Source organism: Lonchura striata, chromosome 2, assembly GCF_050655825.1.
Source record: "Lonchura striata isolate lonStrDom1 chromosome 2, ASM5065582v1, whole genome shotgun sequence".
In the NCBI taxonomy this organism is placed as follows: Eukaryota; Metazoa; Chordata; class Aves; order Passeriformes; family Estrildidae; genus Lonchura; species Lonchura striata.
The window spans coordinates 133,048,444-133,114,045 of NC_140704.1; the positions used below are offsets into that span (position 1 = coordinate 133,048,444).

At 39.6% G+C, this 65,602-nt stretch overlaps 1 long non-coding RNA gene across 1 annotated transcript; it reads right to left on the reverse strand.

Annotated features, from left to right (window-relative positions):
- Positions 1-22,581: 22,581 nt before the first annotated feature.
- On the reverse strand, positions 22,582-42,341 carry LOC146768430 (uncharacterized). The gene is made up of 3 exons (XR_014952997.1): positions 40,120-42,341; positions 35,897-36,029; positions 22,582-34,348 (listed from the first exon to the last, which is right to left on the reverse strand). It is a non-coding gene; the product is annotated as an uncharacterized LOC146768430 (long non-coding RNA).
- Positions 42,342-65,602: the final 23,261 nt, after the last annotated feature.

Here is a 65,602-nt window from a genome sequence, read left to right on the forward strand (position 1 = left end):
GTGCAATTTCAGCCCACAGAATAAGCAAAATTAAAGATTATTCTTTTTCTTTGTTTAACATCTCTTTAGATCACTATTTCAAGGCTGTTTAAATATGAGGTGGGAGAACTTGCTGATTCCTTAACAAAAACTTTACAAATAAATAAAAAATAAAAGCACTCTGATACATATGTTGCTCTAATTATGATTCATTGGATGCCATTTCATCACAGAAAGAGAAATAAGGAAATAATTTTGTCTATAAACAGTCTTTTGAAGAAAGGAAATAATCAAGAACATATAAGGAATTTATTCAAGAGGAAGCCTTAAGACATGAGCAGACTTGACTCAGAAGGGAGGGGAGATTTGCTGCATAGCCAAGGTGCAATCCAAGACATCCAACTACATCCCCAGCAGGATCTCTGGGGCTCTGCATGACCTTGGGAAGTTAAACATCTCCAGTATAACCTTGGCCCTACTAAAACCAACAGGCAGAATTCCCATCAGCTTCAACATTGCAGAGACTTTACCTTCAGCCCTCCTGCAGTTTACTGGCATCTGTACCCAGGTGTCACAGCCCCTCTGAGCACACACAAACAACACACCAATAAATTTGGCAAGTGACATGATCCCAAACACCATAAACCACAAGGCTGGCATGCTCATCTCAATGGATATCACAGGTACCCCTGAAGAAACCTAGAGCATTCATTATTATAGTCCTGTTAAAGTGCCCAGGCTCTATTTCTATGGATAATGACCAAGATGAGCTTGTCATGATGCAACTGAGACCTTGCACTCCAGATGTAAGGTAGGAGGAAATCAATGTCTGCAGAGGGAAGCAATTAAAAAGGGATAAGACTGGGCAATGTGCTAAGCAGCCTCTTAGGCTAACTGCTGTGAATTTTGGGGGGGATCATGGCATATGCTAATTTTAGGGAAGACTTTGAAGCTGCTTCACCAGCAGTGATGGAGAGCACTGTGAACAGAAGAAACAGGAAGGGAGGGATACATATACCCCATTTGCTCATAAGGACATAAGTAGGAGCTAATGTTAATCTTCCAAAGCCCAAAATTGGTCCAAAAACAATGACAGAGCAATGAATGCCAGCAAATAAATCTCTCTGCAATGTTTATTTGGCTCTGACACAAATTTATCTACAGATACAGCTAGAACATGGTAGAGCAATCCATTTATTTGAGCACTTGATATGTTGTTAGCTGTATTGTGTTCATATGGAGTCTCTAAGAGAAAGACATGAACTTCCAGAAAATGTTTGAGTGCTTTGGAGGTGACTGTGGTTTAAAAGAGACACCAGAAGAATAAAAGAAGACCAGGAAGAGAGTGGTTAATTGACCTTTATTGTGCCTTCTGGTTCATTTAGAAATGGAAATTAAATTAACATGATAATTCAGTCCTACTGTGTTAAGACTGCTATAAACCCATTAAATTTTATGGCCACTGATTTAACATTTTTTTCTATTAACTGGTTTTAATTTTCAATATTGTTGTGCAGGTTCTGAAAAGTGGTAGATCTAAAGAACCCAGGTGCATGAACAACTGTGTAGCTGCTTGATGCCTCTGCCCCAGATATTGCAAAGCATGAGCCCAGACTCTCACGGGCTTACACTGATTCTGGCACCCACCCTAAGCAAAGCACAGGGAAATACCCAGTAAAATATGGGCTTCCATCATTTCCAGTGTAAAATTATGCCTTCCTGACAACCTACACCCTCAATTTAGTTTCAAGGAAAGAAGGTAATTCTTTTGAACTGCTCTCTCCTGATTCAATATACTAGTTTCAAGAAATTTAAAAACAGGGCTCACATTTGCTGTGTCACCTTGCTCCTTCATTCTATTTTCTGGGCTGCTTCTTCAGAAAGGAAAAGTGATGTACATTTCACAAGTTCTAAACTTGCAGCTAACATTACATAGACATATGCTGGTGACTGCACTAAACCTGAATTTGTTGCTATTACTTTCTTTCTCATTATGCTATTTAAATAATTTTTATGTATTTACAAAAATCAAGTCATCAATTTTAAAGTAGAGCTGGTTGGAAATCTTTCAGAAACTTTCATCCTACAAGCTCAGAAGGGGTGACTGAAAACACACACACACAGAGCAAGTTTAGAAAAAGGTTTCTCACATGCACTAAATCAGTGACAAACCTGGAAATGTAAAGGTGGTCCTCCAAAAGTGTAGCTCGGAAAAAGGTGTTAAATGTTATTCTATGAAAATTTATATGGGGGGTTTTTTCACACTTTAAGAAGATAATGTGCAATGCTGCCATGTTTTTCACATAACAGTCTTTTTTGGATGATGATAGTAAGTACTCTTAAAATAATAGTTTTCTTCCTGCAAAGTAAAGTGAAAGGAGATTGTCATTTACATGTTTTTCCTTCATAGTACTATTTATTTCTATATGCAAATTCTTTCTTAAACAAATGATACCAAATTTGTAATATGAGCTTTCTGTTTACTGTATATTTTCCCATGGTGTGATGGTTACTTTTCATTAATTTCTCATTAAAAAATACACATTTGCACACTAAAGGGGCTTTAGCAATGTAAAAGCATATAAAAACACCTTGTAACCTTTCATAGCAATATATTACTGACAAAATCCAACTCCAGCAAAAGTGACACAAATCTATCCTACATTTTTCCTTCTCCTTTTTTTTAGCTGAATCTAGAAGTATTCACCAACCTCTCCATGTACCAGCAATGTTCTGGTATGACACTTGGCTCTTTAACCTGCCAGAGCTGTCAGCAAATTAAGGAATAAAACAGTCTCCTACTATTCTTGGCAATAAAAGCCTGTCTGTCTCAATTCACTTTACATTGATATTCATCATTCAGTCAACAATGCCAGCTTTGCAGTTTGCCCACAAATGGCCAAGCCCCAACAGCATCTCTGCCAACACCAAGCCATAGCAGAAGTAGGTCTGGCTCTAGAGAAGCAGCAGGGAACTTTCTTCAGGTAAGTGAACTACCAGAATATGATTTTGGAGAGGAGTAGAGGAAGTAATAAATGAAAATGGACAAACTTGGAACAAAGAACTGAATGGGAAACAGGGACTTTAGCAGAATACAAATGGCTAAATTCCATCTAAGGAAAAGTGTAGGTATATAAGTAATACCTAAAAGCTCAGAGAATAGGAGGTTTATTTAGCTTACCAAGCCTGATTTCTAAAGTTTTCAGCATGGTAGTTTCTAATTTGTATTTCAGATAATTTAGAGTATCTATGATCCCACCTTTCCACTTTCCCACCATGGAATGCAAATATATGTTCACGTAATCAAATTCTATAACTATCACATGCTGTGCTGTATATATATGTCTGTAAATACCATGATCTTCATAAAACAGTTCAGATGAGGGTTGGATCAAGTATATATGGTCTTATCTTTGTTATAGCAGATTCATCGGTCCTAGTTAAGGTTGTTTCAGATTTTAGACTAGTTTGACTCCTATTTTGTGCAGAACAGTGGAAATTCACCTCCTTTTCCTAACCCATGACTGACAGAAAGTCTGTCTCAGTGCAAAATGTCCAAAGGTATCAACTCCTGTGGTGCTTCATTACTCCTGCCTGGGAGAAGAACCTTTTGTGTTCACCATCATAGTCAGACAAGGAAAAGCAAGACCATGTTCAGGTAGCAATGCTGAACCAAAGGTGAATTATCTAATTTTTGTATCCAAAGATAAAGGTCAATACTTGAACAATTTATTGGGATCGCTGAAATCTTTCAATTACTTTTTTTCATATGAAAGAGCATATTTTTTTTATTTGAACAGACAGTCACAAGAAATACTTGTTTGAGATTAATGATGGGAAAGTTTTACTTGAAAAGTCCAGAAGGCTTGGAATTTGTGAAAGGCGGCGTACAAAACTTTTTAAAATTATCTTTTGGTAATTAATACAATAAATTCCCTACTAGAACTGAATTTCCACTGAGTTCTAGGGACAAAGCTGCATGGCAACAACAAACACTCCTTAATGCTGCTTCTTTGGGAGAACACAGAAGTTTAGGGAAAAGCCTGAATCATAGCAAGGTCTACCATGAGAGAAGGGGCATGAAAGAGAATGGAGAGGGTGAAAATGGGGAGAAGAGAAGGTAGGATGTGTCTATATTCCTGAACCATTCAGGTCATCCTGGTTTCCTCCTGCAGCACTGCTTCCAGAAGTCTGAAAAGAGACTTTATATCTTAACTTGGTACACAAGATCTGTGCATGAGCTGATGTGAATCTGGGGACAGGAATCTGGTCCCAAAACTTGCATGCCTTTCATCAGCATTATGTGATTTTATTGTTCTTATGTCTTTGAGTTTTACAGGGTTTATGGGTTTAAATCAAACAATTAACAACAGAATGTGGTTTCTGTTTGTGGTTGCATTCCAACATTGATTGTGAAATGTTAGAGTGACACGTTCCCTTGTCCTTGTGTATCCCAATTATTGCTGCAGATGTACATCTGAACACAATCAGCTATAAAGTTCTGCTGTTCATCTGTCCAAAAATAAAGACCAGAAAACAGTCTTTAAAGTGTTTATGATTTAAAAAAACAGGAACTGAAAAAAATATCAGGAATGTAAAGGGAGGGAGAGAAACCACTGAGACAGATTTCTTTTTAAATTCAGTCCAGATTGGTGTTGCCCAAAAGCTGTTCCAAATAGCTCATAGCTCTACTGTCACCTTTGTGATAGCAGTTGGTGGCCTCAGTCACATCATCATCATGTTTTTGCTGCAAGAAGCCTCCCTTTCACTCACAGGAAGGTCACAAGGAGCCTCTGCAGGAGAGCAGAGGCCAGGCCACACAACAGCTCCACCAGGCTCTTCCACCCAACAGAGGTGCCCAAGAGAGAAGCCAGACCTACTCCCAGATGGTAGATTGGGAGTGTGGATCCTTGGGTATGGAGATGGAAGATGCATGGAGGAATGCAGATGTTTGCATCCTACTCCCTGACAACTCATTCAGAGTCAAAGTCCCGTGCTATTCTGTTGTGCAGGCGCAGGTGGGTGCTCAGGCTGTGGTAACCTGCCCTTTCCCTGGGTTCTCATTGTGCTTGGCCACAGTGCTCGTCCAGTCCAGGTCATTACCTAATTCTGTGGGCCTGCAGTCATCACAGGAAGGCATACAACAATATGAATGACTGAAAAGTTAATTAATATTAAAATAGCACCAAGTCATTATTTTAATTAGCTCTTCTTGAGACTGAATTTTTGTTTCAAGCTTGCAGAAACAAATTATATTTCACAAGGGAGCTCTCAAGCAAAAATGTGGCAGTGTACTTCTAGCAAATAAGACAGATCAATACTCATCTTTTTCCAGACTCAGATTGATTAATATCCATGACATACTAACTGCAAAATGATCATGGTACAATTAATCCTCCCTGTGCAACAAAAATAACCCATTAACTGAAGAAAAAAAATACACAGAGTGTCACACTGAGCAAGAGCTTAGCAAGACAAAAACTTGCTGAACTTGGGTTTGAATCTGAATTTCAACCCTAAACATAGCAAGATGGCAAAGAATCTGAACAATCCAATTGCATTGTGTAATCTTACTGAGCCCAGCGCAGTCCTGGGGCTGATTTTGGGGCTGCACTGGCAGCTTTTCATCCTCATCATACCAAGGTTTCTTTGCCTACACCAGGGAGAGGCAACTGCTTTGGGGGATCTTTCTGATCCTCAATAAAGGAGTGAGAAATTCACCTTTCCAGGTGACAAAATATTCAGTATTTGATATGGGTTATAATATCCTGAAAATTAAATATTGTCAGTTAAATTAATTGTTTTTGGGTTATATTCTTATTTGCTGAAGGAAGGAATGCTGGTCTTCAAATCAGGAGAATATAATAAGACTTTTGATGCCAGGATCTCAATGCCGTAGACTGGGAAGGAAGACTGAAAGAAAATCATAGTATAAAAGAGTCACAGAATCAAAGAATCGTAGAATAGTTTGGGTTGGAAGGGACCATAAAGATTGTCTATACCAACCTTGCTGCCATTGGCTGGGAAATCAACTCGATCAGGTTGCTCAGAATCCCATCCGGCCTGGTTTGAATGTTCCCAGGGATGGGGCATCTACCACCTCTTTGGCCAACTTGTGTCAGTATTCCATCACCCTCATTGCAAAAAATATCTTCCATATATTTAGTCTGAATCTACCTTGTTTAGGTTTAAAATTATTATCTCCTCTCCTATCAAAATCATATCCAGTAGGAGAGGCACATAGAAGAACATGATTGTTACATTTTGTGTTCCTCAGTCAGCCAGACAACTTAGGAAAATGTGGGTATCAGTATCTGGTGAATGATAAGGCCATTCAGAGACCCCAGGCACACTGCCCAGGTCTGGCCCCGCTGCAGCAGCGAGGGGCAGCTACTGCTGCAGAGAGGTTCTGCTTGCTTCAAGAAGCTGGATGCCCACAGGTGCCCCAGTCAAAGAGAATGTCATTGTCAGCTACAGACCAACAGCTAAGACTGCTGGACTCACCAATGACATAGATGTGGGCAAATGGTAATTATATTATTACAAATAATGAAGATCATAGAATGGCTTGGGTTGGAAAGAACCTTAGAGATTATCTAGTTCCAACTCCTTTGCTGTAGGCAGGAACACCTTCCACTAGACCAGGTTTCTCAAAGCTCCATCCAGCCTGGCATCCACAGATTCTCTGGGCCACCTGTTCTGATGTCTCAGTACCTTCACAGTGAAGAATTTCTTCCTAATATGTAACCTAAACCTACCCTCTTCCTACATAAAGCCAATACCTTTTGTCCTATCACTAAGTGTCCTTGACAAAAATCCATCTCCAGCCTTCTTGTAGGCCCTCTTCAAGTAATTGAATGTTGCTGTAAGGTGTCCCTGGAGCCTTCTCTTCTCCTGGCTAAACAACCCCAGGTCTCTCAGCCTGTCTTCACAGGAGGGTGTTCAAACCCTCTGAGTGCCTCTGTAGCCCTCCTCTGGATGCACTTTAATGGGTCCATGTCCTTCTCCTGTTGGGGGCCCCAGAACTGTACACAGCAGGGCAGGTGGGCTCTCACAAGGGCAGAGCAGAGGGGCAGAATCCCCTCCCTCACCTGCTGGCCACCCAGCCCAGGATGCTGCTGGCTTTCTGAGCTGTGAGTGCACTTGTCGAGTCACGTCAAGTTTCTTCATCAACCAACATGCCCAAGACCTTCTGGTAATAATACCAGTAAAGAGGTTAAAAAAGGAAATAACTGGGAACAGATGACCACAGTTCAAGCCAGCGTGAATCAGAGTTGAAGTGTTCCTTTTTTTTTGCCTGTAACCATCTTAGGTCATCCAAACTACTCTGGTAAGAACAGTGCAACCATGACTGACCCTCACTGCAGGAACCATAAGGTCTTGACAGCTGTGATGTCTCTTTTTGCAGCTATGGCTTGCTCAGTGAGGGAAGATGCAAAACCAGAAGCTTAAAGATGGAAAGCTCTGCATTCACACTGTCTGAGAGGTTAAGTCCTGCGCTGAGAAAGCAACAGGATCATGGGAACACTCTCAAGCCTGACATCAGAAATGTAGTACTCAGCATCATTCCCAAAACTGACTGCCAGGACTCCTGCTTTCACTGTGGTGGAGATAGTAATCAATGGCAAAAAATGGGGAAAGTGTCAAGGTGAGGGAAATGTTAATATCTCCAGGTACCAAATTCCGAATTCCAAATTGGCTGCTTTCTGAGACAAACACAAATTCTGCATTAGCATTGTGAGCAAACCACAAGCAAAGAATTGTAAAAACCTGGTGCAATTGTAATAAAAGCAGGAAAACTGCTTCCAAACCTGTAGAAGTCAGAGGGGATTCCATTCAGAGTATATCTTTTAGAAGATAAAAAGCTATTTTGACCATATTTTAATATGTTTATCAAAGGAAAGATACAAATCCAACAATAACAACCTAAATTTATCACAGATGGAAAATGGGAATCAAAGGGTTTTGCATAGAAATCGGTTGAAGTCAGGTTCTGTTTAGACAGTGATTCCTGCAAAGAATCAAACTACTTCCTCTCCAGTTTTAACTTGAATTGAGCTGTAGATGTTGGAAGCCATCTGTCCTTGAAAATCCAATGCAGACAGAAAACAATCCTGACTGACTTGAACCACAAATACATGGTTATTTCTGTATGCATCAACAAAAAAAAGTGTTGAGGTCAAATCATCCCAAGACTATTTCACCATGAAATGACTACACAACCATTTAGACATTTGTAAGAGTGTGTCTGACAAAGTACAGATGCAGCTAAAATGTAAGGTTGAGTGAAAGCCATATTTTATATCAAAATTTATCTATTACTGCCCAGGAGGGTGTGCAAAGGAGCAAGGGAGGCTCCACTTCCACTGACTCAGGAATGGTTACAATCAGTTTAACAAAAGGGACCATGCCTTGATATCTTTTATGTAAGGAAACAACAGCTGCATTAACTCAGAGAAATAGTCTGTTTATCTGTCTTCTCAGAAAGAAGTGAGTTTGGGACAGAAATTAATCATCCTGATCCTACTAGCAAGCTAAAGTGCAATACCTGGAGGTGAGTGGGCCAGGCACTGGCTGACAGAGCTTGGACAGCACCTGCCTGCAGAAAGGCAGACCCTGTGGCTTATCCCCGGTGCCAGACACCACACCAGAGCTCACCCACAGGAAGGCTCTTCCCACACAAATCCCACAGAGATATCACCATTTCCCATTTTTCAATTGTACACCAATTCTTTATAAACTTTTGGGAATGCTACCCATTTTTGTCATTGTGAATATTTTATTTATGCTTAACTAACTTCAAGGCAATAAAAGAGAAGGAAATGCTAAATCTCTGTGCAAATGTCCCATCTTGCCAGCACACTCCTCACAGTACCAGAGGGAAGCAATGCAGAGCCCCACAGAGCCTGGCACTGAGATCACATCCTCTGCTGGCCAGTGCCAGCCCCATCGGGCCCTTTGGCCTTCACTAGCATGCTAGGGAGACATTGGCAGCCATAAGATCTCCACGGCATTGCTCACAATTATACTGTTCCTAAAAATCTGTATTTTACACAAAGACAAACAAGAGTTTGACCTCTTAATACTGCAAAGAACAGCATATAAGTAGAAAACCGCAAGTGGTACAAAGAACAGAAGCTGAAAGAAATGCAGGCTATTGAGTAGAGCAAGATGAAGTTGCTCAGTCAGGGGCAAAGCCAACAAACTTCCTGGAAGAACCCGAACAGTCACTCAGATCGAGGTGAATACTGCAGTCCCCACTGCTCCAAAGTGCTGCTAGGACAGAAAGAAAATATCTTGATGAGGATAACTGAAGTCTGATCCAATGGGGCCCAAGGAATCTCCAACACCATTGTCTTGAAAACAATCTTATGGGAACTCTTCATGTAGTATAAAAAGCAAAGCAAGTAATCACAAACAGATGCAGATCCCAGCCCTCTTCTCTTCTTCATTGATTGTCTACTAATAAAAAATAAACAGAGAAAGATATTTTTTTAACTATTTCATTTACAAGGAGACTTAATTTTTGGCTTTCAGCCAGCTTCTACTTTTTTCCCTAGAGGAGGTGCTAAAAGTACTACAACCTACACATACCATACTCCTATTTTTTTGTTTTCAAAATATCAGAACACATTTAACTGTGCAAATATACCTCTCAAGATGACAAGTCATAAATATTATGTTTTCCAGCATATAACATGTAATATCGGGTCTATTAACATGTACATACAGAGGGGATTAATGAGCTAAGCATAGCCTCACTTCTTGCAGAAACCTTCTGTCACTTAAAAAGTAGGTGAGATCTTCTCTGGTAACAGGGCTTTGTCACACCTGTGCCTATGTCCCCTTCCATTGCCCAACTAGTGGTCTGTGAAACACTAATTAAAACTGGCACTTGGATAGGAAATGTGAATATTGAACACTTTCAGAAAGCAAACAATGCAAACAATAGGAGACCATCCTTATTTTCCCACAGTCCACCTGGTCAGAGTGTTGCCATGTGTGAGACAAAAGAAATCAGACTCCCTGATGATAACTTGTGATCCCAGGCAGATCCAATTGAATGCTCAACTGATATGAGACATAAATAAGCTAGGCTTGTTCAACAAACTAAAATATTTTAGTTTAAAAAAAACTAAGTAATTTTTTTAATCTATATTTTTTCATTGAAAATAATTTCTGAAAACTTGCTGAATAAGATACTGGTTTTCTGGGACTTTTTTTGGGGGAAAAAAGAAGAGGGAGAGAGGAGACATATTGAATATGGGGCTAGAGAAGGAAGTCATGAAAGAAAAGTGTTCCTGGGAGCTGCCAGATTTTCTGACACCTCTGCTACCTTGCCAGATTAATCAAACCACAGAATATTGAATTAGCAAGATCTAGACTGGGAATTTGAGGAACTTACCTGTGATACAAAACACATTGTGTGAATGAGATCTCCTCTGTTCTATTGACAGAGGCGTATAATGAGCCAGGAGCTGAGTCCCCCTTGCATTGCCTTTTTGGAGATGCTCTCTTTGACTGACAGCTGAGCTGGAGCCTTTCTGAAACTCAGGAAGTTGAAAAGAGAGGAGGGGGAGAAGTAGAACAAGTATAAATTTTCCTTCTTCCCTTCCATCATTAAACTGACACACACATATGCACATGTGCAGAGGAGCCTCAGAGTCATTCAAGCACCTGGGAGGGCTGGAGCAGAGGTCACAGAGTCCACATTAATTTACGCATCATCTGCTGCAAGAAATACAAAAACCTCCACTGGCATCTGGCAGCCATGAAGAGCTAACAGGCTACTGTTTTCATAGAGGCTTCCAAAACACTGGAGCACCGCACACTGCCCCCCTCTCACTGCGCCAACATGAGTGATTGGTTGCTCTAAAAAGCTAATCAAAAATGCCACCTCCCCAGGGCAATCCAGGGGCAGCACGAAGGTGTCACAGATGTCTCTGCAGAGCCTTTTCCAAACCCATTTCCTTTACGGGTGTGCCACACCCGGAGCAGAGCAGGAGGCTCCTGTGCCACACCCGGAGCAGCCTCTCTGCAGGGAAGAGCACAAGGAGCCCCTTGGGCTGCGGTCTGTGCTGCATCCTGCGCCTAGCAAGCAGTGGGGCCTGGTCCATAATGTAGTGTGGATATACATACACTCAGAGCAATTTACAGCAGTGTAATTATTATCTCCATCTTATAGACAGGGTATGAACAGGGACAAAAAGCTCCTTCTTGTTTGCGCCAGCACTTGTGCCATCTTTAAAGTACGCCGTTGCAGAGGAGAGAGTAGGCTCCCAGAGCTCCCAGAGCTCACAACTGCACACGCAGGATGCAGAGGGCTGCCTGCTTCCTTCACAATGCAAGCAGAAGCCAGTCAGGTGCTCCCACAGCACATAGGTGCATTCAAAAGGTGCATGGAATCTAACAAGACACTGGGCAGCCTGCTGATACCTTTCATCTTTATTTCAACAACCTCTGCTTGCAAATGTGTGTAACTATAAAACTGTTTTCTCAAACACTCAACTGTTAGAGCTACAGGCTCCTGAATGTTTAATAGAAGAATAAAATAAATCATATTTTCCCTTTGAAATTACATTTCCATTACAGAACACTTGCAAAAAAAAATGCTCAGCAGATATCTGTGAAATTGTCTTTTATAATGGGACATATATAATGACACTGTGTTTCTCTCTGGGCACAGGCACAATACTAACATTGAGCAAATACTAACAATGCACAGATGTGAATGGTGTTGTGAAAATCAATGCCGTCCCTTACAAAAAAAAAAAAAAACACATGAAATATTGTGTCTTCATAAATCTTAAGGGTTTTATGCATTGCTGCCATTGGAAAAACAACAACATATTGAGTGGTGCATTTTGAGACAGAATGAGTTTAGACAGTCTACCTAACTTAGCTGAACTTCACCGTATGCTGATCTGAAGGCCAGTATCTATCACCCCCTTTATGACATGCATTACTGCCAGCATAACAAGGCAGGCAAAAGGGAGGAAATATGTTTTACTCACAAAGTGTGAGATGTTTTCCTGATTTATCAATTGTTGTGTTGCATCTAACATATTTTTCTACAAGAAAAGTATTCACACGATCTTTCTTTTTAAAATAAAAAATTAGTTTAATTTTTTCTGTTGTTTCAGGAAGATATAAATACACTGTACCCTATTTTATGTTTTAAAAAGGTGACCTATACTTTCCATTTCAAATGCGGTTTCTTTAATGAAAATATTGTAATGTCAGTCCATGCAAAGCAAATGCATATTAATATGCGTTTACATCTGTCTCATATTAATATTCATGCCTGAATCCACATCCCTACACAAAGCCAATTTTCTGACCATCTGTGTGATGGCTGGTGGATGCAATGAATAAATTTTATTTGTGAGGGGAGTGATAAATCATGTATCTTCCGTTTTTCACCCACAATCTCTCCTCTTAGGTGATAAAATGTTTTCATTGTGGTTAAGAATTGTTAAGAAACCAAACTGATTAACCCCTTAACACATCAAGTAGCTTCATTTGTCTGGCAAAAGTCCTCAAAAATCATGGCACAATATGACTGAGAAAGTGAAACTGCAGTTTTATGAGGTTTAATTATTTACATTCTTTAATTATTCCAGTCTCGGAATCACACTCAGAGTTGTAGTAGAGACCAATTTTCTCATACTGATGTTGAGAAGTACCTTAGTCTGCAGGTGCAGGGGGCTTATCTTTGGAGTTAAATACTATTCAAAGACAATTGTAACCAGAACTTCAGCAAAATTGTTTCACATGACTTTATTACTGTTAAGTAACTGGTTGATTACTAGCCAAAAAAGTGATTGCTAAAACCGCAACTCTACACCAGCTTCTGAGTTTCCAAAATTTCAGAATACAAATTGACTGACTTTCCCTGCAAAAACACGTCTGCTTCTACATTCCCAAAGGATAAATTTTGACCTTGGTCTCACCAATGTCCACCCAGAGTAACTTTCTTGGGACTAATCTTGGGATTGAAACAGCTGCAAGCCTGGGAAGGTGATTAACAAGTCTCATGTCCCAGCGCTCTCTAGCCCTGTCCATACTGCTTGGTTGTTTGTTTGTTTGGTTGGTTGGTTGGTTGGTTGGTTGGTTGGTTGGTTATTTGAACCAGACCCCTAACTCAGACATTTGCTCTTACTCAGAAGAACAAAGTCTGAACAGACTCATTCCTATGTCCTGCCTAAGCACTGCTGTAATTTAGGCAGATGGTACCAGGAGTGCCATGGGTTCCTCTCCCTTGGGCAAACAGACCACACCTGACACAGACAAGCAGCAGGATGGGTTCATCTCTGAACACATCAGCCCTGGGCATATACACTGAAAAACATGCTGGAGTAAGTAGTGTCAATACCAGTCACCTTAGGCATGGTTAAAGTGTTTGCTTGAATAGTAAGAGATTTGTGTTTTAAGTCATTTTCCAGTCTACAGTGATCAAATCATGGCTGCTATCAGCCCAAGGGAATTCCCTATCCTTCAGGCTGCTAACTAGTCTTCACCTTTTTCTTTTGAATCAGCTCCTCTGAAGGACATATATGCACATACAAATTCAAATCAAAGCATGCTTTTGCCAATACTAGAGTAAATTATTTCCTCTTACATTCTGCAGTGAAGCTAACTGAAGTTGTGGTGACACTTTTTGGCCTGAGATACAAAATTCTTTCCTTAAGGATGGACAAATTTTTGTAAATACAGGTTATGGAATCAGCAAAAAAAGGAGACTTTTTTTTTTCTCCTTTAATGTAGGTCAAATCATGTCAGCAACAAATAACCTACTTCTACCTTGACAATCCAACCGTAGGTAGTTTGAAGATTATTGTGTACTGAACTGGAATCTGAAAGAGGAATTGTGAATGAGCTTCACACTTCATCAGCATAATTAGCAAGAAATTATTTGTAGTTCAAATAGAAACATCCAATTGCTAAAAAAAGAAGCTCAAATTGTACTACAGAAAATAAGTAAGATTGTCAATCAATCACAATTTCCAAGAAATCTTGTTTGTGAGGAAGTGCTGGCTAAAAAATATATTTATGTCTAATATCCTTTTGTCTTATTAAATTGTGTTCTATCTACAGTGCATCATAGTGGAAAAACTGGGGACTTCTAGAGACGGCAAAATCCAGAGGTTTGAATCTTTACTCCTTCATTCCTTTTCATGACACAAAGACAGAACAAAGAAGGAGGTGGCAACTTTCATCACGACCTTGCCGCTCTGGGCCAGTAGTGGCCCTGAAAGATATTGCTGTTCTTATGGGCGTCGAGGGACCTATGAGAAATGAGCTAAATTTCATCAAAATTCCCAGTGGAAAGCATCTGTATTACAGATACTGCTAGGAACTAATTGGTTTCCATGACTAATGAAATTCATATGGAAATATTGATCAAAACACTCCCCTTAGGTTTGAAAGTGTGTTAAATAAAGATATTTAATATAAATATATCTAATATTTTTATATTGATTCCTAATAAGTTTAAAACATAAAAATCAAATGGATAGATGTATATGAGCAACCTGGTCTAGTTGAACATGTCCTTGCTCATTGATGGGATGTTGGACTAAGTGACCTTTAAAGATCTCTTCCAACCCAAATTATACTATGTTTATAGGATCTTTTGCCCACTTGGTAAAACAAAAATCTTTTCAAAACTGGTTTTCTCTTCTCTTATTACTTTACTTAATCATTGTATCTGCTGAGACACAAGAAAAATCTCTTACTCACAAAAATAGCAAGGTAATAAAACTCCTGATGTTCAAAAGGGCTATTCACATGCCAGAAGATATGAATGTTTATGCTTTATTAGGCTGTGACCTGAATTATTATTGTCACTTTTAAGATTGCAACTGGCCAGCATAAAAACCTATGTGTGCACAAAGGATTCAAAATGAGCCATCAGAGGGAGCAAAAAATAAACATGGCTTGCCTAGTTTTCTGTAGCTTCCCATTTCACATCCTCCACACACTTTAACTAATGGGACTATCAGCCAGAAATTTTAGAAAGGCAGAAATCAATTCTGCAATCAGAGGGCTCCCCAAATCAAGCCTAAAGGGGAATTTTCAAAGTCCCTGCAGATCCACTCTAATTGTGCTGAAAACAGATAAAAGCTGCAGAACTGCCATGGGAAAAGCCCCTGGTACCGACACACTCCCAGAGATCCCAGGGGTGTATTCAGCTCCAAATGCCCTCTCTTTAGTTACCCTGTCATTCTTTGTCCACAGCACCCTTCCCCCCTCCTCCCCCCCACAAAAAAAAATAAATGGTAGTAGCTTTGTATGTTCTAAGCTTCAAAAGATCATTTGTGTATAAACAGCATTAAAATAATTATTGCACGTTTCCGTGAATGCCAAAACAGGAGGGGTTTTTCCCCTCACACTTTGGGCAAAAGGCATATGTACTCTGTTATTCCCTCCAGAACCCTCTCAACGATTCCAGCACCTCTCTGTGAGACTAATTAGAAGAGAAACAGAAAGAAAGCTAGTGTAAGATCAGAAATTCAAGCCTGACTCAGAAAACTCAATCTTTTAATTCCCATTCTTAATGCAAAGGTGGGACAAAGCAGGCAGTAAAGCCCTACTTATACTCCCAACACGGTGTTTGTGTCTTCTTTGGTGCCAAAGCGCACAGCAGTGCTCACAGAGGCCACGGGCTGAAGTTCCCACTGTGGAGAGCTGGAGAGAGTGCTGGTGGCTGCTGAGAGAGTGCTCCTGGCTGAAACCCCCTTGGCCAGGGTGGTCAAGCAGCACCTGAAACCCTACAGCCCCATGGTCAGTTCCCAACCCTGGACAGTGAGTCCAAGCTGCAGCCACAGAAGAAAGAAAGGAGTGTGCAATAGTAAAATAGTTCCTCTCAGATCAATCGCATTTCTTGAGAGTCCTCCTCCACCCCAGCATCCTCATGGGCTGTTAGAGTTTCCCTAGAGAATGAATTTTAATTTTAAAAAAGCTTCCAGTGGATAATGTGCATATACCTCTTCCCAGAGGAGCTGCTGCACTTGCAGCAATAATATCCATCCTGAAGGCTAAAATCACTGACAAGTTGAGCTAGGTGCTCTCTTTTGGCATGAGCTGCCCATCAACCCAATGCCACTATGCCCTGTCCAGTGTGATCACTATCTATGGAGCTGCCTTTGGGACTGCAAAAGCAGTTGAGAAGTTCAGAAGTCAGTTAGCTGAGATAAACTGCTGATTTAGTTGACTCATTCTAAGTAAACTAAGCCTATTATGGGAAAGAGATTTTGAAGAGCAACCGGGAATTTCTGGGTTCCCACCAAACTGGTGCTGCATTAGTGCACTGAAAGATCCACTGAGGGGAAGATAGGTTGAAGGGAAAATGCTCATTGCTTTTCCTAGGTTTTGAATCCAGTTTTTTCTAGGGCTTCACTGCAATAATTCCCCTGTAAGTCTCCAGTTCAGGATGCATTTTTGTGAAGTAATGTTTTAACAGCAAATTGTATGGCAAAGAAATTGGAACACACTACTTCATTTACAGAAAAAAATTTCATGGAGGTTATCTGAGTATCAGCAAATTTCTGCCAGAAAATGTTTTCCAGCAGCAGGATAAAATTTCTGGTCAAACTGGAAAAAAGATGTTGGTTATGCACTTGTAGTGAGGACAGGAATTGTGCAAAACTTCAGCTTCCACACCTGCTCTGTCTGACTCAGAAAAAACACGAGCACTAAAAAGAGCCTTAGAGTTGAATTTTTCAGAAGTGTCTCCGGGAATTGAGAGCCTCTGCTTGCCTCTCTGAACATGCTTCAATCTCTATAAAAAAGCTGAATATTGAGAAATGTGAAATACTCCATGAACTGGCATAGGAGGCGCAGCCGTGTGGCTCTCAGCCAGTAACCTGGCACCACACATGCCTGAAGGTGAGCTTCTCCCCGGCAGTTACAGTGCCCTAAACATCTTTCACGGACACATACATATACCTCTCTTTTTCCCAGAAGAAAAAAACTTGAAAAATTTCTTCTTGCTTCCAGAACAGAACAGCAGGCTCCTTTGATCTGCAGAGGACTTTCAGGCCAAGGAAGACAACCAAGGAGCTCACAGACATGGGTTTCCCTTCTCACCTCCTGCTCCACCAGGAGGTTCTTCCTCTTGGTGTGTTTACATCTTCTTTCCATCATGCTCTTTCACTTCTGTGCTTCTCCTTCTTGCTGTTTGATGTTTTCATCAGCTCTAATGCATAGTAGGTGAAGGATGAGCACCACCACTTCCCCTGGGCTACCACTGGCCAGGCCTGCTGGAGAAAGGAGCCCTCTGGCATCCTGACCCTCTGCCACAGCTGTCTCCATCTCCAGGGGACCAGAGCTGAGCAGCAGCCTCATCCACCCTGCCCCAGGTATTCCCCTCAGCCTTGGCTCACACTGTTCTCTCAGGCAGTGTATCTCCTGTTTATCACACAGGTACAAGGAATCTGAAGGAAAAGTGGTGTTAAAATGTTTCTGCAATGTAGAAATCATTGGTGTTAAACTATAACTATTGCCTGAAGAGGTATCAGCATGTAGGATTGACCTTTTTCTCACTGCTAAGGTAGGCAAATGTTAAGTCAGTAATCCTTGTCTAGTTGAACAGTAGTCAGGTTCATTGTTCACCACATACAGGCTGGTGAACTTCTGTAAATAGGCAAAATTTAACCACTAAAAACTTAATTTTAAATTGAGAAAATTAATAACACTTGTTATTAATGCTCAAGTTATTAAAGCACACTTCCTCCTCTATCACAAATTCTGAATTCTCAAAACGCTCATTTTGCCTCTGCCTATTTTGTTCTTCCAAATCATTGCCAGTTTTCTCTTCCACCTGCTCACCACAGGACTCTGCACGTGAGGACACTGTGCCATCAGTCCAGTTTATTTGACTGTCCTTAGTGCTATGCCAATTCTGAGAGCAGGCAGAAGTTTTCAGAAAGTGTCACCATCAGAAAATGTAGAAAAACAGTTCATGTAGATGACAGAACTCAAAAGTCTTTCAAAACTGCCTTCTTACCTGTTAGGAAACACCAAGCCTTTGTACTCAACTATGATCTCTGCAAGATTTCAATTTTTTAAATAAAATATTTCTATTCTTACTCAGACAAATCCTTCATAATTTCCCAAAAGTGGGAAACACTCAGAGTCCCTCTTTCTATGCCCCAAAACAACTTAGTTATTTTTTCAGATCATGGAATTTCTTGAGGATGGCAAACAGAGCAAATCTGATCAGCTAATTAACCCTTCCCTGTTTCACCATCAGTTACAGTTTCTACAGAATAAAACTCATGCCTCTGTCCAGGGAATTGAATTTCTCAATGCTGCATTAAATCCGTGGAGACAGTTTGGAGAATCATAAGCTCTTAAAACTCTAAAACCATTTAAACTCAGACAGATACAGCTTGGGATGGGGATTCTCAGATTTGGAGCTTCCTGTAGTTTCACATACTCACTGGACCAATGCCAACCTATGAACCAGCAGAAAATCTATTTGTAGTTACTGCACCTCCAGATGATTATCTGAAGGAAGACAAATTAGCAAAATGAATCTTAATTTTTAATTCAAAAGCAGAAATATCTGCACTTTGAGAAGGGCTGGGTTGTTCTTAGCAAGAGTCTGGAAATATAGTCTTTATTTTAGATGTTCCTCATACCACTTCACTGGTTGCAAAACAATATTAGTAAGAATCAGTTCTAGAATGCGAACACTTCATTTTTATTAGTCAGTATAAATGATCTCCTTAGTACCCTACTTCTGACAGATCCTGGGTTCTCAGCTAACAAGCACCAAAACCTGTCTCACTGGCAATGAGCAATAACGTCCTGAATAATTGCAGGAACTCATTTATCATTAAAACGTCATATCTCAAAATCAGCTGCCATATCTCTTGGCATGAAGAAATAATTGTATTATATTTAACCCCTCAATAACTCAGCTACCTAAGTCATTCCCAAATTATATGTTCCCTTCTCCTAGGCTTTCATTAGACTGACAAATATCTGTGTCACTATGTGAGCTACAAGTTCCTCGGAACAAGCAGTCTTCCTTGCAATGTTATTGCCAGCTGATGGCAGAAGCAGGATGAGTGATTTGTTTGCTTTGTGAGGCTGGCTTTCATTGTCCTGAATTCAACACTAACATCTTGCTAATACTGCATTTAAATCTACAGACACTAATGCACCCCTTTTTGGATCTCCTCACTGAAGTATCAAAGGCTTAGAAGGGCTAACAATAATTTTTTTTGTAAGGTTCAAAAAAACTTGAGGATTAAAATCTTTGCTGTGGATAGGTTGTAAATGATGTATTTCTCTGGACATTACTAGGAGTAACTCTGCTTTACTTGGAGTGCTGTGATCCAGAGTCAGAAAAAGATTAAAGGAATAATTTCCTTCTTGATCCATTATTGCATGTTTTGTTCCTTTTCTCTTATGTTTCTACTCTGTTTATGTACTAAAAATGTTTTATTCATGGATCCTTGCATAATTTTCCATGACCATGACAGAAGACATTCAAATGCCTTGACGTTTCAAATACACTTCTCATTTTATAGTTTAGGATTACACAGGCCATAACTGCCCTGTGTTCTTTTAATCTGATGGTATGACACCAAAACAATTATAAGTACAAATTCAAATTTTGCAGCCTAATACTCACTTTCCTGTGACAAAATATCCAGATGGAAGACTGGGTCAGTTACTCACTCTATGAGGCTCTTTTTGGGAATGACTTTTACCCAGAACTTTTCACTTTTCTATCTTCCACATCTAGAAAGGTAAAAGACTGAAGTGAGAGAGGAGGAGGAGAAAATACTGTAAACTCACATCAACATTTCCAAGGGATTGTAATAGCTCTCATTGACAGCTTTTTTATCACAATGCCAATTTTGATCAATATAAAAGTTATTTGTGCCTGGATAAGAATTTCCAGTTCAGTTGGAATGGCACAGAATTCTTCTAAAGCACTCCTGCAAATGTACAGCATGCAATAAACCCTTTAATTAGTTCTGGTACAACATTGCTCTCTATTCCTGTTTACTGGTAAAGTTAAGGGATGGTGTGTGCTTGTGTTGAATACATTAAACACTTTTTTCTGATCAGATTCTATGCACATTTCACAGAGGAAAATACATCTGCTTCATCAGTGGTATAAAATGGGTATTTCCTCAGGGGTGTGTAAAGTGTATATAAATCTCTGCATCTGCCTGAGATTTGCATAGATGCTGGAACATAGGTCACTTGTGCACTTAGTTTTCTCTGTGATCTGGGACTAATGCTGGTTAGCTCTCAATGCTGCAGTGAGATCACAGACATTTTTTTGTTTACATGAGTAGAGCTTTATTCTGTTATGTATAAGGCTCTGTGCTGCATTCCTGGTTTTTACATATTTAGGATAAAAAGCTTCCTTTATATAGTGTTTGGTGTTCATGCTCAGTTAGTTTCATGTTTTATGTTAAATTAATAATTCCCATATTTTGTCCATCAATGACTCATAACTAGCCTGGGTGTTGAAAATATTGGCCACACAAAAGCACCCTTTTGTAGAGCCTATTGTCTCACATTAACTCACTTTTTTCTCAAGGAATTCCCCCTGCAGCAATCCCCACTGTAAGCCATTAGCTGTGCACATCTGCCCACTCTAATGACCACTCTAGTGTACACATACCTGACTGCCATCTAATTTAGACATCACCCATAGGACACCTACACTAATGCCTCCTGGGCCAGCTAAGTCCTGGATTATTGACTGGCCACAGTTATCACTTCATTTGGTCTTTGGAGGTGAACCAAGTGCACCTGAGGTCATAAACAGGTCATATGATTATACAGCTTGTGAAGGATTCAAGTATTTTTGTTACCCTAACAAAAACAAAAATATAGTTTCTAATTTGTTTTGACATGGGATCCAATTGCTTTGCCTTTATGCAATGTCCCCTTTGTGTAGCTATGAAAATGCAGCCAATTAGGCATAAAATTCTTTTTTCCATATGAGCAGCAAGTTAAACAAATTGATGCCATTCAAAATTAACACAGAAAAAAAGAAAGAAAATTGGTAGCATCAAATATCCAATAATCAATCTTTTATTTTATAAAGAAAAGAAAAAGGAAGGAATTAGGGCTGCTATTTCTAATTAAAGTAGCGAATAGAGATGTGATAAACAATGAAGGTTATGATTGCTGCCTATAAATATGTTGTGGGGAGGTAAACACACGGAGAAGAAAGAGCTATTTAAGCTAAAGGAAAATGGTGGCATGAGAACAAATGGGTATAAATTGTTCCTGAACACGTAAAATTGGATTTAGAAGAACATTTTGAGCCATTAGAAGAAAAGGTTCCTAATATTAGAGTGGGGGAGAAATTGCATAATTGGGGTAAACTGAAGCTTATTAAATACATTCTATAACCTGTTTTCATTTGAAAGCAAGGAATTGCATAGACTAATCAAGGATTTCCTGTTCAATCTAAGACTGTGTTTGCACACTAGGCCAAATTCAGATCTGTTGCAAGAAGCACAGCCCAAGAAATTTTTGTACCATTCCACATTTTTACACTGAAAGCAAATCAACTTCTCTCTAGAAAAGGAAGAAACCACCTTCTTCCCAAACCCAATAGACAATCTGGAGTTAATACTGGTTCTCAGTTTGGCCCAGTGTGGAACGGATTCAGATGTTCATGTTTGTAATCAAAGCTGTCCAGTACAGAACCTTTTGGGGTAAATACTCAGTTGTAGCAAGTAAATGTGGGAGAGCAGAAAATTCTGGGGTTTCTCCTTCTGTGGATACTTATGTGCATGTTAACCCACAGGAAAGACTGACATAGTGAGGACCACATTAGAGTGCAGCCTGGATTTTGACAGCTATAAATTTTTGAAAGAAGATAAAATATGTGCTTAAGAATAAATTTATTTTTGTACAAAAAAGGCAGTGGTTGGACACACAAACAAATGCTAGTTCTCATATAAATCAGCAAATCTACTCAAGAGCTGAGTGTGCTTGATCCTAGACATCTCAAACCCCATTTCCTTCAATGTGAGCTTTGCATTTACAGTTTATAAATGGATCCATGCCAAGATGCCTGCATTAAAAAATGTGAGTGCATGCTGCATTATAACATTTTGATAACAAAGTATAAAGGTAAAAGAAAAGTAATGTACCAACTCTTCTGTCTATTTTTGCTTCAGGGTAAAAGGCAGATAAAAGTTTTCTTCAACCAACTTTCTACAAAATCCTATACTACAGGAAAAAGGTCAATGCTACAAAACCGGGTGCTTTCCTCTCAAATTGTGCTACTTTCACCTAATGTTATCAACTATTGTATGAAGCATTGTGTAAAGTCCTGGGAAAGGATAGTAATTTATACACATTTCTTTCTTGGGTATTTTTCATTGCATAAAAAGTCATCAGTGATCTGTCCCTCACCTGCCTTTGACTCTGGGTGAAAGTTGGTTACTGCTGAATTATCAACACAAGAGGGGATGGAGGAGGCAGCTGCTCCTTGGGAGAGCTGGCTGAGTTGTGGCAAGACATTCATGAGCTACTCCAAATGGGAATCTCCCTTGTTCTCATCACACACAGCAAGTATCACAATAAATGGGGAGTGATGCAAAAAAAAAAAAAAAAAAAAATAGTAATATTGTTACAAACAGCAGCAGCAGCACCCCCAGAGTACCACTGCAGCTCAGAGAACTGTTGTTCTGGGAATTGCTTTGCGATTAGTACTAAAAATTAAGCAGTCTCACTAGATGTGGCTAACAGTTTTTAAACTGTCAAAGTGTTTCATATATATAATCTCTGTTTCCCCTTTTCTCATTACCAAAGCCATAAAAAAAAAAATACTATATTACTTTGATCTCCTTCATCTTTTTTTTCTTCTAATTACACTTTCTCCCCTTCCCTTTACCTGTATACATTAAAAAATGTCACCACCTGCAGGGGAGTGATCTGTGCAAGCCTTGGCTGAAGGATCAGGACCTGTGTTGGAGCAAGTACTGACTTATTCTTTTTCCTACACAACAAAGCACAAGAGATTGAAACCTGTCCCTTGAAGACAGGAACACTGGTTTGGCCCAATGCAATGGTTCCACATCCCTAACAATTTGCTCTGGTTTTGACTGGGGTAGAGTTAATTTTCTTAACAGTAGCTGTGTGGGGCAGTGTTTTGGATAGGTGATGAAAAGCATTGACAACACAGGGATGTTTTAGCTGTGGCAGAGAGGGGCTTACAGAGAGTCAGGGTCTTTCCTGCTTCTCACTCCACCTCACCAGTGAGGAGCATGGGGACGTACAAGGGGCTGGGAGGGGATACAGCTGGGAGAGCTGTTCCCAGCTGCCCAGAGAAAAATTCCAAACCATAGAGAATCACGCTCAGCAATAAAACTGGGCAGAGGTGGAGGTTGGTAGAGACTGATGTTGCTCTGGGCACCAACCAGTTTGTGGTGAGAAATTGTTTGCTTTTGCATCATTTGTGTTCCTTTGGGGGAGAAAGAGAGGGAGGGTCCCTTCTTCTTTGTTGTTATTTACTTCCTTTGTTTTATTGTGGGAGCAGTGGGGGTGGGGTGGTGTTATATATTATTTAACTGCCTTTGTCTCAATCTACAAGTTTCTCACTTTACGCTTCTGATTCTCCCCTACATCCGACGGAGTGGGGGAGCTATTAAGCAGCTGTGTGTTGTTTTGCTGTCTACTGGGGTTAAGCCACAGAACCATCCCAGGGCTTTGCTCCTTGCTGGTGCCCTGCTTTCTCCCCAGCCATGCTCTGCTACTGCTGAGTGCAACAGCCCCAGCAACGTGAACCATTACAGGGGAAACACTGCAACCTCCAGCAGCTCCTGCTTTCCCACCCAGCTGCAGCAGCAGATGTACTTAGGCTGGTCACACACTTACCAGCACATTTTCTGCACTCAGACTCCAGGCTTGTTAAAGCTTTTGTTAACACCAAGGTGAAATAAGGATAATGCCCCTACATCAGTGTTTTCGCTGATCTTCCTTTCTTCTCCTCATCCACAAAAATGACTGCTCTCCAGACACTACTTTGTCACTCAGCATTTTACAGGGGAAGAGAGATGGAAGAAATTGTTACTATTTTACAATTATTTTTACAATATACTAAGCATGTGCAAGGTGAAAGGATGAGCAATTACAACAGTACAGATGCAGCTGCCTGCACCTCACATCCCTTTTTCAGCCTGTGCTCACACGGCCTGTTGGTCTGACTTCCAAAAAAATCCCACTTAAATATCTAGGTACTAAAAAACCCTCCCATTTTCCCAGGAAAGAAAGCTCATTTGCACTGCACAATGCTCAATGTAATATGATTCCACCAACTTGAGAGGTTTGCTGCGTTGCACAGACACCTGTGTGATGAACCAGCCGCCTCTCCCTCGCTGATATGTACACACAATGTGCACCTGCAAATCCCCATCTCTCCTTTCAGGAAGAAATTTATAGCATTAAAATGTAGGCATCTTCCAGAATTTTTAGAAAGAACTCAAATCCAAAATCTGAACTAATGGGATGATGCATAGGTAGAAAAGCACTATTTCCTTGTTAGTCTAATTCTTAAGAGGGACAACAGGAGCTCAAGTTTGCACTAACTGGGTCAATGATCTTTACAAGAGTGACGTCTGTGCATTCAAAACTGGATTTCATGCAAACTATAGTCACTGAGGCCAACCAGGCAATGGGTTGTTTGATGGCTGTTTAATTGATTCAGCCACTTTTTATCTGGTAACTAAATCAGGAGCAGTTTCACATGACATTATTAATTCTATAAGTATCCTGTTAATTTCTCTGCTTTGCTGTCCTGTGAGTGCTCAGCCCTCCTCTCCACTCAAAAAATAAATATCTGGAGAACAGACAAATTGTGTTGTTTGCGTGGACTGGCAGAGGATGCAGGGACCACAGCAGAAATGCTCTCTGCCATCTTCATCTGCACAGGAGGGCATCTCTTTCCTCAGCATGCAGAGGGCTGTTCTCGACAGCAGCCCCCCTTCAGGAGCAGATGCAAGCCAAGGCTTTTGCTCTCTCCCCCATCGCTGCTGGGGAAGCACAGAGAGCCCTGTTTAAGCCCCTGCCTCCAGATCTGCCTTCTTCCCCTGCTCTTGCTCCTGCCTGCTGGGGCCTCTTGCCCTGGGCAAAGGGAGTGAAAGGAGAAGGGTCACAAAGGACATCTTCAGGGAACGAGAACCCTGCTAGCGTGCCTCAGCCGGAGCGGAGCTCTCCGGCCCATCCCATGCCTGGGCAGTCAGTAGTCATTCACTTCCACTTAAAGTAACTGTACATGTCTTCCTTTGTCCTGCCTCTGGCTATGGTTAGCCAAGTACTCATTCTTTAGGCAAAATATGTGACAGAATGCATTAGATTTCAATAGAAAAGCCTCTTTGTAGAGTTCATTGTGAAACTTCAAAAAGTTTTTGGACGAAGACTCATGCAACCAAAAAAATGACTTCTTATAGCACAGAATATCCTCAATTTACCACTGGCTTTGGAAATACTTTTTAGATCTGAGATTTAAAAAATGCAGACCTTTCAAGAAAAATACATGTTCTTTTTATTTTCTGGTTTTGTCCCAGTTTAATTTAAACAGACTATTACAACCATACTGCTGCTTTGATATGCTAAGTACCTGTCAGCTCAGCAGTGCAAATTAGTTTAAAGAAGCATTCTTATATACATAACAATACAATATTTTAACAGTATTTAGTTCAATCAACAGCAAAAACTAAATCTAAGATCGCAATACTATTAGATTCATAAATCTGCACCTGTCATGCTCTAAATTCCAGCTCAGTGTGTTCAATTCTGCACATTCAGGAATTTATAAGACCTAAAACCAGAGCATTTTAATATTTGAATTTTGATACCATAAGAAAGGCAACTGATTTAATAAATGTGCTAGAGTTTATTCTTTCTCATAAAAAGGAAAATCTGGAGTAACCTGAAATCAGTTTCGTCATTCAGAACTTTCAGTGCAACCAAAAGCAGAACGTACCTAGTTCTGCATATTACCTTGTCTCATGGTTGATGCTTTTTTAGCATTTTTGTACTGTTCTGTTTTGCAAACATTTGGGGTTTAATTTTTTTCGAGTAACACAATTGTTGAAAGAAATTTGAATAACACAACTGTTGAACTTTCTTTTCCCGTTACTATTGCTGATATCTGCACTCCACCAAAAGGAACAAGTTTAGTCAAGGAGAGAGAGAAGTAGAAACTTATTTTTCCTTTTCCCCACAAAATTAACAATAATATTTATGAACAAGAGAAGATTGTTGAGAACTAAAACCCTGACTTCCTTCTCTAATGTGAGAACTACAAAACTCTTCAACTGTGATTAATGAGAGGTCCAGGTCGGAGCTTGGAGTGAAGACAACAGGTTAGGGAACAATAAGGGAATGTTCTTACAAAGTACAGAAGTATTTCTTACAGGGTATTTCCCAAGCTGCACACACTACATTTAATAAACAGCTTATCTAAGTGAGAATGCTTCAGGAAATGTTGCCTTTTTGAGGGCAAGAACACCAGGTATCTTCACACAACCTCACACTGTGCTTGTTCAACATCATTACACCTTCACCAAGAAATTTAACTTTCCTCTGTCCCACCAAGCACTCTCCTGAAATCATTCACATTCTTCACATCACTTGCCATTCTCACTAATCCAGTCCCCAAGGTCCAATTATCTGCCTGTGGCTCAGGTCCTGTCCGCAGGTGTTTTTCATCCAACATACTGTATCTTTCCTTAGATAAGACAGAGATGGAAGTTCAAGCAGCAAACACCATCCAAACAGTGAGAATTTTCCCTCTCCATGTTTCCTACTAGGTCAGGTAATATTTAAGAGGTAAAAGATTTCTCTGCTGTCTAGACTATCCTAAAGCATGACAACCAAAGAGACAGATTTGTGTACAGAACAGATACATAACCTTCTAATTCCCTTAATGGTTTTTATATTGACAATTTGTCATATATTTAAGGTATTTTAAACAAAGAAATAAATATAAATAATGTTTCTGCACAACAAAGTTCCTGTTTTGTCTGCGTTTAAGTTAGTTGTTGCAGTTTTGTTCACCTTTGGACAAGGGAGTCACTAACACAAAAGTTTTTATTAGCTTGTCTATAAACTGGGATGAAAAACAGTAGCTTAAAGAGATTAACTTCTGGTTTTGGTAACAAAATCCTGAATTAGGCCAGAATTACAAGGCAACCTATGGGTATTTTTTTTTTTATTTTAGTTAAATAACACCCTAATGGAATTTCATTCAGATCGACTGGTGTAGAATAGCCACTCTTTCCCCCAGCCTTGTTTTGTCCTTCCACTTGCTAACCCTCAGCCATGATAACTCCACTTTCCAGCTGATGCATTATTAAAATCACAACTCTGTCATTCCAAGTGTATTTCCCATTCCAAACAGATGCTTCTAGTTTTAGTGATTTGACGAATAAGACCATACTAACTGGCTGTATTTCTCCTCCTCATTCTCCTTTTAGTCACAAAGGAGTATTTGGAAAAGCTGGACAGTCCTAAATAATTTTGATATCCCCTGCCTATATCACTGCTTGATCTCTTTAAGCTCTTATATACATCCTCTCTTATCTAGTTTGCACTTAAGCAAACTCAGCAATGCTTCCCAAAACCACACTATAATGATTCCCATTACCTTAATAAAAACACTTACTTTCTGCAATTTTGTGAGGTCTCTGAATCCCTTCAAAAATCCAGACTGAGCTTTAATTTGCTTAATTTTCCAATAAAAATGCTAGAGCCACATTTTTAATTGTTCATGCTTTTCCCTTTTAATTTTTCCTGTTTGTCTTCTATTTCTACCTCCGTTTCTGCTTTCAAAATCAAATCATACAAGACTCAAATTATGTGAGTAGTCAAGATAGATTGCATTTGTATCAGCTTTATTTTATTAGACAAAACAGGTAATAGTACCCAGGTTCTTTCCCTCATCACATCTTTTAAGCATGACCTAAACAGGATCGTCACACGCACCAGATCTATTGTCTAAAGGCTGTACCAGCTGTACTAGCTAATAACAAATATCACTGCAGTCACAGTCACCTGTTTGGTGTTCAGCTCAGGAGACAAGAAATGGGTGAATTCTACACTGCTCCAGTTAGAGCAAGGTGGGATCTGTTAATTAGCACTTGTTCTGATGGGCACTGCTGAAGTCTCCCAGGTTTGAATCTGGAATGGTGTCACTAACTGTTTTTCCAAAAAGTCATACTGTGCTTAGCTTCATTCTTCTAACTCTTAGTCACTGACAGCCTTCCAATTACCAGTCTCTCCTGCAGCTCTGTGCCCCTCACTAAGTTGTCCCTCCTCCCAGTTTTTCTCTTACTGACAATTTTCAGACCATCACCATCACATCTATCTCTCTGAACAAATCTACTTCTCTCTTGAATCCACCTGTGAATTTTGCTAACAGTACTCACCAAAAAAAAATTATATAGCAATAAACTTTGTGATGTTATGTACAAAAGCTTACAACACATCAGTCCCATCTGCACTGTGCAGATGCCTAGAGCACTCAACACTTACCTTCCGGCCAGACTATAACCTTTTTCATTCCTGGCATACTCATTTTATTTCTCACCTTTGTAACAGTTCACTTCTGGTCTCCAGTGTATGATGTATTTTTTATAACTCTTGCAGATACAACCTTTCTGCAGCAGCTAAACTTGTTTCTCAAAATCACCCTGATCTGCAACTGAAACATGTTTATTTTCACAGCAAAATTAGTCACTCCAAAATGGTTTCAAGTCTCCAGCTTCAGAACTACAACAAAAACCCCTGAATTATCTGTTTTCTTCCACACTGTTACCTGAAAGTCTGCAATTCATTCATACTTAATGTCCTACAAATACCTGTAAGATTATTCCAGGTGCTGTCTGCAAAAAGATCTGCAGAGTGGCACATTTATTAACCTCTGCTTACTGATTCAGCAACAGCAGTAAGTGTTCAGATTCTTACTTCCTAAATTGAAATAAATTAATAGATTTACTCTCAGCTCCACCACTTTAACACAAATCACAAAGACTGACCTGAGTATGTAGTATCTCAAGAGAATCAATAACACTGAAAAAACCAGAAGATGAGCTGGCTTTTCTCCAAGAGGAAAGCTAAGTGCCAAAAGAACAGGCAATAATACCAGTATTAACATGATTATTGCTTTCTTTTTTTTTATTCTCAACTCTGCCCAGGATCTGCTGGATGTAGCTAAGGGAAAGCTGCTGCACAGTATCAGGTTTGACTCCATGACTCTGGATCTACTTCTTCACTTCTAGTTCCAGTACTGTCAAAAAGACACTTTGGGCCACTCAGATTTTATATTTGCTGGCCTAAAATCTAAAGGAGCATCTGTTCTTAAAGGCCAACCCCACACAGAAAAGCCTCTTTAGGCATAGCAGACCCCCATAATCCTGCAGACATTGGAAACAAAGAGCATGGTAAAACTAACTAGAAGACAGACTGGTCCAACTACTCAGCAGAAGAGGTTGTATGTCTCAAAAGCACATTCTCTGCTGACTAATAGATCAAGCCATGATACACTTACTTAAAATTATGTTAATAAAACCATTTATTAATTTTTAATTAGTTCTGTATCATTAAAAATTACTATTATATTTATATTCTCTTTTATTCAGAAACTGTGTTCACAGCTTCTGAAAATGTGCTGTTACTTCATCCTCGCACAGTTTTATTCATAATAAAGTAAGGAGAGACTTTTGAAGACTCTAATGGTTTGAAAAAGGAACCATTGTATTTAAAATTCTAATTATGCCATTAGATAAGACCATTCCAGAAGACCTATTATTGCCTACTGTGCACACAGCATAAAACTGGATTTAAGCTTAAAAACAAAACTCTCAAATTCAGATAGAAAACAACTGCCTGTGAGAGTGGGACTACTTTTAATCACAGACATTATGATAGCAATAGGACTTCAGACAATAAACCAGTCTGTCAGCCATCCAGCTCCTCTTTTCTCCTGGACATCCCAACAGGAGTACTAGTTAAGCAACCCTGGTTAGTATAAGACTTTGCAGGCAATAATATAAGATGATATAATGTTCATGGGTATGTGACAACAATAAGTTTCCGTCATCCAGAATATGGATTTGAACAGATCTGCAAACAAAGTCCTTTGTAATCCTTAAATTCTCTAAGGCACCTACACCCCAGCCACTTTTAACACAAGTGTGTACTTTCACCACCTAAAGTTAATTTAGCACTTTATATCCAGTGAAAAGAAACAAGCTCTTCAAGGGGGTGATTTCTAAAGAGCAACATATGAGTTATACAAGGTCACAAGAAGAAGTATTTAGACTTTAAATGCTGTACTCCAGGCCTAAGTGGCAACTATTCAACAAAAGCTCTTACAAAAGACAGACTGCCTCTGGTGATTGGTACCATGCCATTGCTCAGTGAAGGTAGAAATTTTGCATCCATTAATTGCAATAAAATTTCCCTACAGCACCAACAGCCTTTCACTTGGTTAGCTCTGAAACAGTTCATGGTTAGAAAGTTATCCAGCCCTAAAATCTGAAAACTAGGGTTCGAGACAGAAGGCACATATCCATTACTACTGCATACAATTCAATAAAACAGCAGGAGAACACTTCTTGGTAAATATTTTTCCAGATAATAATAGAAAATCCTTACAAGTGATTCCAAACCTTTTCATGCTTAAATGGTATAAATCTGAAGTAACTCCACTGGAATTCATGTTGTTCCAGGGCTGTAAAATCTGTATCTGTGATCAGAGACTCAAATTTGTTAATTTTTGGCATATGTACCAACTTTTCTTTATGTATCTGACTAAACTGCTAGGTGTAATTTAACCAAGAGAATAAGCATTATTTGAATTTATAGGCTAAATGATTGCATGTCCTGGGAAATACTTCTAGCAGGTGCACTTTCATCTAAAGCAGATTTAGCTGGGGCATCATCACTAAGATTGTTGGCACCTGGCTCTTTATTGTATAACAGTCTAGTAAGAAGAGTTATGGCAAAAGAACAAATTGGTGTTGGAGCAGATAATGTGCATTAGACTCTGGGTATCTGTAAACCCAACATATCCAGCTGCGTTCTAGGCATTAAAGAGTTATATATACCCACTGGAAGTGTACCATGGTTCTGGCAGAAGTGCAAGAATCTCTGAATTTATATAATCCCCAGAAGATTTGTTTAATAACCAAAGTGGATGAAAATACCAGTCATTTTTTTATAACAAGGCTTCTTTAAGCAATGAAACTGAATTTTCACTCTGAAAACCCTAAATTATCTTCCATAGACAAAGCTTGCAGAAAAGCCACACTGGAACAATCTCAGGAAAAAAAAATTGGTCTAAAAGGCAAAACAGAAAGTTAATGAGTTAAACAAAGAGAAAAATACAGTCATGGATATAATATCAAATGTATTTCAGAAAAGGCATAACCACAAGAGTTATTCAGGGACTTTGATAGCAGACAGAAGAGAATTAAACACAACACAATACAATAGGTAATTTTTGCATTCAATAATTAATAAGTAGTTTTTTGTTATAAACTGTCCCTTTTTTAGTACATCAGTCGAAATGAATGCATTCTGTGCTGAAAACTCATGACACTTTCAAAATCCTCTTTATTTCACAGAAGTTAGAAGAACTGATGCAGCACAGGTTCTGATATTAATTACTCTCCTTTGTCTTTGTATTATTCCAGAGACTTAAGTGGCTTTGAGAGCAGAATCAGCCTTTGTTACTAAAATGGTAAATCTGCATAGCAGGCACTACACACCTGAGACAGAGACAAATTAATTTCACAAAATACCTCCATAACTGTAATAACCCAAGCACTGTTTCGTAGCAGATCTCACCAATCTCTTACTCAAACATCCTGAGAGGCTTTGGGGCCTGGCAGTGGTCACCTGCAGGGATCTAAGTGGATTCAGCTCCTTTGAGTTCAAAGTGTTCACTGCTTCTTTCTTCTGGATCTTTTGACTTTGTTCCCATGTTTGTTTTTGAGGCTCTCTTTAGTTTAGCTTTTCCTCTCTCAGCTGTTACACTACTTTCTCTGTCTTTCTAGGGACATTTTCCTCCAGTTTCCTGTTCTGTTCTTTGTGTCACATATGCAGCACATAGCAGCACCTATGCTTGATTTTGCAAGAGAAAAATTCTCAATAAAAATGTTATTATACTAACTGCAACCCATGTCAGCTACCATCTGTTTGTCCCACCTTCCTTGAAGGCCCTCCCTTAATAAATGAGGCTATTATCAGCACCAAGGCCTGGCATGGCAGGTGTCTGTGGCATTTCAGGCTCACTGGGAGGTGTCCAGCTATTCAGCCAATACTTCTTGGTGGCCAAGACAGAGGCATTCAAGACTCCAGCAACTGTGGGTTATTGCCAGCCAAAGAAAACCACAGCATTGATATTCTTCCTTCTTCCAGTTTATTCCAGTATCTACCCTGTGGTACACAACCAGCAAGGCCATTCTGGCTGCTTCCATGGCATTTCTGATAGTTATTGAAAATCTGTGTGTTTTAATAGTTCTTTTACATCAGACAATTTCATTTCCGTTGCATTTAGGATTATATTTTGATGCTGTGTACAGTACGTAATGACTAATCCACCAGAAAACACAGGTGGTTTATGCAAAAAAAACATCCAATAACTGCTACATTTGAGTCAGTAAACACAGTTGGATTGGAGATGTCATTAATTAAATCATATTCACACGTTATTCTGAAAAACACACATCTTTTTCACACACATCTTTTTCATACATACGCTAATGCTGTTTTCTTATACCTCTGCGGAGTGATCTTAAAATTACACACCAGGCAATCATTAAACTGAGAACTTGATCCTGGATAAAAGTGAATAGTTTCCATCAAGTCTGTGCTTGCCACTCTTTATCCATAGCTAAATCCAACACAATCCTTCTGATCTCAGTGGGAAGGACAGTTTCCATCTCAGCGCATCTGCTGCAAGTGCTGTTTGCAACCAAGAACAAGAGACTTTGGTTTGTGTTTTCGTTTTTGCTTTCTATCCTTTCAGTACTTTCAATGACATTAGACCTTTTCATTTGTGGATTGATTTTTTTTCCCAGACAGGCAACACATCTCCTATGAATCACTGTTCCAGTGCTGTGGCTTGGCTTCAGTTCAGTTCAGAGGATTTTGAGATCTTGTACAACACTGTAGGGGCCCCAGCGTTCATGCTACTGATCTGCCTGAGTTCCCTGTTTCCTGCTCCTCTCAGTGCCATGGCCAACTAGTAGGATCAGCCAGACTTCATATAGGAAGCAGCTGTGTTCAGGGTAGACAGAAAAGATGTGTCATGTAGCCTGAGTGTTAAATGCTGGACAAGTTTAAGCACACTTTTTAAAATTTTATTTTCATATTTCCGGTATCTTTTCACGTAGCCTTCATGCCTTGACCAATATGTGCTACTCTTTATCTGTCTTTTATTTAAATATGTCCTGGATTCCAACTCATTTGTTAGAGTGTCTTTTCAACTGGGAACAATTATCTTTCCTGCCAAACTTCTCATAGACATGTAAGTTTTGTCAGGTATACATGTACCAGGAACCAGGAGAAACCCCGAAATCACAAATTTGAAAGAACTTGCACTCAAACAAGGCCAGAGATGCTGTGATATTTATCATTTTCTCTGTCCTGGTCAGGCTACATTTTGATTTTTCTGCAAAATGAAAGTCAAATCCTCAGCTTTATTATCTTTTCCATGCATTTGAATTTGAAAAATAGAACATGTTTTTCTGGCCTTCCTTCCCCTTTTAGATTTAGTTGGTGAGGCTGGCCTACTTCATACTTCTAAGAAGTCTCATCCCCTGAAGTGTCAGCATGTGTTTTTTTTTCTTTGACTCTCTGTTACTCAGTATCCAATATTTCATTCTGCCAGGTGCAACAAGCATGCTACTTTATCCATATTTTGAACATTTGCTTCTAATGTATGCTCAGCTACCTGGTGGTATGTAGCTGACACTGTCTTTAACATGCCTTGAATCCATCTGTCTGTTGGACCATATGGTTGTAATTTATTTGGCAGCCACGCTCCTAATCACAAATGGAGCATCCTCAAGGCTCTTCTATTCCAGGAGATGCAGTAGTTCCTCATTCCAGCATTAGGATTTTTGGGAGATTCATTTCTCAGACTTTCCCTTGTTGCTTTACAACCTCTTTCAGAGCCATCCTCAGCATTCAGCAGTTCTCCCTGGGGATGTCCAGCAATGCAAAGCCTTTGTGCAAACCCTAATGCCAGACATAATAATTTATAATTTCTCCTGTGACATACAGGCCCAAGTCATAGCCAGCTTCTGTCAGAGAAACATCTGTCCTTTCGTTGTTCTGAGCAGCTGTGCTGGCTCTCTTCCTGTGTGTTGGAAATACTTCAGTCAGTTGGTGAAAATATTATAAGTTTGGGATAAGAAGGGTCCATTTCACAACCTGCTCTATAGTCTAGACATCCTCTTGTGAGTTTATTACTTTTGCATGTAACTGGTGGTCATAAATGTTATATCCCTAACACACATCACTACATCTTCACTTATCTTAGACCATCAGGCACCACTTCATAATCTCCTCAAGGTTTTATTCATTCCTGAATTTCCCTGAGGGTTAGCACATATTAACTGCCTGATTTGTGTGTTAAGGCACTGTCAAGTTTCTATCTTAAGTTGATATGCTTGTGACACCATACCACTTTCCATCCCAGACTATCCCACTAAATCAGAGAGGGTTGGATCTGGTGTCTGCAATACTATCTTGTCTCTGTCCTTCCTTGAGATGATAAGAGTAGGCCATCTCTTGAAGACTTAGTCTTGAATGCTGAAGCTGAAGGAGGTATTTGCTGACTGCACACCCTTTTCCCGCAGAGCAAGAGTTGGTGCCTCACTGCACAATCTGAAACAGGATCCTAGCAGTGGCTGATCCACCAAGGTGTCTTTTAATGCCACCATCTGTCAACCTGAACACATATTAACAGCAACTTTTCCTGGATCATTTTGCTAATACTTACAGTCCTCATCACTCACCCCACATGAGGTGTTTCCCCTCCATCATAATCTGGGCCACCTTCAAACCAACAAAAATACCCAATTTCTTAGCTTTGTCACTTTTACAGTACCATCCAAAATGAGTCGTTTCTGTGGTTTCAGTTTGGGCAGGAAGCCCTCATAGCCTTACATTGCTTTTTCTTCATCTATTAACAAACCAAAGATAGAGACAGTGATGGAGACAGATCCTGACCTCCTCCCTTTGCTTAGCTGAGGCAGTGGCCACCTGGTTATCCCAGGGTCTGATGTGACTCTTACAAGCCTTTCCTGACACCAGCTGTATCACCAGGTGTATCACATGCCTCTTTGCATGCCATAACTGACTGGGTGGGAGGCATGTACATTATTTCCAATCTATTTTCTAGTAATGGATGAGGAGATAAGTGCTCCTGTTTCAAAACAAAGTTATCTTGGCACTTGCACCTTCCTTACATTCAGAGAAGAAAACAGTGATCCTTCAAACCCCTAGTCCTCATGGGAGCCTGTCTTTCTCACTTAACTTAACTTTCAAGCCCACCCAGAAATGCCAAATCTGATGCCAGAGTGATAAATGCGGGTAGTGGGTAATCAAGAGCTGAGAAAAAGAAGCTTTACTGAAAGCTTCACCAAGCTTTACTGAAACATACGCAGCTATGCTGAGCTAAGCAGTGACATGTAACCTCTATTAATAAACTCTCACTAGTCTGTTGGCCAGATGTCCTGTGAGTCATGAGACTGGAGATGCTCTACAGCAGAGATCATGCAGATTCAACTCCTTAAAGTTCAAAGCATTCACAAGTTCAAAGCATCCACAACTCCTCTGTTCTCTTCACCTTTTACAATTTTTTTCCAGTTCTTTCTTTAAAGCTGGTAATTTCTCATCTTACCTCAGCAGTCACTTTTCTTCTCTGAGCTGTTGCATTCCTTTCTTTATCTTTCCAAGGAGGCATTTTTGCTTCCTTATCTCCTGTTTTGCTTATGGAGTCTTAGATAATGGAATGGCAACAGCTACTCTTGCTCCTGAGGAGAGAGGGGGAGAGAGGAGGGAGGGTTCAACCATAAAACAATTATGTCAGCTGTTACTTGTCCTGGCTACAGGCTACTTGGCCTGCAGTCTACTGGCTTAAATTAAATTATAGATTAATTTAAATTTAGTTTTTAATTGTTTAAATCTAGCCACACTAACTCATCACTAATAATTCTTTACTTCTTCAGTATTTCAACAGGTATTAATGCCTTTTAAAATCCAAGCAAATGGTGACTATGAATTCTGCTTATCTGTTTTTCTGTCAAAGTATCTAAAATATTCTTGCTCTACAGATGCAAGATTTTCCTTTATATAACTGTCATTTGTGCTGTGTCATATCATGTCATCTGGATGTTTTATAACTATTTCTAGCTAATTCATCCAGTTTAACTACTATAAGTTTTAATGACTTTTCTAGGATCATCCCCAAATTTGCTACTATACTCTTTCATAGTGTGGTGGTTTTAATCAGTTTCAATCCAGGTCATGTGTTTTTGCAGGAAGCTTTAACCATATCCTCATTACTGGGTGTCTTGGCATTTCCTGGATGCTCCCCCAGAGCCCTGGAGGTATTTTACCAGTGTCTTTAAAAAGTTGTTCCTTGTCATCATTCCGTCATTACCTGACACAAGTAAGATCAATATGGTGAGCTCTATGACACCTTCTAAGAGGGAACCTATACAAAGAAATTATTCAGGTTTTTGGTGGCCTGTGCATCTGTCATAATTATTTGTTATTCTTCAAAAGCTGGCAAAAACCATCACTTCCTTTACAGGTTTGCTGTTCTTGATATACTTAAAAGTTTCTTGTTGTTTGTGCTAACGTCTCTATAGAGTGATTCACAATATTCCATTTAATTAGGAAAAAAATGGGACTTTAATTTGTATGTACTCCAGAAACACAAGGAAACAATTCAAATATGTAAACTTATGTTAAAAAATATACGGAGAAAAGAGAACATGATTAGAAACAGCTGGCATGGATTTACCAAAGGCAAATACTGCCTAACATGATAGCATGTATGGTGAAATGATTGGCACAGTGGGCAAGAAGAAAGCAGTAGGATAATCTATACAACTTTGCCAACATCTTCCTCTTATGGTCATCTGTGGCCAGGTTGGTAAGATATTGGCCAGGAAAGCAGATGATGAAGAGAAAACAGTCTGGATTGCCAGGCTAAAAGGGTTGTGATTGGTGGTACAAAGCCCAGCCAGCAGCTCATCACCAGCCATCCCTTGAAGATTGATGCTGGGACCAATACTGCCCATGAAAGACCCAGAAGACTCTCAGTAATGTAGAGATGATCAAACTGAGAGGAACAGTTAATATGCTGCAGGTAGAGCTGCTATGCAGAGACTTCAACAGCTTTGAGAAAAGGGCTGGCAGGAATCTTATAAAGTGCATAGAAGCCAAATCTTTCAATGTAGATGTAACAATCCTAAGCAGCAGTACAACCTGAGTAAACAAAGAAAGTGATAAGAAGTTGAAGTTTTGCCAAAAAGGACTTTGGTATTTTGGTAAGCAGTACAATGAACACAATCAACACGTTAGTCTGTTCTAACAGGAGTGTAGCCAGAAGGTTGAATCAAGTGGTTCTTCCTCTGTTTGGCACTAAGTCTGGAGGACTATGTCCAGGAGGTGTAACCAGTCCAAGAAAAGCAGGGACATAGTGATCAAAGCCAGTAAGGGGCAGTCAATATGGTCATGGCTGGAGTACAAGAGACATGAGAACAGGATGAGAAACCTGACTTCAATCTGCCTGGACAAAGGCATACTGGAGCATTTTACTGCTGTCTTCAGCTACCTGATGGAAGAGTACAAAGGAGATGCAGAAACTCTCTTCTCAGAGGTGTACAGACAGGTGACCAAGGGCAGAAGACACAAGTTGGAACAAAATTCCCATTACAATACAAAATTTGTATTACAATACAAAATTCCCATTAACTATTAGGATTAGGAAACCTCTTCTACTACAAGGGTTGTCAAATACTGGACCCTAAGGGTTAATGGATCCTCCATCTTTGGAGCTATTCAAAACTTTAATAGACATTGCTAAATAAGTTAATCTATTTGGGCATCCTTCAAGAATTATTTCCAACCTCCATCTGTAAATACTATACATCCACCTTGGTGAGTCCCAGGCTGCTTCCACTTTCTCTGAGGATTTTCTTTGCAATCAAAAGTTCCCAAATGATTCCTATTCCTGCAACATGAAATTTTTTGCACTGGCAGCTGCGCTAGAAATAAGCTGGAAGGGCTGAGAGGGTGCACCCCATTAATAGGAATCAACTTCTAGTTGGAATATTCTGTAGGAATAGCTTCTGTGAATCAGATGATTTCTCTGAGTCAGCAGCTGGGCACTTATCAGCAGCTGGTTGTTATATATAGCACCTATACATATGGTACCTAAGGTAAAGATGGTTCAGGTATGTCTTCTCTAAAACAATCATATTTCATAGCTGATATTTAAGCTTAACCTGCATTCTCTCCCATTATTAGTAATCAGTAGAAGTATTAGTAGAGATAATCCACTCTCGGGGGAGTGAGATAGTGACATAGTTTTAGGAGTTCTCCTTCCCACAGATCAGATCACATTCAGATCTCTTGTTGTCATTTGAAATTTTTCTCTCAGGCAGCCCAGCATGACTGCTGAATGACTGAATTTCCACTTTTATAATTGAGAACACTGGCTGTTGTGTTCCATCCATTCTCCCTCCACTTTTATGAGGGGAGACAGCAACACTATGTAGCCCCTATTATTTCCACAAGTTGGACTGGTGGATTTCTCTCCAGAATAAATTCTATTAACACAACACCTTTTAATTCAGCTACACTTTTGAAGGGAAAGAAGTAGAATTGCCATTTATACTTAGACTTCTGCATTGTCCAAAATAAAACAACCAAAAAAAAAATAATTTCCTCAAGTCCCCTTTAAGTTAATATTACAATTAACTAAAAAATTGTCTCCTGACTTGAAGAAGGGACAGGAGTTATCCAAATAGAGTAAACACATCACTTTCTCTGCAGTGGAACCAACAACACCCTGCTGGCTTACATCTCAAGGGGGAAGCCTTCCACTGGGATTCTTTGATGTCTTTTAAAGACAGCAGATTTCCCTTTGGCAAAGTCCTTAAAAGGCTTCTTTCCACTACAAGGATTTCTATTTTTCACAGAATGCTTAAGAACACAGTGACTGTAAGAATTCTATCCCTTCATTAAATTTTGTAGAAATTGGTCAGACAAATATTAAGGCACCAAGGTAGCTGTATTCATACACCTTCACAAACATAATTCACACACATGCATATTCCCATTACCACGTAACGTTTTATTTCCTTAAGCAAGCAAAATAAAGATATAGTCACAAAAAAAAGCACCAAGAATAACACTTATCCTCAGTACTTTAATTCTAGAAGTTTTTTTCAAGCAATAATTCAAGACCAATTATTAGTTCATTAGCTCATTAGTTAGAAGTCTACCTACCAACTACTAACAGAGATGGCTCACAACTGTAGTATAAAACTCCAGGGAAAAAAAAAAAAAAAAAAGGAAGAAAAACAAGGCAAATAACCACCTTTTATTTATGTTATTCATACTCTTCCAATTATGAAAATCTATTTCAGGGATGATGATCCCAGCAGGATTACAAAGGGTCTGTGTTAACACTTCCAGCTGTTCCAGTCCTTCCCGACAAACACATAGAGTATCAATTAAAGAATATTCCTTTCAATCACCCCTATTTGCAGCTGCCCACCTAGCTGAAGAGGACTTCAGGTAGTAATATCCTCCTCTACCTCCATGACCAAGGACAATAAGGGATACGCCATGGCACCACCTGTGGCTGCTATCAAACTCATATTTCTATCTCTGTCCACAAGGCAGGTATTAAAAATAGCTGGAAACATTGATAGGTCTAAGTCAGAAATTCATGGGAGCTTTCTTAAGCTGGCTGTGTTTTCCCTCAGTAATTTTCAGTCTTCTCTGTACCTGTGCAAATAAGCAGACCATCACACCCAGCCACCACCACATCTTCCCATCCCCTGCTTGCTGCCCCTTTTGCGGCTGGTAGCATGGGACACCTACCTTAGTCAGTGAGGACTGTGGGTAGTGGCATCCATATGAGCCAGACTCACTGCTGCTGAAAGGTCAGCTTCTTTTCTGTGTGAAATGGAAAAAGCTGAAGGTCCTGAAGCCCATTCCAATAGTAAAACTGATGTACAAACCAAAACAGGGGAATCGCTGCAAATATGTACTGTGTCAGATCCACTTAAACCCAGGTTGCATCTCTTTGTTTGTGCTGGTATTTATCAATCCAACCCAAGATTCAGTCAATGTGAAAGGATATTTGCAGGTAGATTTCCACAGTGTCACTTAAAACTGGCTTGGTTAAATTCAGGTAGATTTTGAGCCTCAAACAGGCATAAATTACAAGTATGATCTTTTCAACTGCCAGAGTAAAAAAATTATATATTCTAAAGAGTACTAATCATCTGATAGAATTCTAAAATTATTCTAAGTGAAAATTATCATCTCTATGGGAGATGAACGTTATAGAGGCAAGCTTCATTAAAATGCATAATTAGGTACAGGAAATACAAAAGACTGATCATAAAGCAGCACAAACTAAAGCCCTGAACTACTGAAAGTATTCCTGAAGGATTATCCCAGAGTCTTAAAAAGGTGATTTGGATTTGATCAAGAGATTTTGAACCCGTGAAGAAAATGAGTAAAATTTAGGCTGAAGTTATGCCAATGGGAGCTTGGTAATTTAAGTGTTGCAAGAAATGTTCTACATCTATAATATACAGGGAAATTTTCACACTGGCATTCAGGTTGAAAGAAGTATATATCAAATTTCACTTCTATTTATCTGTTTTTCTGTAATTTCATAGCATGAAGTGTATTTTCTCTCCAACTTTCTTTCTATCCATCAGCTCCCTCCTCCTCCTCAAGTCAATTCCAAAATTTCTCAAAATCACAGAATGATCAGATGGGAAAGGACCACAGTTAGTCATCTAGTCCAACCTCCCAGCTCAAGCAGGGCCATCCCAGAGCACATGGCACACGATTGTATCCAGATGGCTCTTGAATATCTCTAGTGAGGAAAACTTCACCACCTCTCTGGGCAATCTGTTCCAGTACTTGGTCACCTGCACAGTAAAGTTCTTCATCATATTCAGGTAGAATTTCCAGTGCATCATTTTCTTCCCACTGCCTCTTGTCCTAGTGCTCAGCACCACTGTGAAGAGCCTGGTCCATCCTCTTGACACCCTCCCTTCAGAGACTGACAGACATTGATGAGGTCCCCTCTGTCATCTCTGAATAGGCCCAGTTCCCTCAGCCTTTCCTTATAAGAGAGATGCTGCAGTCCCCTAATGATCTTTGTAGCCCTCTTCTGGACCCACTCCAGCAGCTCCATGTCTCTCTTATCCTGAGGAACCTGGAACTGGACAGAGCACTCCAGATATGGCCTCACTTGGGCTGAGTAGAAGGGCAGGATCACCTCCCTGGACCTGCTGCCAGTGCTCTTCTAGTGCACCCCAGGATACATTTGGCTTTATTGGCCACAAGGGTACTGCTGGCTTATGGATGGTTTATTGTGCTCCAGGTCCTTCTATGCAGAGCTGATTCCAGCAGGTCAGCCCCCATCCTGTACTGGTGCATGTTATTCCTCCCCAGGTGCAGGACCCTGCCTTCACCTTTGTTGAATTTTTGGTTCTTCTCTGGCCATCTCTCCAGCCTTCCAGGCCATTCTGAAGGGCTGCTCAGCATCTGGGGTATCGGCCACTCCTCTCAGCTTTGTGTTGCTGAGGAGGCCTCTGCTCCTTCACCCAAATTATTGGTGAAATTTAAGAACTACTTTTATAAAACTACTATTTGACTAGTTTGAATTTATTAATTTCATTTCCCAGATTAACTTCTGCAGGACATTTCCATAAGGAAAGGCTTCTTCTTAAGCAGCTAAACTCAAGTTCTTGCTGTTGTCTGTGTGTCACAGAAGCAAAAGTCACTGCATGACTCTTAAGAGTTCCCCAGTAATATATGGAGAGCAATATGGGTCAACACCAAGTTACCCACAGGGTACTCTTCTCTTGAGGATGTGCCAGGATGCTCTGCACATATTGGCATCACCTCAGTGACACAGCAGCTTTTGACTTTCCTGGACTACACACACACTCCAAAGTAGACTTCTCTGAGTGCCATTTTGCCATCAGCTTCTCATCCACATGCACCCCAACCAGGACCAAGGTTATCACCAGGTAGGACTGCAGCAGCAGCATTTGGTTGGTCAGTGGTCCTGGCACTTAGGATATTCTCATAAAATGTTGCACTGTCTCTGTCACAGCCTGCAAAGCACATGCATGTCTGCACTGAGCTCTGAGAGTACACGCTTGGATGTTACAGGACTGCCTCCTCACAGTGTTACACTGCATAGAGAGATGCTGTGGTTTTTTTCCTTATCCTCAGCCAAGAGATGCTCACTCTGCCAGTTGTTTAATATTCTGTCTTAATAATGCTATTTTTCACTAAAAGTGAGCAATTTCAACCTGCTGCAGAGTTATCCTTTTCTATTACATACATATATTAGATCTAATTTGCAAATATATATAAAAATTCTTTGGGGATGAAAATCGTGCTTATCTTAAACTACACCATACACTCCACATACAATATTTTTCTAAGAATTGGTGTGTACTTCCCTACCCATAATTTATTAATAGGCTTGCCATCTGTATTCATCTTTAAACTCCACCAATTAATATTCTCAAGCCCGGAAACACTGTGGGTACAGCTTTCATAATATGCAAAATCTGATATGCAATCCATTTTACACTGAGGAATTTAACCCAATACCAAAGAGATTGTAAAAACAGATTTGTTGCAAAGACTTAAAATAAATTGATTTAGTTGGATGAGACAACTTTCATAGGCATTCATTTAAACACTAAACTTCACTAGCTGCACAGAGTTAACAAATGTGCTACAAAGCTCTTCAACTCCCACACAAGCTGACTCACACATGATAACAAAACTATTAGTTCTTGAAAGAACTCTATATTTTTCTTTATTGTTCCAATGACTTCACCAGTTTTGAGGGGCACAATTTCAGAAGTGTACACTATAAAGAAAGTGATGTTTGGAGATGGATGGGAGACCAGGTTATAAATGAAGGAAAATAGCCATGAGGACAAGTATTTTATGTCACCACCTCAGCTGCAAAATTCATCCAAAACTCAATAATTTATCCAGCTGTATCCATTATTTTTCCCACCAGCTACCAGCCCATCCTAAGCAAGCTCAACCATTGCTGTTCAGTTCCTTCTTTTCACTGCATCGCTCTCATCTCATCTTTTATTTTGTTGCTGTCATTTCATAGCGTGTGCCACATGTCCTCAGTTGATTTGCCCACACTTCTCATTTGTGGGTCTAAGTGCCATTTCATGTGACTCTCACGCTCTCTTATAATACCTTTTCATCTCTATTCCTCTAGAGTGAAGGAGCTTTTTTTTCTGATGGATCCATACAGATTCGTCAAATGTGCATCTGAAGAAAATGGTTCATAAATGTCAAATTTATATCAGATATGTCTTTGTTTTAATTTTAATTTGTTTCTATTCTTATTGATATTCTCAAAAAGAGGCCTTACAGTTATTTCTAGGAACATTATTTCTTTGCTTTGTGTAATACATCTGAATGTATTTTTACTAAAAGCAGTGACTTGTAAAGCAGGTAACACAAATGCGGGCTTGTGTTTTCTTTCTATTTTTGTCTGAATTGGGTCCAAATATAGATAAGCAATGAAAACAAAATAACAAAATCCCTGAACTTTCTTGTCTTTTAGGCTGTGTCCAAGCTGGGGTACCTTAGAGCACTTCCAGTCTCCGTGGGCTGTAATATGCACTCCAGAAATTTGGACTTGGACAAAAGGCAGGCACACACACCACCTCCTTCACCCTGACATTGCCTGTTTTCCCTGGAGTAAAGCCAGAACACAAGTCAAAGCTACCCATGACCTCAGCCTTCAGGGGACTGTGATTGCAGGGATGCTGCTGTACCACATGCACCAATTCATCTACATTAGAAAAGTAAACAAAATTATTGGACCATATAAGATATTCCCCCTTGTCCTACCTCTACATGCTCTTGTAAAAGTCCAACTCTGTCTTTCTTGTAGGCTTCCTTCATGTACTAGAAGGCTGGGATTAGGTTAACTTTAAGCTGTCACTTATCCCGGCTGAAAAATCCCAATTCTCTCAGCCTTTCCTCATAGGAGAGGTGCTGCATCCTTCCAATCATCTTGGTGGCCTCCTCTGGCCTTGTTCCAAGAGATTGATGTATTTCCTGTGCTGGGACCCAGAAATGGATGCAGCACTCCAGGCGAGGTCTCACCAGCACAGAGTAGAGGGGCAGAATCCCCTTCCTCGACCTCATGCAACTCAGCTCTTCTGCTGCAGCCCAGGACACGTTTGTCTTTCTAGGCTGCAAAAGCACATTGCCACTATATCCAGCCTTTCACCCACCAGCAACCCCAAGTCCTTCTCAGCAGGGCTGCTCTCCATCCGTTCATCCCCAGAACCTTGCCCTTAGTCTTGTTAAACCTAATGAGATTCCCACAGGCCCACTTTTAGATCTTGTTCAGGTCCCTCTGGATGGCATCGCCTCCTTCAGGTGTGTCAACCACACCACTCAGCTTTGTCATCTGCAAATTTGCTGAGGCTATACTTAATCCCTTTGTCAATGTCATTAATAATGATATTAAATAACACTTTTCCTAATATGGTCTCCTGCGGGTCCCCACTTGTCACTGATATCTACTGGAATTTGAGTTGTTGATCATTACCCTTTGTATGTGAATCTTCAATCACTTCCCCATTCACCAAATGGTCCACCCCACCAGTGGGGGACTGTGTCAATGCTTTTACAGAAATTCAGATAAATGACATCTGTAACCCTCCCCTTTTCCACTGATGTACACATCCCATCATCGAAGGCCACTAGTTTGATCAGGCAGGACTTGCCCTTGGTGAAGCTTTGCTGGATATCTTGAGTCAACTCCCTGTTCCCCGTGTGCCTTAGCACAGCTTCTAGGAGAATCTGTTTCATGAAAATTTATTACTGTGGGTGTGGTGAGGCTGACCAGAGAAGCTGTGGGTGTGCCATCCCTGAAAGTGCTGAAGGCCAGGTATGGGGGCTCTGAGCAGCCTGGTCTAGAGGAAGGTGTCCCTGCCCATGTCAGGGGGTGTCAACTACACGATCTTTAAGGCCCCTTCTAACCCAGACCATTCTATGATTCTTTGATTCTACAGATTAAGTCTTATACAGGTATCTCAACCAGAAAGTCAAGAACATCAAAAAGCAGTACAGCAAAAATTATTATAAGAAACAGCCTGGCTGTTTTCATGAAAGGAAGGACAAAGAAACTGCCCAAGTAAACGTTTGTGGGAAACTGTAAGAGAGAGGACTGCAAAGGGGGCTCCAGGAAAGAGCTGGGCAGAGGAAACCAAGTGCCAATCACATACAGAAATAGCTGATGATATGCCTGAAATGTGTAAAGATGGAAAGGATGGACAAAAGAGAAGACTGAGTGTCAAAATTTAGATTAAGATTAAATTTGAGTTTAGATAGTGATGTGAATTGCTCAAGTCTGGGTATGGGGAAATTACAGAAGGGGAAGGAGGGAATGCAGTAGGTTTTTTGATCCATCCTGCCATCAAGAATGGGAATTCCTGGCTCAGTCTTGAAGAGGATGAAGAGAAACAAACAAAAATCTGTGCTGACCTGTCCATTGATATGTAGAAATAAGATTAACTGCAGCTACCACTTGATCTATTGATTAGATGCCACAGGATGATGAACTGCAAGCTAATGGCAAGCTATTACCCAATTCAGTCTAGGAGCAGTGGAGTAAATCAATACATAGCAGATATCTGACTTTTATTGCTGGTTTGCAGGGAGGAAAACCTGTAAGTTGCTGCATTCTTTTAGGTATGCACAATGCAGATATGCACCTTAGGAACTACATTTGGCTCTTATATTTCAGGACAATTAAATGTTTTTTCTTCAGTCGACTGACTGCACCATCATTATTGCAGTCTTAATGCCAGAAGTATCGCTCACTTCATTGTTCAAGCTACAAAATGGATTTCTACCTCAGAAGTAAAAGGAGGAAAGTCTCTACAGGAGATGCAGATAATACCTGGGACTTTACCATTACTGGAACAGCCAGCTTAAGTCAACTGGGGAATTCTCATCAAAATTCTGGAGTATGTGGCTTTCATCCTGTCCCTTATGCAGAGATGAGACCTTCCTGCCCTTTAAACTTAATGAATTTTGACAATGTTTATGATATTATTTCTAGAAGGTGGAAGAAGAATATTTTTGCAAATGTCACTTTGAATATTTGGATGTTTATAGCACTGTCAAGTTGAAAACTCAAATTGTAGGATCAGCAATATCAGGGACCAGATGTCATATACTTCAGTGCTGAGGATGAGTATGATATTAGTGTCTCTCCAGATTTAAAAACTGCTTGAGATGAGTTTTATAAAACTTTTAAAAAGGAAGCTATCAGTTCAAAATGCTATTGCTTCAAATTAACACATTTCTTTGAAATAAACAATGGAAAAACATGGACACACTGCAGCAAGACCAGTGAAGAGCCATCAGTATGGTTGGGAGCTGATACAAAGACAGGATGAGAAACCTGAATTTGTTCTACCTGCAGGAAGAAGGCTCAGTGGGGCATCGTACTGCTGGCTTCAGCTACCTAATGGAAGAGTACTGAGAAGATGGAGTCACTCTCTCCTCAGAGGTACACAGTGATGCAAGCAGAGGCAACAGACACAAGCCGAAACATGCAAATTTTCCATTAAAGATTAGAAAAATCTCTTTCACTGCAAGGGTGGTCAAGCAGTAGACCAGAGAGTCCTAAGAAGTTGTGGATCCTCTGTATTTGGAGCTGTTCACAATTTGAGTGTATATGGCTCTAAGTCATTTGATCTAATTGGACCTGATGTCCACAAACTAATACATTTTGAGCCTGCTGGCACTGTGTACACAGACTTCTGCAGCAGCTAAATCCAGCAATTCCCTGTATTTGAAGCAAAAAGAGTATTGTTTCATGTTTTAAACCAGTCCCCTACTGGCTTCAGCAAGCTCCCTATATAACTAATATCAAGAAATGTGTTTAAAAGCCATTCTGTGTTCATCTTACCCAATATTCCCACAATTTCCAAAAGCTTAATCACACTGCAACCCCAACCTTCTTGTCTTCTGTTTTAAGTGTATCTGCCTTTATAGTTTCTCCTCATGAGGAAACTGCTCCATCCTCTTAATCATCTTATCTGTCTTTGTACCTTCACCACTCTTTCCTTGACATGCAGAGACCAAAATGGCATTCAGAATTCCCTGCCTTATTCTGGATACCCTTTCTGATTATTTCCAACATTCTGTCAGCTATGTTTGCTGCTTCACATCAATAAAAAATTCTATTTCATTTAGTGATGAAATTAAAAATTATTAATCCCATCACGCCATGCGTTATTCTTACTGAGCTACATAGTGAGCTCATTTATTTACCTCAGCCACAGTCATAAATTCACAGGATGGTTTGGATAGGAAAGGACCTTAAAGATCCAACCCTTCTGCCATGTGCAGGGACACATTCCACTAGACCAGGTTGCTCAGAGCTCCATCCAGACTGGCCTTGAACATCTCCAGGAATGGGGCATCCACTGCTTTTCTGGGCAACCTATTCCAGTGCCTCACCACCCTCACAGTAAAGAATTTCTTCTTAATATCTAATGTAAAACTACCCTCTTTCAGTTTTGATACCATCACATAGTGTTAGATTTTGAATAACTTTACAGGTTTCTCATGACAATGAGCATGCCTTCTATTTTATTATGATGTGCCCATAATACTCTTGAGCATGCTGCAGGCCTGATAGGCAGGAATGAAAAGAGCAGGTATAGTATTAAATGTGAATCACTGCCCTTTGGGGTTAATAACAAGAAATTTTGTTACCAGTTGGTTACTAATACCCAGAGATTAAAAAAATAGGGTTTTTTAACTGATCATATGGTTGATCCTAAGCAAAGTGTCAACACTGGAGGTGATTTTGGCATGACAAATCATGCAATTTAGGATTAAATGCAAAAAGAGGATTGTCATTATTGCCATTGGCAATACTGTCAACAGTAAATTCTAACTGAAAGCTGTTCATCAGCTTGGTGACCAATTTCCACAAAAGAAAAATAAAAGGGGAAAATGCTGGAATGATCTAAAAGAACTATTGGTGAGGGGGGCAGTGGGGGTGGGGGGAGGAGGAAGAGTCAAAGAGCTCAGGTTATTAACCCAGCAAAAGAAAGTCTCATATGAGATACAATTTCTTTCTAGGAATATAAAGGAAACAACATCAGGGCTGGAGAGAGCTATATAAATCAAAGCAAAACACCAACACAAATGGCCATGAATAAATTTACATCAGAAATTGAAGACCAGAACCAGAAGAAAGAGGGCAGTGTGTTGCTAAAGGAGGATTTAATGTTCAGTCAGTTATTAAAAATTACTCAGTCTCTCCTAGATTGTGCAGACTTACTTGAATGGTTCCTAAGAGCAACCACCTTTTCCAGCTGGGGACAGCCTAGCACCTTGTCCCTCTATCATAACAACCAAAATGTTGCACTGTTTAGCAGCCAAACAGGTTTCTGTTGGAGGTACTGGTCTCAAAAAGAGGCCTCAGCAAATAATAAACCTCTAAAATCCCAGAAACTAGATTGTGAGTGGAAAAGCACTCCCATAAAAGTTTACACAAAGATACAAAAGATTCAAACCAAGATGGATAATTTTAGCTTTAGGGCTATAGATCTATTCAATCTGCAAAGTTGCTGTCTGTATCTGCCCTGAACTTGTTCCTCTCTTTCTGTCTGTGAAAGCAATGCTAAGGAATTCTATTCACCAACAGATCTGTTTGGTCTCAGCTGGAGAACTTTGTTTAACTGCTTCTTAATAGCACTTGAGAGGGTTTAGAGAGAAGGCATGTGCACACACATGCAGAAACAGTGTCAGAAAGTACCCTCTTGTGAAAGGATGGGAGCAGTGAGGCTGCCCACCCTGGGGAGAGCCTCTGACATCTGCTGACAGACGCTGGCAGCCAGGAGGCCGTGAGGAGCGAAGCTCGCACGCGGGGATGCGACTCGGATTCCTCCTTCCAAGGAAATGAGCCAGGGAACTGCAGACTATCCCTTCCCAGGAAGTTGAGAGGCCATTTACACAGGAAGCATCAAAGATCTGGTTCTGGCAGCTCACAAATTAAAATAAAAGGTAGAGTCCAGCTTTTCTGTTATTTATTTTCATATTGCCTGCAAAGCTCATTTTTCACTCAAATAGTTCACAGGTCAAATATGGAGAGAAGCATGAAGCATGAACTAGCCCTTCACTCGGCCAAAAGTGCTTATTCTGGAAACCAAGGAGGGTCTTTAAATGTTACTTTTGTTCCTTACAGCTCCTGATAATGTTAGAAGAAGTAACACTGGCATTTACTGGGGAAACCAGCAATTTATTTGATCTATTTTGCTCTCCTTCTTGTTAACAATCATTGCAGCAAAATAATTTCCACTGCAAAAATGACCTCACAATTTTTTTGGGCCTTGGCCTGGGTTATTACTACATACAGCAATCCTACAGCAATGTGGGGAAGCAAACATTTGCCTAGCATACCAATTAAAGTCTATGAAGTGTAAACATAAATAGATCAATCCAGATTTGATAGCCCTATCCTCAACTTTTTGTTTGTTCAGTATTGCTCCATTCATCCACTTCAACAAAAGATTCCAGACAGTATGACAAATCATGATTATAGACAGGCTAAGTGCTTCAATTGCTTCTTTCCCCATGGTCCAAGCAGGAAATTATGAGCACTCTCCTACAAGAGTTCGCAACAATTTTTCTTATTGAGAAATAAAATGGGTTTTTGGAGAACGTGCAAATGTTCCTGTGAATCAGATAATTCTGCCCGTTGGCAACTTTTCAGAAGTTACCAATATCAGGCAGAAAGTCAAAGAGTTATGAACTTGATGAGGGCAAGCCCTCCCAGGGAAAGAAGAGAAAAGCTTGAGGATGCATGTATGTGCCCTACAGGGAAGCTTTCAGATCAAGATCCTTTCTGACTCATTTCTGGTGTCAGCTCAGTGTAAGTTAATGATCACTTTGATTTTTCCAAAGAAGCCAAAATTTCTCTCACCTGATTACTAAAGCTGCACAGAGCATATTATTAACCACATAAAGGCCTGATTCTGTCACTAGTAGCAACCAGGCTGGCTGCGCTACCTGCATCTCATAAAAGCCGTGGGGGTTTCCTGCAAACGTAAAAGCCTGCTACAGACATTGCATCTCAGAGGTGTCTGTACATCCTCCTGTGTGCATCCTCAGTAGATGCCCAGTCTCCAGGGAGACAAGCTAAGGTGTGGGGTCTCTGGTCACACCTTCTCACTGCTGCAAAACCGTGACCGACGCCGGTGATATGCCAGAAACTCAATGAAAAGCAGAATGTCAACTTTCAAAGTTATCCTTCACCCTGTTGCCTTCAAAAGAGTTCCCAGGAGCTGGATGTATTTCCCTGAATGTTTTCCACTGTAATTTCAACCATCAGCCTTCTTTTGCCACCCAGCATGCCTGCCCTATACTTCACTCAGGTGATGTAAAGCCAGCAGCTGCCCATGAGGTCTTGACTTTAATTTGTGCCGGCACAGGCAACTTGTAACTATTGAGAACAACATTCAGAGCTGTGCCTCTCCTCTGGAAGGTGCAACACTCTGAGGCCTGGCCAGGGACCTTGAAGGAACCAAGAGGAACCCCACAAGCTGCTGGACACAGCTGGACAAAGCTCTCCTTGCTGCATCCCCGGCTGGCTGGGGCTGCAGCCTTGTGCCTAACAGCTTTAAGGAACATTCTCACAAAGATGGGGACTGCATATGGAGCAGAGGGAAAAAAGGAGTATCAGGTGACTCCTTGACTGAAAAACAACTGGTAGAAGTTTCCCAGCCTTCCACAGTACATGGCTCACCAAGGACCAAGCTGCTTACTGGAGCTCTCCAATGCCTCCAGACCTCTACATCCAGCTAAGACTTTAACCTCTCTTTCCTATCCAAGCCCCTTGCTCCATGACAGCACTTCATTGCACCTTCTCATTGAAGTTGTTTTCCATCCACGAAGAAAGATATCTGTAAGTGGTCATATAGCTGCAATTTCAAAATAAAATACACTGTTCCCACAACAAACCAAGTGTGGTGATGAAACAGGCAGTTAGTTTAATTCAAAACCTGAGTAAAAATATCAAGCTCCTACTCGGCACAAGGTTGAAAGAAGAGAAAATCCTGTTTAGTTCTGTTTACGTTTTCTCTAGAAGTGTAGAACCAGTGCAACAAGTGTAATTTGCTATAATTTAATTATTCAGACAAGTGTACTCTCTACTTTTATTTGCTGTTACCCTGAAATAAATTTGTAGAATTTGTAGAAGGAAAAATAAGAACTTGTGAACAGAGATGCTAAAAATAAAAACCCACCCAACCAAATAAACCAGTTTTAGATCTTTTAAAATATAAAGATAATAATTTACCTTAAAGAAAACATTATAAAAATATGGTCATTTTTAGCATATGATTCACTTTTCTATTATGCATGCATTCCTGTTACTATGAAATAAAAGGTTAAATTTAAAAGAAATTATAAAATGCAATTTTATCATTTAAATTATATTTAACGTTTGTAATATCATTCACTCTCTTTTGATTTTCTAATCATTTCTTAAACCTCCTTGCATATAAAACCAAAATAAATTTAGTTAAAGTTCACCTTTAGCCCAATCAGTCTTCAGCAAATTTCTGCAAATCGTCCAAGTATGTTTGCACCAGGAATGTATCCTTCTGCTGCCACACTAGAGATAAGAAGGGACTTTCTAACTTCCAAAACAAGACCAAACACTCATCTGAATCCCTCAGACATGCTAGTCTTCTAACCATGCTTCTAATTTACTAAATTACCAGCATTTTTTTCACCATCACTTTCCATTTTTCTCCTCTTTTTCCATGAAGCATGCTTTATGTGCAAACGCCTATGGCCAAAAATTGTCACAAGCTTTTTGTGGCAATTCACCATTCAATTAACAAATTATGTTTTAAGCTTCAGTACACACAAACCCAAACTGTTTTAATTTTAAAAGTGTATCCATAGAAATCTTCTAGCACATTGTAAACTGTCACTGGAAATATCTCCATGTTTTCTATATTTTCATTTTCCTGGTAGAATATAAAATTGCAGTTATGCAGTTCATACCTAACAGTAATTTATATGAGATAAAGAACATTTTAAGTTTCTTTCAAATGAACAATATAGAATTAACCACCTTGTGGGGACATGCTTCATTATTTTCTCCTCTTCAAGGCTGGCAACATTAAATCTCCCTTGTAATTTTTAAGCTCTTTGACAGACAGGATGTAGTGTCTACACACAACCTCAAGAAGAAATAATAAGGTAGCTATTACATTTATTCATGTATTATGTAGTACAGGAACTATAAAATTAGTTGAAAACAAATAACTTTTCCATTTTTCATTAAGTTGTATACACTCTCTTCCAGCATTATCTGTTACAAATGATACAATATCATGATGATGCATTATCAAAGTTCAATGCTGGAGTCTCTCAGAGCTGGAGACACTAGTAATGGGGTACTATTAATGTCTTGAAAATAATCATGCATATCGTGGATGATTCTGCTTTAAACTGTGTAGCTAAAAACAATTAGGGGAAACATTTTAATATTTCCATTATTTGAGTCCAAAATAAACACAGTTCTATTTCAAAAGTCTTCATTTTCTCAAATGACAGAAGGATATAATATATTGTTAACAGACACAATATCTTCTGCCATTTTATCAAAGAGAATCTTAGAAAACAATTTGTCATTGTCATTACTCAAGCTTTGGAGGTGAACATAAATTCTATTGTGCATTTTTTTTTTTATTCTTAAGGAATTTTATTTTTATAGATGTTAAAAAAAATTTCTGTGTGTTTTATTTGAAGCCATGCTGAAACTTTTCAGACCTGCTTTTGCCTTGTATGTAGCAATCCACTATGATTAACTGCAAAATTTTGCATTAGCTACAGCAAGTCTGAAGAGGCACATTCCATTATTGCCTTCACTGAAGCCAGCATCCCATGTCTCCTCTCCACCTGGAACGTGTTAAGGGTTGGACATTTGGTATCACAGCAAGAAGGTGACTTGCTGAAGTATTCCCTAGCTGGCAGCTGTGCAGGATGACAAACTCCATGGGAAGAACATGACCTTGGGGTGGCCAGGCCCAGTCAAAACAGCCCTTGGTACTACATTTCCAAGCCTTGTGGCAAGCACTAGCCAAACCTCTGCAGAGAACATCCCTAATCACAAAGCCATTTTCACACCTTTCAGGGGTATTTTTAAGTATCAGTGTCTGATCTAAGTTCAAAACTGCAGAGAGGCCAGGGATAATGGAATTTTTAAAGGAGAAAAATTATTAATGATTTATCTTTTTTCTGTGTGAACTTTACTGCAACCTTGGCTAGAGATACTAGGAAAATCTTTTATGAAAATATTTTTAGGGTATGGCATTTTCTCCTTAGCTTTGAGTTTAGGTTTTGCCAAAAGATTTAGTTCCCTTGGGCTGCCTTGATCTCTGAAAGAAAGTCTAAGCAACAGTTGCCCTGCTTAGTGCTACTTTTCAAATCAACTTTTACCTTACTCATAAAACAAACCAGAGACTGCTATACTGAGGAAGCTGTAGAAAAAGTGTAGCATGAATTCTTCATCCAATATCACCATCTCTAGGATAATTTGAAATAAGAACTGGTACCCCATTGAAAATAAAGTTATTTTCAATGTATTTAAGAAAAAAACAATCTCCATTTTCAATTGCTTTCAGATTAAGTTAAGGGGTTTGCTTTTCTGTGCGTGTGTGTGTGTACGTGAAACTTCAGTGTGTGCTGGGATGAGTTTATTGCAGTTCATGTTATTGTACAGACTGCCTCCACAGTGAGATATTGGATGGATTTTTTAGGAAATTCAAAGCCACAACAAAGGCTTATTTTGTTTATTTCATTGCTGTCAGTCTGAGGTGGTTTGGAGTTTTTTATTGGCTTGTAAAGGTGGTCATGTTTATTAAAGTAAAAGGACCAAATTCCTGCTTCTTGTCAGTTTTGTGCAAAAAACTGGGAACTGTTCATAACCATTTCTCTGTAGGAAAATTAAGCCATCTCATGTGCAAAGAAGGGAGACTGTTGCAGGGAACTCCAGGTGAGCTGCCCTGTGCACAGTGCACTGCTGTGCAGAGCCACCAGCTCACATCCATCAGCCATCAGCCAGCACATACTGTGCCTGCACGGCTCTCAGAGCCAGCACCAACCTCCCCACCCCTTGCTGCACCTCCAGCTCCAAAGGCAGCACACAGCCCTGCTGTCTCTTGTGCCCACAGCATATTTATGCCCTGATATAAGTTAAGATATATACTAAGAAGGCATTGACAGCTCTAAGCTAAGTCTCAATATTTCTTTTTTTATCTCAGTCCTTAACTTCCTGATCGCTTTGTGTTTGAACTTGTGCCTGTCAAGCTGGCTTACTTGTCTTCTTCTTTATCAAAATGAAAGCATGGCTAGTTTAAAAGGGCTGACAACAAAATCCTCTAGTCTAAATGAAAGAAAACAAAACAAAACAAAAACCTACCCCAGCACAATCATCTCTCTACAGCATGAGAAAGCAAAAAGTGACAGCAATCTCAGATTTTAAAATTATTTTTATTGATTCTCATTGATGTCCTTGCTGAAATGTGAACAAAAGATTGAGTCATTTACTGAGGTCTATTCAAGACTTTTCTGATAGCTTAACCAATAATAACTGTATAAAAAACTCAGCTGGGTAGAGGCAGAGATCCTAAAGGGTGTCTTTATGATAACGGGAAGAGCTCACAGAGCTGCCACAGGGCAGCATGTGCACCCTTGAATGCACCAGCTGCATTTCTGCACGGAGGCTGAAGGGCAGAGTACCAGCATGGACATTAACTCTGCTGGTTCTGCCCTGCCATGGTGTATATGGTCTGTGTGGCCAAGCTTTGGGAGCGAGGGACCTACAGAGGCAACTTCTATGAGAAGCTGCTAAAAGCTTCCTCTTTGCCCATCAGAGCCAATCCCTGGTAGCTTCAAAGGTGCACGTGCCACTGGCCAAGGCTGGGCCAATTAGAAATGGTGGTAACACCTCTGCAATAACATGTTTAAGAAGAAAAAAAAACCAAAATTATTGTATGGTTGTAATTGAGGCCAGAGAAGAGCAGGGTGAAAACATGTGAGAGGAACAACTCTGCAGACACCAAGGTCAGTGAAGAAGGAAGGGGAGGAGATGCTCCAGGCACTGGAGGTCAGATTCCCCTGCAGACCATGGGGAAGACCATGGTGAAGCTGTGTCCCTGCAGCCCACGGAGGTTCATAGAGGTGCAGACATCCACCTGCAACCCATGGAGAAGACCCACACCAGAGAGGGTGGATGCCTGGAGGAGGCTGTGACCCTGTGGGAGTGTGGAGAGAGAAGCCTACACGGGAGCAGCCTGTCCTTGAAGGACTGCACCCCTTGGGACAGTGACCCACACTGCAGCAGTTTGAGGGGGACTGCTGTCCATGGGAAGGACTCACATTGCAGCAGCTTGCAGAGAGCTGTTGTTCGTGAGATGGAGCCACATAAGAGAAGTTCATGGAGAACTGTCTCCCATGGGAGAGACGCCATGGTGGAGCAGGGGAAGGGCTCCTCTCCCTCAGCAGCAGGAGAATACACAGATGATGAACTGAGCATAACCCCCATTCCCTCTCTCCCTGCACTGCTGTGGGGAGGAGACAGAGCTGGTAAAGAGGGAGGAGATGAGGGGAAGGTGGTTTTAAGGTCTTTTTTTACTTCCCATTATCCTGCTCTGATTTTTTTAGGAATAAATTCAGTTAATATCTCTAATTCAAGCCTGTTTTGCCTGTGCTGGTATTTGATGAGTGATCTCTTCCAGTCCTTATCTCAGCTCATGAATCCTTCATTATATTTTCTCTCCCCTGTCCAGCTGGGATGGGGAGCAGTAGAGAGGCTTTGGTGGGTGCCTGGCATCTGTCCAGCATCATAAGGGAAAGGCAGATATGGAAATTTATTTGGTTTAGTTGTAAGTTATGATTTGACTAGCACAAGGAACTTATTTGTTGAATTATCTTTAAATCATCACATTTCAGAGTAGAACCACACTTTAAATATGGGAAATGTTATTTGCTGTATATGTATTATGTTATTAAGCATAATTAAAGTTGAAAGCCATGAACCACACTCAAAGCTACTGCAAGGCTATAGAGCATTTCTGTGGCTAACAAAATAAAGTACCATATGCTGGAGAAGTCAGCAGGCAAGAAATAATACACTTAGTTGCCTAAACTACATACAGTATGCTGTGGGCCAATATCTGTGCAAATATTTCAGAAATGAGTAATGAATAACTATTCTATTCTGAGAAACAAGTATGTGACTGCTAACATCATCATTTCTAGATATACAAACTGCCAAAAGCTAAACTTAAACTTTGGAGAAAAAAACCTCTCTTTTTATGGGTGCAAAATTCTACAGTGCCCTGTTTAAGGCATCTCAAAGATATCATATCTAGCTAAAGTATTTCACCTCTTGACTTTTCTAGAAGCCTTGCTGTGATTTTTTTCAGGCACTAAGTCACACAGAATATTCTATGTTTCCTTTGTACCCTCAGAAGTAGACAACAAAAGGGTTTTTTTTTTTTTCCTTTATGCTATGTTTTATTCATAACCATTGAAAAGAAAAATCGAAACTCTGGTGTGAGTCACTCTTTAGATTTTTCTATTAGAAAATTGAATCAGAACTGTAAATGGTTTCAGACACAGATACCCAAGACCAGCACTAGAAACAGAGCAAAAACTAATGCAGATCTGGAAAAGGCAGTTCCAATGCAATGTTTTAAAATGTAAATGAAAAGAGACCTGATTTTCACAAGGATTGCCACCAGATTTATTCACTAGTGAAGAAGTAAGGGCTATCTCTGAGACAAAAATAATTGCTGCAGGTTTCACTGGACTCCAGAAGAGGTGTTTTACCACACACATCCTCCTGCCACAGCTTTGGACTCTGAGCACCCTCAAGGGAACCAACTCTCTCCAGAAAGGTCACCACTGGCAAGAGTGGAGCAAACACAATCCACGGTGATTCTCCCTCAACCAGAACTATCTGATCAAATGCTCTGGCTGAAAGAAAGTTTCTCCATCTCTACTGGAACAATCCCCTTTCTTGACCTGCACAGCACTGAAATGATGACAGCCAGACCCTGATTCTGTTACACTGCTATTTCTGATATCTGAAACTTGGTAAAAATGCCCTCTAGGCTAGAGGATATACAACCCATGTTCGCAGCCAACAACACAGAGTTTGTATTAGCAGAATGTACTGAAGTGTGGTTGCCCTCAGTCTTCTACATCCATAGGTAGTCACAAGGAATAAATCGTACCTTAGAGAAGCTCAACAATTTCATCAGCTTATATCTGGAGCCAGGTTGTATGGGGAGCATAAAACTTCAGCTCATTCTAAGCAAAGACACAAAGAGATAAAGGGTCAAAACAGGCTCTTGAAAGGAGTTGCTATCTGACTTGTTCCCATTCCTCTAGTTCTGCACAAATTCAACTAATGAAATTTTGAAAAGGAGCTGTTTATTTTATCAGGAGAGAAAAAAAAAAAAAAAGGAAGAGGAAGGGAGATGGAGGGCTACAAAGTTAGAGTAGCTTCTGTGGAGATAGATCACTGACTGAGAAAAATACAGTAGTCATGAGATGTTTAGCCAATTCATCACCATTTACATTATACAACATTGGTATAAGCTTTTGTGAACATATCAGGGCTTTGATAAGGACAGCTATAGAAAAACCTATGCTATGTAAACCTATGTAAATAAAAGTTAAATACATTTAAAATAAATCTTTTACTTACAATGTTTTTTTCTTTCTTTTGATTGTATTAAGCAATACTTGTGAATTTACCAGTGGTGGGGATTTTTTCCAAAAGAAGGGGCACTCCCCCACTGTTCTCTACCATGTGTGGACAGAGCAAAGAATTCATTCACATTCCTTTAAATACCACAGAACAAAACAGATAAAAAACCCCAATGAGCTCATATTTATATAAATACTATTACATTTGTGTCATGTACTTTTTATACCCAGTGATCTGTAGCCTTAGAATGTTAATAAAAACCATAATGTTTGCATCCACAGTCCATAGTTTAAAAACCTAACAAGTGATAACAGGGGTGCAATGCATTTTATGCACACTATTTATCCACTGAAAAAGTGGGGGTGGGAAGAAAGCAAGGAAAGCACCCGAGGCCTGATGCTGCTCCCATCAAAGACAGTGGGAAGTTTTCCTAGTGACTACAAGATGCTGGATTGTGCCTTAGGTTTTGCTGGCAGAATTGTGTGTGACTTTTTTGTTTCTCTTGTGGCTAAAACACAGTCATTTGCTGCCCTCTAGAAGCAGACTGACACATACACTTTCATTTACCTCAATATAGGTCTTCTAACTGTAATTTTTAAAATGCACCTAACAACAATTACAAGCAATGTCAAAGGCTGTGAGGAACTATGAGATATTGAGAATTTTGAAGTGTTCTCTAAATTCAGTTATTTCATAACATCACCTGCTATTCTGTTAGAAACATGGAACAGTGTCATGTATCGCTGTTGGGATTATCAAAATTTTGAGAAGAAATTAATTCATATTATTGCTTTATTCTGCTTAATAAAACTGAAAATTAACAGAATAAAAACATGAATGCTTTATTTAAAGCCCAACTCTCACCACACTGATACAGGACACTGAGAGGAATGGGAGATTGCTGAGGTTAGGATGAAAGAACCACAAAACAATTCAGTGAGTCTCAATTCATAGTTAAATATTTTATTGCCTCCATAAGTAGTAGCAATCTCATCTAGTAATAATGATTATTTATCAAGTACTTAGAATTTTTTTCAGTTTTATTTTGGTTTTATTAGTAGGGGAAAAATAGTCTAAAAAACACTGGGAAGTGCCTGATGTCCACAAACTCCCCAATGAATGAAAATTAGGAATGCAATTTATTTTAAATTAAAAAAAAAAAAAACAGAAGAGATAACCCACAAACCTTCTAACTTCAGCTCCAAGAGGTTAAAAAATCCAAGCATGAAAGCAATGAATGAATAGCACTCAAATGCCAAGATACCATTCAATTATCATTGTGTAATACAATTAGATTACAAATATACAGTTTTCTTAAATTTTTTTTATTCATTTATTTATTACTTCACTTCCATCACAAGTGGATTTTGTGTGAAAAATGTAAAAGTAGAAATATTGTTCTAGTACCAGTTCACAAACAGCCAAATGCCATTAAGTTATATCTTACACCATGTTCATTGCTATATAATATTCCCTGAAGTGACCAAGTCTTGAACAGCTGAAAAGTTCTTGATTGTCCTTACACCTGGCTATGAGAAAAATTGCCCACTTAAGGACATATGCACTAACCAACCAAAAATCAACTTATAATTAGCAGCCATTTTAAAAAAATATGTCTTAGGATCACCAAACTGTTTACACTGGAAAAAACTTTTCCAGCCTGTCAAGTCCAACCATTTACCCTGTTTGCTTCTCTTCTCAGTACTTTGATAACAAATACAAGCGGGACAGGGTTGCAACTTTGAATCTGCAGTTAGGTACTCATAAGATTCAAACTGAATGTGACTGTTGTGCTATATGCCATTTCAGAGACAGACAAAGACCTTCAAATTAAGATTTTGGTGGGTGAAATACATTTCTGATGTCTCATTTAAATGTCAAAATTTAGGTAAAGTAAATCTGTAGTTGCTTATATCTGCTAATAAACATTCTTTAGTAATGCCAATGTTTTATGCTTTCCAGAATGAGTCTGAATATTTTTCCTTTGAAGTATAAATCAAAGATTCAAGAAGTCTTTCTAAGTACACTCTTCCCTTAACCAGATCTATGCTATTTTTGCTTCTAATTGTCTAAAATGAAACATTATTTTAAATTCAGGTAAGGTAAGCAGCAAGGTCAAGATCAAGGATCCAAGAGCTTAAGCAGGTTTTCTGTGAATAAAAAATAGTTGAACAGACTTCCAAAGAAAGGCAGTGTGATAAGAGTTTAATCACTTTGATTATTTGAATCAACTGCAAAGTCAACAAATGTGTATACTCCCACACTAAAATACAAACAGAAAGTGGGTCAGGCATGTCAGGCCCTGACCAATCCAGGCCAGTGTAAGGATAACGATTTTAAACACACTTAAGGAGTGATGTCAAGCCAGGTACTCCCAAAGTTTTCTCAGATTGCTGGCTGTGTTTTTCAGCTAAATAAAGTATGGTGTGGATGCCACCAAGTGGTAGCTGTTATCACATTCCAGTGTCTTCAGCATGGCCTCACTCTAAGCTAACACTTCAGCTGCAGGAAATATTCCTGGTACAGACATTTGCCAGGAATGGAATATTGCTACTGCAAAAAGAGGAAAAGAATCTCTAAAGAAAAAATTTGATTCCTACTGCTAATGACAGAACTGTCACAGACTTAAATGAAACCAATACCAACTTCCTTTTGAAATCTTATAAAATACTTAAATCTTCTGAGAGCACATTCAAGGTTGATCAAAAGACCAGGTCTGGGGTTCAGATCTGCACAGAGATCCCAGATGTACCTGGAAGAGACCCTGTATGTTACTGATTCTTTGGGTATATGGTTCTTTGGTACTGTTAAATGACATAGGGCCATGAGACAAACCCAAGTATTGCTTAATTGTCTTATCACTACCCTATTTTTGTCAGTTGCAAATTGTTCTCTCTCAGACAAAGTATAAGCATAGTGCTGGGAATAATTTCCTCCAGGGAATGATCACAAAACAGTTGACTGAGATTGCTCTGGGCTTGCCATGCCCATTTGCCCTGCAATTAACTCCCTGCGCTCTCTACCATCCTTCAACATTATTGCAGCAAGGCTTGCAAATATCTCATAAACCACATCTCAGGACATGTATAGCCTCAGTTCTATGCTATAAGAGCACTCACAAGGGCCATTTCATGCCTTTGCATTATTTCAGCCACAGTGGCAAGAGGCACACAGGCTCCATCCAGGCACACAGCACAGAGGTGGGCAGCCTCTACCCCTGCTGAGCCAGGAATTACAGCAAGGGTGTAAGACAACCCCTTGTTGGGATTTCTGGGAAGAAGTTGCTTATATGAGAAGCAATTTAGAAACACGCCCTGTCTGTGACCTCATTCTTGGAGAGCATTATAGACATCCTTCAGGAACTCTGCCAGCATAAACCTGGTGTAGAAGGCATGAAGAGCCTTCCATAAAAGGCACTGCACCTGGTACATGTTGGAGATTCCTGGTTCAAATACGTGAGCTCCCTCCATATCATCACTCTTCCAACCTCACTCACTTCAGTTGTGAAGGACCTAGCAGAAACTCCCTGCCTGCTGAATGGGTCAATCAAATAACTCTCTGCCCTGCTTTTCAGGCAGCCAAGTGACTTGCCACCAGTTTTATAGCTTAATAAATACCAAATTGAAAGTGAATAACTCTGACTTGCTTGTTCTTGTTGACTCATACTCATTTCAATAATAAAGTATGTCTGGAAAAAAACCTATTTACTAATTAAAATTATGTACTATGTTAATAATAACAGTGTCTATTTAATTAATGTGTTTATTAACACAGTTATCTGAAAACAAAAGGCAGATTAGATTGCTTCTGGCACTAGCCTGAGGGGAATGGCAAAGCAGCCTGGCTCCACTGCCTACCTTCATCAATCAGAGCTCTGGAAAGCTGAGCAGGCTGTGACAGTGTACTGCCACTAAAGAAAGGAGAGACTCTACTGCAGAAAGTAGCAGACCCGCTACCCAAAAGTGCTTTTCCTTAACATCTATACACTAAATTCAAATAAATATTTTGCTTTTTCTAAAGATCTCCATGGAGATGTGTAGTAACAGTCTCTTTCCAAAAGTCCCCTCTGCCTTGTCTTTCCAAGAACAGAAGTAGGTTCATAGAGACCCTTTGTCTTCAGCAATGCTCACAATGTACCCACACAGCTCAGGAACCATGAGCAGACTTCAGGTGAAGCATTCTGACAGCCTAATCTTGGATTTCTACATTGCAACTAACAACCAGAGCACCATTTGCTGATACTAATGAATAAGAACATTCAGAATCACGTAGACAGTGAATCCAAGAAGCAGATATTTTCCAATTTCTTCCTTGGATTACGAATCAGTACTCACCAAACGTTACTGAGATCATGGTCTGCATCACAACAAATATGATTACCTGAAATAGAGTATCAAACATCATAAACCAGGGTCAACAAAGAACATTTTCATCTGTCCATATTTGAGCAGTAGCTCTTAATGATAAACCAGAAACAACGTGGATTAGTCAGGCTGTGGAAGCAAGCCAAGGACTCAGGGTCCTACTACATAAATAAGAGTTTGGGAGAAACAAGTCTGGAAGTTTACATGGCAAGAAAAAGTGGCAGTAACACTGAACAAAAACTTACTGTCTGATATATCACTGAAAGCAAGACACAAATAAAACTTGTACAGCAGCATGTTGCAGACATATTTATTATTTCACCTTTGAACTTAGTTTGCATAAAGAGAAGCACAGGAGCAAAAATACTTACACAGAGGTAAACAAGGAACTCAAGTAAACAAAAGAACTCGTCTTTGTTTATAAAAAAATAACACCTTAAAAACATGAGTGCCTGTGCTGAAGAAAGACCCTGTTAGCCCAGCATCCTGCCTCTGACAGTGGTTAAAGCTCTATTGCAGAAGTAAAAAAACAACAGGCAAATGCATAAATCATCAAGAGGCTGCTATGCTTTCACCAACACTGACAAAATGGATGACAGAAGGTTATACCGGCCTGCGGGTATTAGCCTGAGGAAACAATGTTTTACTGCTTTTCTAATTATGTTGACAATTTTTTCTCTAACAAACTAACTGATTTTTAATTAAGATATCTGAAACTTAGTATTGGAAGCTTGTGCATCAGAGGAAGATGTTTTCCAAAAGCTGCCTCTTGTTCCTGAGAAAACACAGAGCTAGGAATAAGAGGTGGTGTAGTTCTGCATTAAGTAAGGGAGCTGCAGGCCCAAAGAAGTGAAATAGCACAAAGAGAAAAATGGTTACAGAAGGAAGAAACACTTGAAATTATTAAATCTAAATAATGCTAAATCTGCTAGGAGCTAAACTTCTCTGTAAAATAATGTTGTTTGACATTCAAGGTCTGCAATGATTGCCTTTTAATACATATAATAAGACTTGATAGCATAGGTGAACAGGAAAATGGAACATTACATAAAAAGTTTAAAGACTGCAAAAAATATTCTAAAGTTATAAACACACTGTAAGAAAAGAAGTAGTAACATGAACATAGAGGCAGCCTATCAGCCACATACAGACTAATCAACCACAGTGCACAGATGAACCCCTGGACCTGTATGGATCACTCTGTAATTACTATACCATATAAATTAACATCAGTTAGCAGAAACAAAAGTTGACTGAACATTCTGTTGGTATTTTACATATATCTAGAACATACTCATTGGAGAAATTCCAACAGAGAAATATGGCTTTACCTTACTAAAGGCTAAGGCATTCCCTAAATATGATGGAAGAAATTCTATCCCAATTAGTTTTTCTGAAGTTTCCACAGACTTATGCATACCCTGCTTTTTCTATGCAGTAATGACAGGCAATTCTTCACTGCGCTGAACACTGCTGGAGTTACATACTGTTGTTCAATAAAGCAGTACAGAGAATTTACTCAAGCTGATTTAAGTCAGGAGGAGTCTGTTGCTTATCTGGAGCAATATTGGAAAACACTGCCAACTGGATATTTCAGAGCTTTCTTATCTGCAGAATTTGTCATTTATAAGATGTCATCATCTTTAGTATGTTATTCTGGAAACTTACTTAGAGGTAATGAGCAGGAAATTTGGCATAAATTTCAACATAATTCTCCATAATTATTTCTAAATCATCATACAAAAATATTTTTCCACTTCATGATTTATGCAGCTTGTGCTCTTATACACTCTGATGACTCAAAATTTCAAAAGGCCCTCATGACATTATTTTCAACTTTCTATGTGCAGCTGGAGCTGGTGGGCCGTATATTCCAGGACTATCTACAGCATCATATTAAGAACTATTAAGTCAAACCATGTGTGAAATCAGCATATATAAATTAAGTTTTTTAATGTCTATGCCAAGTACCATACTTCAGGACTGAAGTTCGTAATAACTGAAGATGAGCTGTGATTCCTCTTTCATGTCTTACTCCAATGACAAGTACTTCTTGAACTTTAATCACAAGTAACTTTTCCTTATTTTCAGTCTGGTAGCCTTTCATTAAGTTGCAGTATCTGTTTCTCATTGACCCACAGTTTGAAGCAAATTGAATTGTACTTCTTTTTACTGTTTGTATAGTACATCATAGAGCACCGCTCTGCTGTTTATTAAGAATTTCTGGGTATTCTAGAACTTGCTTTGCTTGACCATTCCTGGGTGATGAAGTCCAAACCTAAGTAGCAGAATAGATGTTTCCAACTTTCAGAGCTCTTAAAATTTGTGAGTGGAAGGTTCTGCTGGAGTACAGGTCCTTGTAAAGAGACAAGACTACCTCAGGAGACCAGGAGAAGTTCTGAAGAACATGTCAGGATGCTATCTGAGCACAAAAATAGTGAGGAAAAAAATTACCAGGATAAGCCTTGCTCTGGTATGTCAGTTGTCTGCATATAGGATAAAGTGCTTAGATGTAAATGGAGTTAGGTGAAGGAAGGAATAAAATGGAATAGTATGTCCGAGAAAGTGTGACATATAAACAACATACAGACAATTACATAACTGAAGGAGAATTTGGGGAAAAAAATCTCCCTCAAAAAATCCATCCAGAGATGGATTGTACTGCACCGATAACAAGCAGTGTGATTCAGTCAAGAGAGGGGTGATATTCAATTTTGATTCAGTGGTAGTTTTGTGTAATGAATAAGATCCAAGAGTGATAAACTTCGATCTTGCTACAGTGAGGAGAACTACAGAATTTCACAGTAATAATAGTGATGTCATTATTTGGTAGGTCATTTAGCTGATTTATTAGATTATTAATTGTGGGAAGATTTAACAATAAACACCGAAGCCTCTGTTCTCAGGCCTGCAGTTGAGAAATTAAGACTTCCAAGTAACAGCTGCCCTCTCACCCTTGCGTCCTCTGAAAGATATTTTCCATTTAGACATTAGTCTACCAACTCCTTAAAGGTTGCAAACCTTTAGAGTGAGTTTTATCACTGGTTTCACAAACTTGCCTTAAGAAAAATTGGCAACATTTTGTTTTAGTTTAAGTTGGTCCAAACCACTAATTAGATCTTCATTATTTGAAGAATATTTTGTT